The sequence below is a fragment of the Myxine glutinosa genome, chromosome 3, assembly GCF_964187855.1.
Source record: "Myxine glutinosa chromosome 3, kmMyxGlut1.1, whole genome shotgun sequence".
Classification (NCBI taxonomy): Eukaryota; Metazoa; Chordata; class Myxini; order Myxiniformes; family Myxinidae; genus Myxine; species Myxine glutinosa.
In genome coordinates this window covers 104658413-104719360 of record NC_136263.1, presented here as the reverse complement: position 1 = coordinate 104719360, position 60948 = coordinate 104658413, and the positions used below count along the sequence as shown (strand labels likewise).

General features: G+C 46.9%; 2 protein-coding genes across 13 annotated transcripts in view; both read left to right on the top strand.

The window, feature by feature from the left end:
• The first annotated feature begins 406 nt into the window (after positions 1-406).
• LOC137423300 (uncharacterized) lies at positions 407-28389 on the top strand. 9 transcript variants are annotated; one of them, XM_068110296.2, is made up of 7 exons: positions 407-684; positions 1871-1899; positions 11427-11468; positions 19777-19883; positions 21754-21958; positions 24486-24747; positions 25035-28389. In XM_068110296.2, the coding sequence occupies exons 4-7, from the start codon at positions 19873-19875 to the stop codon at positions 25637-25639; spliced, it is 1083 nt and encodes a 360-aa protein (XP_067966397.1). In that variant the 5' UTR covers positions 407-684; positions 1871-1899; positions 11427-11468; positions 19777-19872; the 3' UTR covers positions 25640-28389. The 9 variants fall into 9 exon arrangements, with proteins under 9 accessions (XP_067966397.1, XP_067966402.1, XP_067966394.1 ...); XM_068110301.2 differs by having other exon boundaries at positions 11427-11491; positions 21754-21928; XM_068110293.2 differs by having other exon boundaries at positions 11427-11491.
• Positions 28390-56246: 27857 nt separating this feature from the next.
• The window catches only part of WDR11 (WD repeat domain 11), a 107610-nt gene continuing 102908 nt past the window's right edge, over positions 56247-60948 (top strand). The window contains exon 1 of one of the 4 annotated variants that reach the window (XM_078774372.1): positions 56247-56437. In XM_078774372.1, the coding sequence (XP_078630498.1) occupies positions 56358-56437 (80 nt within the window). In that variant the 5' untranslated portion in view covers positions 56247-56357. The remainder of the gene's footprint in view (positions 56438-60948) is intronic. The other 3 variants (XM_078774374.1, XM_078774375.1, XM_078774373.1) reach the window with 3 other exon arrangements.

Below are 60948 nucleotides of genomic sequence, written 5' to 3'. Positions count from 1 at the left end.
TTTAAAATGTCACCATTTTATGTACGTAATAAATGGATGGTTGACACTGGGTGGACAGAGCATCAGGTGTATATTCGTGGCATCCACCTTCCACTTACTAATACGAATAATTATTTAATATCCACGTCCACCTCCTATTTACTTAATACCTACAAGGAAGAGTTTCTTTATTCGTTCCAATGACAAGCAATGGACAAAATAATATTACACAATTTAAAGTGTTGTACGTTACAAATCCTTGAAGCCATAACCTTCACTTTCCTCTCTCCATTTTCTTTAATTTATATCTCTTTAATATCTCTTCCGTTACCTTCATAATTAGCATAAAGACCATCAATGCCCACATTCACTCGCTTGCTCTTCCCCGCTTTGCTCGGTCCACCCCTCCCTCTACGCTCTACTTCCCCCCCTCTCTCTCTCTCCCCCCATCTCCATTTTGCTCTCCCTCGCTTCGTTGTTCTCTCTCTCTTCCGCTCTCTCTTTCTCCTTCCATCGAACGGTTTCCTCTCCATCCCCCGTCCCCTGTGTGTCCCCCTTTCTTCCTCGGCGTCCTTGCATGTATCTATACCCGCGTCTCTACGATTCTCCGTCCGTTTTCTCTCCTTAGCTCTCCCTTTGTGCTGTGAGGCCTCTCCCCACGCTCTCACTCGCTCTCCGCCGAGCGCGTTCCCCGTGCCACGAGTGGTACGTCCTGTCCTCCCTGTGCGCCGTCCTGTCCTATTCCAAACTCGTACACACTTTTACAAATTAACGTCACACTCACACTGTCACACACGTCACACACACTAACATACACACGTCACACACACACACACACACACACGTCACACACATACACACGTCACACACACTAACATACACACACACGTCACACAAACACTAACATACATACACACATCACACACTCACCCACACGTCACACACTCAAACTATCTCACACACACACACACACACACACACACCACTGTCACTTACACACACACACACACCACACACCACACATTGACACACGTCACACACACGTCACACACAGTCACACACACTAACTTACACACACACACACACACACTAACTTACACATACACGCACGTCACATACACGTCACACACACACACACACACACGTCACACACACTCAAACACACACACGTCACACACACTCAAACTATCTCACACACAAACTCGCAGTTACACACACTCACACTGTCACACACACACACACACTCACTCACAATGTTACACATACTCGCACTGTCTCTCACACACACACACTGTCACACACACACACACACACACACAGACCCACACACACACTCACAGACCCACACATACACACACACACAGACCCACACACACACACACACACACACACACACACACACTGTCTCTCGCACACATACAAACACAGACACACTCACACTGTCACACAGGCACGGTTTTAGTTCTCCTTTTATATTTCACATTAGCTCGAATGCACAAGGTTCCCCTCAGCCTCATGCTTTATCATATTGAACTTTTTTTTCTCCGATGTTCAGAGCTTCAAGATCGATATTTAACACCGTGTTTGTGATTCATGTGGTTTCATTTCCGATATATTGATTTTAACTCCTGTTTCTCAAGGTTTGCTACAGTTGTTTCAGATATGTGTATTGTCACGTAAAGGGAGCAGTGAGCGTGCGTCCCATATTCCCATATTCTGTTACAGAGCTTTCAATATTGTGCTTCCTTTGCCTTTCCTTTGTAAGAACCTGGTGTTAAACACTCACCTGGTGTTAAACATGCTTACCGTTTGGGTAAATCATTTAAATAGCTTCCAAGCATGTATGATGTATTGACATATTATGTTCCTGATGTCCCATATTTTGTTACAGAGCACCGGTGCTGCCGAAGGAGTTTCTTGGTAAGGGTTATACTGGGCGGTTTGCCATTGCTTTCTCAGCATTAGTCAGGGCATGAATTTGTAAGCTCGAGAATGCTGGGAACTAATGTGGGCAGACAGGACACCTAGTTTAAGGTTCATCTGAGGTCCTGCAGACACATTGATGAATCTGATTTAATCCCAATGCGGACGACATCATATTTATCAAATTTTACCTCCTCTGCCCGTGAAACGCCTGGATGACGGTTTCCAGCTGTGTTTGGATTCAAACCCGGGCGAGACGACTTAGAGGCGAGGGTGCGTATCCCTTGAAAAATAGTTGTGCAACTGGCATGGTCATGAAGATCGGGTCTTGATTTGCCCCGGAGATGCTGCCAGCCATGACCTGTAAATGTGTAAACACACTCTGTGCATATATATATTCCTTAGTTCATGGACCCAGAAGGGGGAAAAATGATAGAAATAAGATTTAAAATGGTCCGTGTGCTCACGTAGGGTTTAGTTTCCTTTCCTGCATTAATCTGTGCTACGAGTCAAGTTGTCTGATGGAAGCCCGTGTTGGGGATGGGTTTGGTCGTAACTAGTGCTAGATAGGGTAAGAATGTCTCGTCTGGTGTTCCCTCTCATCTGAAATCGGACCAGGGCTGGACCAGGCTGCCATGTGAAATGGTGACCAAATGGGAAATGGCGGTTCTGCGTGGGCTTCGTATGACCAGGCCACTACATTGGGGCCATTGATTGTTCCTTGACACTCGCCTTATGATTGCTGGAGGGAAACGTTGCTGTAAGCAGGACTTCCCCAGGCCAGGCGCGCTGATGCGTGATGGTACCATCCCCATTTCCCTACATCCGGTGGACACGTCCAGGATGGTCCAGATTGGCTGCCATGGTTGGCATGGTCTGCCATTATTGGGTGGAACTCCATACTGGGTGGCCCATGGTCCCGAAGGAGGGAGGGGTGGGGATGGGGAAATAGGGATAATAATAATAATAATAATAATTCATTTATTTTGTATAGCGCTTTTCCAGAAGCCCAAAGGCGCTTTGACAGAGTGGAAAACATAATGCATAACAATACATGAAAACAACAATTGCAAAAAGACAAGAATCAAGAAAACAAACAGCAGCGATATACGGCATATATATAAGACAAGAATCAAAAAGACAAGACAAGAATCAATAGGGAAATATTTAAAGCAAAAGGAGGGAGAAGGAGAAGAGATAGTCAGGGGTTAAATGCTGTGGGTTGAATGTTGAATGCAGCGTTGAACAGGTGGGTCTTTAGTGATGTTTTGAATGTGGTGAGTGAGGAGGAGTCTCTGATGGTGTGAGGTAGTGAGTTCCAGAGGGTGGGAGCAGCGATGGAGAAGGCCCTGTCCCCCCAGGATCTGAATTTGGTCCGGATGGAGGGGGTCAGGAGGTTGGTACCAGCAGAGCGGAGGTTGCGGGTGGGAGTGTGTCTGGAGAGGAGGTCAGCCAGGTAGGATGGGGCCAGGTTATGGAGGGCTTTGTATGTCAAGAGGAGGATTTTGTACTGGATTCTCTGGGGGATGGGGAGCCAGTGAAGCTTGTAAAGGACGGGGGTGATGTGGTCACGGGTCCGGGAATGAGTGAGTAGACGGGCAGCGGAGTTCTGAATGTATTGGAGTTTATTGGTGATTTTTGAGGGTGAACCATAGAGGAGGCTATTGCAGTAGTCCAGACGGGAGGTGATGAAGGCGTGGATGAGGGTTTCTGCAGCCGTGGAGGAGAGGGATGAGCGGAGACGGGCAATGTTTTTCAGGTGAAAGAAGGCTGACTTTGTGATCTGTTTAGTGTATTTGTCGAAGGAAAGGGTTTGGTCAAAGATGACGCCAAGATTCCGGATGTGAGGGGAGGTGGATACTGGGATACCGTCGATGTTGAGGGCAAAGTTATGGGTGGATTTTGTGAGCGTTTTTGGGCCAATGATGATTATTTCAGATTTATCACAGTTAAGCTTGAGGAAGTTGATTTGAAGCCAGGATTTTATTTCAGTGATGCAGTTTGTCAGGATAGAGTGGGTGTCGGTGGAGACGGACTTGGTGGAGATGAAAAGCTGGATGTCATCGGCGAAGCAGTGGAATTGGAGACCATGACGGCGGATTAAGTGACCGAGCGGGGACAGGTAAAGGATGAAGAGGAGGGGGCCAAGAACTGAACCTTGGGGGACACCTTGGGGGAGGGGAGCAGTGGGGGATTTGCAGTTATTGATGGAGATGAACTGGCATCTGTCAGAGAGGTATGATTTAATCCAAGAGAGGGCAGTGCCGGTGACGTTAAAGGTGGATTCAAGTCGGGTGAGGAGGATAGTGTGATCGATGGTGTCAAAGGCAGCGCTGAGGTCGAGGAGGACGAGAATGTTGAGGTTGCCAGCGTCAGAGGAGAGGAGAAGGTCGTTGGTGATTTTGAGGAGAGCAGTTTCAGTACTGTGGTTGGAGCGGAATCCGGATTGGAATGTTTCATACAAGTTATTGGCAGAGAGATGATGTTTGAGTTGAGTGGCTACAGCGCGTTCCAAAACTTTTGACAGAAAGGGTAGGTTGGAGATGGGTCTGAAGTTGTTTAGGGTGTCAGGGTTTAGACCAGGTTTTTTTAGAATGGGGGTAACAGCAGCAATTTTGAGGGAAGGTGGGACGATGCCTGTAGACAGGGAGGAGTTTATTGTTGCAATGATAAGTGGAGAGAGAGCAGGGAGGGAGGCTTTGACAAAGCTGGAGGGGATGGGGTCAAGAGTGCAGGTGGCAGTTTTCATTCCTATGAGGAGTTCAGAGAGGTCAGTAGGAGAGATTGGGGAGAACCGAGACAGGGGATGGCAGGACAAGGGGGGGCAGGTGGTTGGAGGGGGAGCGGGTGCGGCGGTGGTCAAGCTGTTGTAGATGTTGTCAATTTTGCGTTGGAAGAAAGAGAGGAAGGAGATGCAGTTGTCTACTGTGAATGACTGGGTGGTGGTGTTCAGGGGGCGGAGGAGTTTGTTTATTGTCGAGAAGAGTGCTTTTGGGTTTCCGGAGCCAGAGTGGATAATTTGAGAGTAGTAGGCAGAGCGGGCGCGGGAGAGGGCATCTTTGTAGTGTTGTATGTGGTCCTTGTAGGCTTGGGAGTGAACTGTGAGACCCGTTTTATTGCGGAGTCTTTCAAGTTGGCGAGCACGAGTTTTCATCAGGTGGAGTTCAGGGGTAAACCAGGGAGCAGAATGGGTGAAAGAAACTGTTTTGGTTTTTACAGGCGCAAGCTGGTCAAGGCAGGAGGAGAGAGTGTGGTTGTAGTAGTCAGTGAGGTCGGAAGGGGTGTGGAGGTCAATGAAGGGAGAAGTGGACATTTTTTCAGAGAGGGTGGATGAGAATGAGGTAGGTGAAAGAGCGTTTAGCTTACGGAAGTTGATTGTGCGATAATGCCTTGGTGTTGGGGCGGGGATGTTGATGGTCAGAGTGATGGCTAAGTGGTCAGAGAGGGTGAGGTCGGAGCCATAGAGATGGTGCAAATTTAATCCAGTGGAGCAGACAAGGTCCAAAATGTGACCACGGATATGGGTAGGAAAGTCGACATGTTGAGTGAGGTTAAAGCAGGTGAGTAAATCAGTGAAGTCAGTGGTTATTGTGGAGTCAGTGGAGTCCATGTGGATATTGAAATCACCAAGGAGGAGGATTGAGGGGGAGAGGGAACATAGCTGGGTCAGAAAGTAGGAGAAGTCAGACAGGAATGATGGGTGTGGTTTGGGAGGGCGGTAGACGACAGCCATGACTGACTGCGTGTGACCAGAGAGTTTTAAAGCCAGGTGTTCAAATGATGGAGCAGATGAGATGGAGATGAGGTTGGTCTTGATGTCTTGACGGTGGATAACGGCAATTCCACCACCTCGGCCCTCCGAGCGTGGTTTATTGACGTAGGAATATCCATTGGGTGTGGTGAGGTTGAGTGTGTAGTAGTCCAGAGGTTGTTGCCAGGTTTCGGTGAGACAGAGAAAGTCCAGTTTGTTATCCAGGATGTATTCGTTCAGGATGAGGCATTTATTGTTGAGGGACCGGGTGTTGAACAGGGTGAGCTTGATGTTGTTTTGAACAGCAGGGATGAATTCAGGTGATTTAGCCAGGGTTCGTAGGCAAGAGGTGCGATCGTGTGGGTTGCTGTGACCAGGTGCGCTGGGACGAAGAGTGAGAGTGCGCTGAGCCGACCAGAGGACGGGGATGGAGTGACCTGATTGCAAATAAACAAACTTGCGACCGGAGCCACGGTGAATGTACCTGGGTCGTCGGAGGAGTCCATTTGATTTGATGGCAGAGATGCATGATGGGGTGGAGCGGGTATTGAGCAGAAGAAGCCTTGCGGCGGAGTACTTCAGAGCCATGCCAGGCAGGAGCGAAGGGACGAGTACGAGGCCAAGGTCGAGGAGGCAAAGCGGCAAACGCAGCGGCAAACGCAGCGGCAAACGCAGCGGCAAACGACTGCAGCCGCTAATCAAGACCACAGCGGCAAACAAGGCCACAAGGCCACCGGCAAACAAGGCCACGGCCACAATCAACGGGAGCGGGCCTTTCGAATTCCGTATTCCGTACCATCAAAAGCAGATTCCGTTATCCAGCCGGAGAACACGCGGCACGTGCGGGTGTGAAAAGGCAGGACAGGTGTGAGATGTCAGGTCAGAAAGGTAGAAGCAGACCCTGTACATCCATCCAGTCGGAGAAGCGGCGAATATGCAACGCCAGCGTCCTCTCGCAACCGAACCCGGAAGTGATCAAGATCCATGGAGAAGTATAAAGCTCGAGAATGCTGGCAATTTGTTTGGCTCACTCTTCCCTTTGTTCTCTCTCTCTCTGCCCTCCTCTGCATCTTGCCCCTGCTAAGGAGCAGCCATCGTTTACCTGCCAGTACACCCTCCCCTTCCTGCTCTTGCTCACCTACCTTCCCTGGAGAAGACCTCGTGAGAGATTGAATGCTTGTGACACCCTCCGTTTATTTTTGTCATTAAGTGGTGTTTATTTATATTTGTCAAAGTCTGTCTTTGATTTCACTGGATCAGTTACATTTATGTTGTCTTGTGTACATAAGTTATTTGTTCAAGTGTCTGTAGCTAAGCCCCGCCTTTTCCCCTCCATACCTTCTGAAATCTCCCCCGTTGTTTATCTGTCTTTACATGGAATTTCCTCCGAGCAATGGCCAATGAGCGTGACCCACGGCACAATTGCTGGGCCAGCGCCAGACTACCAGTTGGGCTAAGGACATCTGTCTGGCTCCGTTGGCCAATGGGCACGCCACAGGGCGCTTCAATCAGCCCTGTTGGGATTACAAAAGTGTTGGTGACCTTACGTGCACTGCAGCCAGTGCTCCTACCTGCTGTCCAGTCTTCAGGGTCTGCGTTCATGTAGGTCTGCATTTATAGCTTCTGTGCCTGCTGCCAGTTCCTGCCCTCACCCCCATTCAACATTGGTCTGCTGCACGTGCTGACGTGGTCTTCTGGAGAGAGGTCACCGCAACAAGCTGCGACCCAGACCGGATCGGGCTGAGAACAGATTCACATAACGTGTACTAGCAGTTTTGTGCCGATAGGTGCCCGCGGAACTACGTAACTTCCGGTTAGTGCACCCTTCGCGACAACAGTCACGTGATTGGATACGTTGAAAACAAACCACAAAAGGGCACGTGTTACAGCTTACTTCCGGTAGTCTCGCCCTCACCTTTAGGTTATTTGTCTTGTCAATCCCTGCTAAGTCCTGTGTCCCCTTTGAAATGAAAGAGATGTTTGCTAAACCTTCATGGTTCCATCGGCTCGTTGTATCTGATTTATCTATTTAATTGTGATCGCTTTGCTCAGCTATTCCTGTTGGCGATTCCACCATGGTCATTGTATGTGGAGTCACCGATTCACACCAAATTAACCCGGTGGTGCAGAGACCTTTTAGTGGTCAACCGGGTAGCGTGACAGTTGTTGAAGACTGCATGATGTAACAATATAATTATATTGTCACATTGACAGATCGCTAACGCAGTCAGCCATGCTGGGACTTAACTCCCAAGAATGGGCCAAATCACACTTGGGGCCTGAGTGGAATGGTCCTGTGCTCCCTCCCTTCACCCCTTCCTCCCACTCTCCTCCTCCCACACAGCTTCCCCCCACCCCTCCCCCCCCCCCCCCCCCGGAAATACGAATCCAACCAGTCTCTGAGCGAATGTTACAAATTTTACCTCCCCCAGGAATTTAGCCAAAGGCAAAACGGTTTCTCATGCACGACGTTTGTAATGGCGGACCACTACATAACACAAATCCTTATGGAACAAATCCTCAACATAATTGAAAGGAGTAGTCTAGTAGGAAGACTAGGTCCCTCTGCACCCCCCGGAGATATACTTCTAATCAGTGTTTCTAGATTGGAAAAAATGTGTAGAAAATGACTAGCTATGGCCCCAAGCTGAAAAAATGTCCCACATACCATTTTTATGCAAATTACTGCTGCAAATTTTATGCAAAATTATGCAAATTTTATGCAAATTTTTGATGAGGAGTAGAGTTGAGGGGTCTTTGAGGGCTTCATCGAGGTGCTCTCGGTTGCAAGACTGGGTCATTCTGAGAAGCACAGCAGGGTCAGAGATCATGATGTTCTCCTCCTCAGTGAATCTCTCCATCAACAGCCTCTCCATTGCCTCACACACTGTTTTGAGGCAAAAGAGGGACTTTGCGTAGGCCTTTCCACTGAGAACACCTTTGAGAGATCCACTTGTTACTAGTTGTGCCTCAAAGAGAATCTCTGCATATCCAGAACCACGCATCTTGTGTCCAGTGAGCATCCCGATGTAGTTCATGGATGTGTGGAAGGGTCCAATCGTTACTACATGACTAGCAAATTCATTTGGCCAGCGCCAGATGATGGGAAGGGCTTTCATGCAGACACCCAGATCAAATGTATTCAGGACCCATCTCTGACCCACCTCAGCAGTTGCTGCCTCGGAACGCTTCAGTAGCTCACGAACAACTGCGTTGTCTGTGATCGGTTGGTGGATAGGCGTGCAGTAGTCGACTGTTGATTTGCTGGGTGGGGGAGAACCAGTTGCAGAGGTGAAACCCCCTAGCCCAGGCACAGGCTGCAGGCCATTGCCATGCCATGCAGGCACCAGGCACAGACCGATCACAGACAACGCAGTTGTTCGTGAGCTACTGAAGCGTTCCGAGGCAGCAACTGCTGAGGTGGGTCAGAGATGGGTCCTGAATACATTTGATCTGGGTGTCTGCATGAAAGCCCTTCCCATCATCTGGCGCTGGCCAAATGAATTTGCTAGTCATGTAGTAACGATTGGACCCTTCCACACATCCATGAACTACATCGGGATGCTCACTGGACACAAGATGCGTGGTTCTGGATATGCAGAGATTCTCTTTGAGGCACAACTAGTAACAAGTGGATCTCTCAAAGGTGTTCTCAGTGGAAAGGCCTACGCAAAGTCCCTCTTTTGCCTCAAAACAGTGTGTGAGGCAATGGAGAGGCTGTTGATGGAGAGATTCACTGAGGAGGAGAACATCATGATCTCTGACCCTGCTGTGCTTCTCAGAATGACCCAGTCTTGCAACCGAGAGCACCTCGATGAAGCCCTCAAAGACCCCTCAACTCTACTCCTCATCAAAAATTTGCATAAAATTTGCATAATTTTGCATAAAATTTGCAGCAGTAATTTGCATAAAAATGGTATGTGGGACATTTTTTCAGCTTGGGGCCATAGCTAGTCATTTTCTACACATTTTTTCCAATCTAGAAACACTGATTAGAAGTATATCTCCGGGGGGTGCAGGGGGACCTAGTCTTCCTACTAGACTAGAGGGGTATGGCCAGGGGAGCCAAGAGGGGTTTGCGGGAGGCAGGGTGACCACCCCGGAGCCCAGACCTAATAGGGGCCCTTAATTATTCCTTCAATTTTTTTGTTTCATATCATGATTATTTGTGATGATAAATCACCGGGGGAAGCTCTATTTTGTGTCACCATCAAAGCCTCTCAGAACGATTTCCTGGCCATTACCATGGGGATAACACCTTCCCTTATGAAATATACTACTGTGGGAACAATTTACATCATAATCGCGGACGTAAATGAACACATGAATGTTGGCCAAACCTCACCGGATGAAATGGGTTAATAAACGAATCCGCATCTATACGATGAGAGAGGTGTGTGTGTGTGTGTGTGTGTGTGTGTGTGTGTGTGTGTGTGTGTGTGTGTGTGTGTGTGTGTGTGTGTGTGTGTGTGTGTGTGTGTGTGTGTGTGTGTGTGTGTGTGTGTGTGTGTGTGTGTGTGTGTGTGTGTGTGTGTGTGTGTGTGTGTGTGTGTGTGTGTGTGTGTGTGTGTGTGTGTGTGTGTGTGTGTGTGTGTGTGTGTGTGTGTGTGTGTGTGTGTGTGTGTGTGTGTGTGTGTGTGTGTGTGTGTGTGTGTGTGTGTGTGTGTGTGTGTGTGTGTGTGTGTGTGTGTGTGTGTGTGTGTGTGTGTGTGTGTGTGTGTGTGTGTGTGTGTGTGTGTGTGTGTGTGTGTGTGTGTGTGTGTGTGTGTGTGTGTGTGTGTGTGTGTGTGTGTGTGTGTGTGTGTGTGTGTGTGTGTGTGTGTGTGTGTGTGTGTGTGTGTGTGTGTGTGTGTGTGTGTGTGTGTGTGTGTGTGTGTGTGTGTGTGTGTGTGTGTGTGTGTGTGTGTGTGTGTGTGTGTGTGTGTGTGTGTGTGTGTGTGTGTGTGTGTGTGTGTGTGTGTGTGTGTGTGTGTGTGTGTGTGTGTGTGTGTGTGTGTGTGTGTGTGTGTGTGTGTGTGTGTGTGTGTGTGTGTGTGTGTGTGTGTGTGTGTGTGTGTGTGTGTGTGTGTGTGTGTCTCGTTGGTTGTTATATCCATTTGCGGGTTTCAGGAGGTGGAACGGAGTCCTCCCAGGACCCAAAGTATCCATCTCCGCTTCGGTAAGGGATCACGGTTCATGGACCAAGCTGTTCAACTTTTTCAGGGTTTTGTTCCAAGAGCTCTTTTCAGGATCATCACCGAACCTGGGATTGCCTCCAGTTGTAGTTCATTTGTTGTAATATTTCCGGGGATGGTTTTAAAAATCTCTGTAAGGCTCTTCTTTTTCATTCCTGTTGCTCCAATTTATCACTGGTACAATTTCGATGCTCTTCAGCTTCCAAAACCTCTTGGCTTCATTTCTGAGGTCCTGGTATTTGGTCATTTTCTTGATTTCTGTGTTGTTTCGGCCAAAATCACTGGGTACTGATATCTCAATCAGCAATGCTGGCTCTTCCTTTTTGTTCCTGAGTCCAATGGCCGGATGCAATGCTTTGTTTTCTATGTTCACGCTCGATGGAATCATCTCGTCGTACATGAGCATGACGTCCTCATTTTCAATGATTACCCTTGGTTCGTGTTTCCATGAGTTTTCTAGAACTGGGATGTTTAATTTTTTGCAGATATGCCAATGAATCACTTTGCATACTTTGTTGTGCCGTTGTGTGTAAAGTTGTTCTTATAGTTTTTTGCATCCTGAGAGCAGGTGACTCGTACTTTCTGTTTCTGTCTTGCAGAATCTACACTTGTCTGTCTGGCTCAGTCCTTCTCCAGGGAAGGTAGGCGGTATTCTCCAGGGAAGGTAGGCGGTCTTCTCCAGGGAAGGTATCTTTTTAAATCCATTGGTGTAGTGTCTTTGATTTTGGCCATTTATTATGCTTTGTTTGCCGTCCCAGTTGAGCTGAACTCTTCTTAGCCATTCCAATGAGCCTTCTTTGTCTCGCCCCGCTCTGTCCAATTCTTTTTTGTATTTACCTGCTCTTTTGTCATTCTCCCAGTTGTTGGTGTATATTTCTTGATATTTATTTTTATATATTTATTTTGTCTTTTTTGCAATTGCTGGGTCTGTATTTGATTCTGTTTCATTTTCTTGTGCAGCATCTTATATTCGCACATGTTTTTGGAAATTATTTGCTAGGTGAGTTAGGGAGACCTTTTCAGGTTTGTTGTGTTTATGTTTGTTTAGAAATCGCATCCGATAGTTTGTTGAGCATTTCACATACTCAGCTAGTCCTACACTCGTCGCTCTGTGCACCTGGTTGATTTACATCAGACCGCTCCCTCCCTCTCGTCTCAGCACGTACATTCTCCGGATGCACTGGTTTTTGTAAAACATTTTGTGGCTGGTAAGGAGTTTTCTTGTTTTGATGTCTAACTTTTGTGCTAACTTTTGATTTTGTATATCTGCATGCATTTTATCATCCACGAATGTGGGACACTGTCAAAAGCTTTCTTATCGTCTATCCAGGCGGTGGACAATTTAGTTCTTCGCATTTTGCAATTTTCAAGTATGGCCTTGCTCAGTAGTAGGTGGTGAATTGTTCCATAACAACCTCTTACATCCCTTTTGTTCTGCCTCTAAACCTCCTTGCTGTTTTAGATGATGTATCTGTGTGTATGTTCGTGTGTGTGTGTTTGTTTACATGTATATGTGTGTGTGTTTGTTTACGTGTGTACTGTATATGTGTGTGTGTTTGTTTACGTGTATATGTGTGTGTGTTTGTTTACGTGTATATGCGTGTGTATATATGTATGTATGTACGATTGTACGTATGTATGTACTGTTACGTGCTCCTCCCCAAACCCCGGTCACGGTGTACCTCCAAGCCCCGAGAGGAGTCACGGCAGAAAGATGTGTTATTCTGTGTGTCAAAGATCAATGGTGAAACCACACCAATTGTTACCAACAAACAAGTATTGTATTAAGATCACACAAGAATAACAGTACAACAATAGTAATCAATTGTACAACCAATATATATTTCCTATGATGGTACCATCAGGTTCGTACAATATAACTCGCTGTGCTCCAAGTGAGCGAAACAAGAACATTCCCAATGTCTCTTTCTCGGCTTCAAGCCAAAGTTGATTCCAGCTTCAAGCCAAAGTCGATCCACTCCAGTGATCGTCTGTACGATGTCGTATCGAGACCAGAATCCCGTTGGGTTGGCAGTTACCCTGCCAAAGATGGGCAAAGGTGTCCTCAAGAAGCGACGGGGAAATCACACCTTCAGGTATGGACGCCCGACGGCTCCCAATCGGCGAACCACAGACCTCCCACTCAAAAGCCACGTTACACACACACACCAGATCCACGTCTGAATGCGGTGACAATGATTAAAGCTAGGCGAAAAACCTTGAGCGACGCGCAAAGCGCGCGAGTCAAAATGGCCGACGGCCCGTTCTCGAGGCATAACGGCACTACGATGATTCTCCTCGGAATCAACTGCAAAACCTGACACGCAGGTTGATCTGTCACAGCGATAACAACTCTGTCGCAGGAATCCCTTTCCCGGGAAACCCAAAGTTCACTCGTGACTCTCGTTCGCCAATCGTTCGCTCCAGACCTCAAAGCAACTAGGCTTCTTGTCCGACTCACTCGCTCCGCCTTCTCTTCCTCTTCGTCGTCGTCCGGTTCCGGTTTCATTTAAAACATTAACTTTTTTTACCTTTTGAAAATAGTAATCTCTTATTTCCCTTAAACGACAACAATAATAGTACATGGAATCAAAAATGTTTACAGTGGATGAAAACCACAACAACGGAAGTGACGAATCCGTAACAGTATGTAGAAAAAGAGAAAAAGAGAAAAAGAAAGAAAGAAAGAATTGTGTCATCCCCACTACAACATGTCAAAGTGCTCCACTTCAGCATACCTACACCAGGCCACACAGTTGCCTGCGCACCACTCGGGCATTCACATCTCCTCAGTCGTCACCTAACAGACTCATCCATCGAGTTTCATCACAATCCGTTCGCAACTTTTTGAGATATCGTGTTGTATATCGTTTTGGTCATATCACTCAATGGTGAAGAATCACTTAAAATTTAACAATTCCAGTATCCAGATATTCACCGAAATAGAAGCGCTGAGGCTAACGGCATGGACTATTTGTCCGGTGCACGGCAAGCCATGTTGGTGACATGAGCTGTGGAGCCCTGGTTGCGGGCAGAACGTTTATTGATAAGGGGCCGTCCCACCTCTACAGGGTAGTTGGAGTTACACCATTGGGAGGAAGAAATTTCTCTCTCTACTTTGCCACCATTACCTCGTCTCCACCTCATCTTTCTGTGCTACAGCAGCTTTGTACAGCACCAGCTTTGTGCCTGCCCCGTTGTTTTGTGTGCATGTCCTGGTATATATGTCGGCGCCTTTAGGGGTTATATTTATTAATCTCTTGTGCTGTAGACAAGATTCCGTGTTTCTTTAATCCCTGGCCGTGTCTGTTGACCGCCAGATTTGTGCCGTTATTTATTTATTTATTTATTTATGATTGATTGATTTTTCTGGTCTTCATTAATGATCTCTCCGACTCTCTGGAAAATCCTCTCGATCTCTTTGCTATCTCACAAACTGGTCAAACAAGTGGAACATGTCTTTCAATCCTAACAAATCTCACACTCTCACTGTGTCTCTCCGTAAAGACTGTCTGGACAACCCTCCCATCTACTTTCAGAACAATCCTCTTGAAGAAGTTCTGTCACTCAAGCTTTTGAGTCTCACTATCTGCCATGGTCTGTTCTGGGAAAACCACATTTCCAAGCTGGCATCCAAAGCCAGTCGCCGACTGAGCATCCTCCGTTGTGCAAAGTCCTTGCTGGGCACTTCTGAGCTCCTCACCACATACAATGCTTTCATCCGCAGCTCAATGGAATACTGCTCTCCCCTCTGGGCTGGTGCTCCTGCCTCACACCTCGCTCGGCTTCACGCTGTTGAAACCAAAGCTTTCAGAATCATTGGAATCTGCCGTGATGAAGCCGATTCTGAGGACCTTTTTCTCTCTCACCGCAGGCAGGTTGGTGGTCTTTCTGTCTTCTGCCGACTCCTCTCTGGCCTAGCTCCCCCAGCTCTGTCTGTACTCTGTCCCCCAAATATTCCTACAGGTCGCACAAGATCTGCCTGCAACCCTCTTATGGTGAAACTGCCAAAATCGAGACTCTCTGCTCACCTTCACTCTTTAATTCCTCTTTTCTCCCACCTCTGGAACAAACTCCCACACTCTCTTCAATCCCACTCCTACCTCCAGGTCTTCAAAACAGCTGTTCACCACCATCTTCAAAACAGCTGTTCACCACCATCTCTTATTTTCCCCCATCCAAATCCTTGATCTTTTCTATCCCCGTTAAAACACCCCAAATCCACCTCTTTCAATCTCCTACTTCTTTCCTGAAATTCCTAGTTGTGTCAGTTTGTTTTATACCATGTACCCCTTTCCTCCCCACCCCCTCTCTCCCCCCCACCGGGCCACTCTCTTCCACAGATCTACCGACGTCCCTGTTCTCTACTGATGTTGTGCTTGTATGCTTTTCCTTTATCTCCCCCTCTTGTCTCCCGCTCCCTTTATTTATTGTATGTTTTATGGGTCTGTGCCTGTTCTCGTGTGTAATGTGTTAGCTCTTATACGAGCCTTGACTCTGTATACAAAAAAACCCACTATTTATTTCTCTACCCTTATCCCGGTATTTAATTCAAATAAACAATTTTTTTGGTAAAGGAACGTCTTCCTGCCTTTTTGCCTCACGTGCATTTTGCCACCAGGTTCGGCTTTGTTTGGGTGATCCCTGGGGAATCGTAGTTTAGATTAATCGAACGCAGTACTCAACTGTATAACACATTTAAACACCATGTCAGTCCTTCGTGTGGGTCTTGTACCTCCAGTGCAGACAGGGTGTGTTAACGGAAGGAGAGGGGGGGTGGGGGGGGGCGGCGGAGGTGCATGGAGGGGGTCTGGTGTTTTGGCGTACATCAGTGCATCTTGTCTAATAATTACGTACGTCTATTAATTATGTACTATTGGAATGTACCTTTTGACACTTTGGACCGCTGAGGCCCATTGAACCTTTAAGATCCTTAAGACCACCAAGACCCCAACACACCCTGAAGATCCTTAAATACCATGAAGAACCAGAGGACCCCAAGGACCCAAAAGACCCTGAGGACTCAAAACACCCCAATAACCCAAAAGAGCCATAGGATCCTGATGACCCAAAAGACTCCGATGATGCAAAAGACCCTGCGGACTCAAAAGATCCCGAGGACAACATCAAAAAATATATATTTTAAATACAATACTGAATTCAGTTTTAGAAAGAGGATGTCATGTGTCACACGTATCTGATGAAAGTGGGGTTGTTCAAAATAATGAGACTGTACAAAAACACCCCACAAACACGTCCTGGTGAGGGTCTGCAATCTCTGATAACTTTCCTGTTTTTTTTGTTTTTTTTGTACATGTGCTTTTCTCTAGTCGAAGCATTTCTCAAACTTAGTCCAAATGAATGTAAATTTTAGAACCAAAAATGTGTCTTCATAATTATTATTATTTTTCTGATGGGAAGGTGATTGTTTCTTTGTTTGTTTTATTTAATAATCACGGTAAAGAAATAGCTCTCAGCCACGAAGCTATTTTTTAGCAAGTCTGTAAATAATACGTTAAGTAACAAAAACAACGGTTACAAGTGCTATTCGTGGGTCTGAGTGCTATTAGAGGGTCTGAGTGCTATTCGAGGGTCTGAGTGCTATTTATTAGAGGGTGACTCATATTCCGATGTTGTGGATGCCTCTTATAAGGGTGTAAGTTACTGTGTTCTTGTTCCATATTTAAACTTGCGTTGTATGATCAAATACGCACCATGCCGAAGCTATAAAGCTGGGTGTGGGGATTGTTTGACAGGCAGTGCAATAATGTTACGAAATGTAGACTTTGTGGAAAGAGGGAACTGCACTGGAGGGAACTGACCTGATAGTCTGGTGGCATAAACCCCGCCCAAACGGACGGATGGATGGAGACTGAATTTGGAGACCCTCTGCTTTTCTAGTAAAGATTAGCAACGGAACGTGTACACATTTACAGATTTTTGGAAGCATATATAATTTTTTTCGTGTACACGTTCACGGTCACAGGCTTGGTAGGTATATTTCAAATTGGGTTTTGAGCACGGCTGACAGCTGGGGCAGGACATCCACTGGAGGACATGGTCCATTTGATGGGATTTTTGATTGGTTAACTCAAATTTTCTGTTAAGGTAGACCTGCCTTTGTTTTGTGTTTAGCTTTACTCTCTCTCTCCGCCCTAAGGACACCATCTCAAGTATAGGTTAGAAGGATGAAAACTTTGAATGAAGAAATCTTGTATATAGTAATATTGTTATGAATTTGGTAGAGCAATATGTAGAGCAGAGTAGATCTGAGTAGGTAAAATGCTCCGGGATGTCGCGATAGCTAGAACCCACCATGTACCTTTAAGTTAGTATGTGTAGGCGTATGCCGGGATAATTGCGTATATATTTCCTGTACGGGGACAGGAAGTGTTAAGTAGTTAGGGCGATAAGGGTAACTTTGTGTGTTTTCCCACCCCTGTGGTCAATCCAATGTCCCTTTTGGCATCGCACCTAGACAGTAGGAATTCATGCCCCTAGCGCACCTACATTAATTAATTCCCTTCCCTTTTACATCAATGGAACAACACCAACCAAAACGGACCCTGCTGAGACACGATGAGAAGGGGGTGGATCTTTTGACGTCATGGGGAAGGGCGGACGAATGGACGCCACGAGAGGGCGGGACGGTGCGTGAGGGAAGTGACGACACGAAGGAGAAGAAGAGGAGTTCGGAGTTGGACACGAGGCAGAGCAGACGCCATTTGGGGGAGCTGAGAGGATTCAGTCGTGATAGAGTGCACTGGACATTTTTCCCCTCTCATTCTTTCCTGCCTTCGTTCCCTCCATCTTCCCTGCGATTGGATCGCGTGCTTGCGTGGGTGGCTGTCGTGCCGAGGTCCGCCCCGTTGGTGGCCGTATTCGTGGCCTCTTGCGTACCATCGCTAACCACTCACGATCTCCAAGGCGCCGGGCAGAGACGACAGCCCCAGAAACCGTGGTCCTTCGGACGGGGCGAGCGTTTGAGAGTTGCGGGGCGAGAGGACTGGGGTCGGCGAGCGAGTCGCGTCGGGGAGACCACTCCCGCCCACGTGTCAGGGCCTAGCCTTCCGAGGCCTGCACTATCTCCACGCCACGCTCCCGAGCGAGCAAAGCTAAGAACGCACCACACACACCCTCTTTGTTCATTTCGTCGTCTGCCCTGTGGTTTGTTTAATAACTGTTGAGTGGGAGTACTCCATATAGGGGGTTTAGAGCATCATATTTCTTTGTTCTCGGAACCGTTAATAAATTCCTTATATTATTTTCTGAATATATCTGAACGCAGTTTCCTGTTGGATTTTAATAGGTAAGGCTGCGGAGCTTTGCTGTGTCCGCCATTCCGCGCGTTTGTGCCTGATTTGGAATCCGCTATTGAGTTTTCGCCTCGGGAGTTAAAAGCCTCGCAATTGGCCATCCGCAACTGTGGTGTTAATCGCGGTTGCGTGACAATATGTATATAATGATTGAAATTGTAGTACGGTAGTACGGTACAACATCAGAATGTAGTACGGTAAGAAGAATGGGTAAGGTAGATGCGGCTCACTTCCCACAGCCCATTCTAATTTAGTGGATAAGTTAGTTAGGTGTTTGATGGTAAGTTAAGGCCAAAATCTTGAGTTCCCCACGGAGAACCTTGGCTCGAGCCTAAGTTTCTGGGGAGCAGGCTGTGTTATGTGGAATTGGGTGGGAGGGAGCCATAGATAGATTGTATTAAGAATAGCTTGGGCCATGTGATTGGTCCTGTAAGAGCTATTTGCCCAAAGATAAATCCTATTGTAAAATATGGACTGAGGAGGCAGTGAGTGCTAACTTTAAGACAGCATTGATTAAGATTGTATCGTGTAAACCTGTAAAAGGCAAGGCCGGGTGAGGACTTGAACATTTCACAAAAGCACCAAAAAGAGCTCGTGCTTTTCAAAGGATAACATGACGAACTGTTTAGCCGGCTCACGGCAAGCCCTGGTGGCGCGATCTGTGAAGTCGAGTCCACATACGGCTGGAATCCAATATTATGGGATCAACCACCCACAAAGGCAGTCCCAGAGTTTACATTTTTTGAGGCAAGATGCAATTGTAAATAAAGAGCAAGGTAGGTGCGACAAATTTGAGAAAAGCTAGAAGTTCGACTTTGTAGTTTATAGATCAATAGTGTGTTCAAATAAATTCTCATTTCTTTCAAACATGGAATGATTTCATGTCAAGTAAATTCTAGCAGTTTCCAAATATGGTACCATCTAGGATTCTAGGTCATATTGAAAAAGTCGTTACCACAGAGGTGGTAATGCCCACAGATGGCTGGCGTATAATATTATGGGATCCACCATTCACAACGGCAGTCCCAGAGTTGACGAGGACTGTGATTGTGTGGTAGTTGGAGCTGCACCTTTGGGAGGAAGACTTATCCCTCCACTTGGCCACCATTACCTTGTTGTCCAGTACGTGGGCGACCTGCACTCCACCAGCTCCGTGCCTGCCTTAAGTCCTCGCCTGCCCCATTGTTTCATGTGCTAGTCCTGGTATTTGTCGGCAACATTAGGGGGTTGTATTTATTCATCTCTTGTACAGAAGATTGCGTGTTCCTTTCATCCCTAGCTGTGTCTGTCGACCACTAGATCTGTGCTGTTATTTATTGATAGTATTTTCTATTCTTATCCCCGTATTTCATTTATAACAAATAATTTTATTTGTAAAGGAATATCGTCCTGTCTTTTTGCCTCCTGCGTGTTTTACTGCAGGTTTGACTTCATTTGGGTAAATCTCCTTTTGTTTATTTCCTGGAAAGCAAATTGTAGAACTGTTCTTTTGCTACAGTGTCAACAGCTAATTTAGCTTTATGTGATGAAGCAAGCCATAGCCATTCGGTCAACCTCTTAACCCAAAGATCTACCGTTGGATCAACATCTGTGTTGGACACGGTAATTAATTTTGTCCACAAACCTTTTCTAGGTTCCTCTGCCCACATCCTGACCAGAGTTACTTTGGTGTCGAAGCGTGTGGCACCGTGGTCACTCTTCTCGCTCAAGCATTGATGAAGCCGTACTTATGCTCAAAAGGTATATTCTCCACAATGACCTTTACCATTTCAATATCCTTTCATCACCTCATCCATCTTACTCCACACAGGCATGTGAGGATATAATTACTTTAAAAAAAAAAAAGTTTTTTTGTTTTTGGGTTGTCTGTCCATCTGTAATTGGTTTTCGTTAATGTGATAACTTAAAAACGGCTGAAGGGAATTAAGTCAAATGTGGTACAAGTAATGTTTGCATAATTATGTGAAGATAAACGGATTCGATTATGGGGTCAAGAGGTCAATGGTCAGAGGTCCCCTTAGGTAAAAATTCTGTTGTGCTAACTTGTAAACAGGTGATGGGATTAAAAATAGTTGCTAATTCCAGCAAAGAACTAGCGGTCTGCATTGGTGGCACAACCTGACATGACCTCTGACCTTTGACGCCAAAATATAATCAGTTCATTTTTCCTCATAATATATACAGTCGGACCCTGCTATTCGCGGGGGATCCACTGGAATCTGCAAATAGCGAAACCATAAATAATCTGCAAAACCATGAATAATTATTTCGCTGTTCGCGGATTTAATCAATGGGGAAATCCGCGAACAGCGAAACCCGCGAATAGCGGGGCATTGTTTCAATGGAAAAAGAAGGGATAGGTTCCCATGAATAGAGAGGAAAATCCACGAATAGAGAGGAACAAACCGTGAACAGCGAAGCAAAATCCGTGAATGGTGACGCAAATCCCGAGAATGTCGACGAAAATCTGCGAAGGTGGATGAAAATCTGCGAAGGTGGACGAAAAATCCACGAAGGTCGACAAAAAATCCGCGAAGGTCGACAAAAAATCCGCGAAGGTCGACGAAAAATCCGCGAAGGTCGACGAAAAATCCGCGAAGGTCGACGAAAAATCCGCGAAGGTCGACGAAAAATCCGCGAAGGTCGACGAAAAATCCGCGAAGGTCGACGAAAAATCCGCGAAGGTCGACGAAAAATCCGCGAAGGTCGACGAAAAATCCGCGAAGGTCGACGAAAAATCCGCGAAGGTCGACGAAAAATCCGCGAAGGTCGACGAAAAATCCGCGAAGGTCGACGAAAAATCCGCGAAGGTCGACGAAAAATCCGCGAAGGTCGACGAAAAATCCGCGAAGGTCGACGAAAAATCCGCGAAGGTCGACGAAAAATCCGCGAAGGTCGACGAAAAATCCGCGAAGGTCGACGAAAAATCCGCGAAGGTCGACGAAAAATCCGCGAAGGTCGACGAAAAATCCGCGAAGGTCGACGAAAAATCCGCGAAGGTCGACGAACATCCGCGAAGGTCGACGAACATCCGCGTAGGTCGACGAAAATCCGCGAAGGTCGATGAAAATCCCGTGAATGTATGCCGTGGCATTGTTTCAATGGGGAAAAGGGGGATACATCATAGGTTCCCGGCGGTTCCTGATTCATAGAGGAATTTTTTTACAGTTTAAAATGTTTTCGACCGCAAATGCACATTATTAGTTTCACAAAAAATGACGCAAGTCCTCTATGTAAATGTGTTATGTAGCGCCACTCCAGTTGGGAGAGGGTATTACAAGTCGCACCCTTTAGTACAGTATTCCTGTCCCCACGTTTTCTAGTGCAGTGAGGTGTTTTGAATTATAAGCAGTAGGTATGTTTTGCTTCATGCATCGTAACCCGGGTTATTATTTTTTTCGGAAGCGATCGAGGGAGCTGTCAGTTGCCTATACCTGCCGAAATAAAGGTGTGTCAGAACAACATGTTGCATGCTTGGAACAAGATCGCCCACAGGGCGGATACTCTACTAGTTTATATAAACATAGATGCTTTAAAAATGTTTATTTCTTTACAGATTAGAACCGAGTTGTAGTGGTTCCATTCCATGTTATGGTACTTCTCCCTGCAGCGACATTCCAAGAGTAAAGAACATGGCCACAGGCGCAATACCTGTTGACCCACAGCAGAACTTTGGTGCATGGTTGTCAGCACGTGGAATGAACCCACGCATAGCACGTGCGATGGGCCGCGAACTGGGCATCACTGACTACATGTCGTTTATTGCCTGTGCGGAGCACCCACAAGTGCGTATTGAGCTCTTCACTGTAGCCAAGGTGTGTTCACTGTATCCTTCCAATTCACTTTTTTTTGTCTTTTTTTGCAATCTCCAGCTATCATCTGCTTAATAAGAACAGAAAATCAATACTTTTTGTTCCCTAACAAGATAAGTGTGAACACTTTGAAATATTGTTATATCCACTGATAATCTCACAAGTTGAATCCAGATTTAGCAACCCTTACTCATGAACTAAGAACGTTTGATTCAATTTAATCAATTTAATTCAATTCAATTTAAGAACGTTCATGATAAGTTTCTGGTGAAACTGCCAAAATCAAGACTCTATTCACCTTCACTCTTTCATTCCTCTTTTCTCCCACCTCTGGAACAAACTCCCTCACTCTCTTCAATCCCACTCCTCCCTCCAGGTCTTTAAAACAGCAAACAAACAGCTGTTCACCACCATCTATTATCTTCCCCCATATAAAACCTTGATCTTTTCTACCCCCGTTAATTCACCCCAGATCCACTTTTTTGAAATTCCGACTTCTTTCCTGGAAGTACTAGCAGTGTCCATGTGTTTTATACTTCTCCCACCCTCCCCACCCCCCTTCCCACGCTTCCTCCCCCCAAGCCCTCTCCCTCCCACAGATCTCCCAATGTCCCTGCTCTCAAATGTTGTACTTGTGTGCTTCCCCCTCTCTCTCCCCATCTTGTCTCCCGCTCCCTTTATCTTATGTTTGATGTCTGAGTTTGTCTTTTTGTGATTAATGTTAGCTCTTACACGAGCCTCGATCTTGTATAAAAAAAAAAAAGGATCCATCACCGATTACATTAAGAACTCTGATTTGGTACAGTTGGCTTTGTTTCATGATTCATTGATTGGCTGAAAACTATAGATTTATCAATATGTGGATGTCATGAAGACAATTTTGTAAAACGTGGTTATTCATCTCCTGTGTATACCAAGAAAAAACCTCAGATTGCAGATGCTGTACAAGCACCTATATATATGAGCAACTAAATGTGCATTTTAACTCTTATTTTTTAATCGCTTTATTCTTCTGATTCTTCTCTATTTATACCAGTACAAAGCATAAGGAAAAAAAAAATCACTAACGTGCAAAAAATACCAAATGCCTGAATTTCAACATAAATCAATATACAGTGCATTCAGAAAGTATTCAGACCCCTTCACTTTTTTCACATTTTGTTATGTTGCAGCCTTATGCTGAAATCGTTTAAATTCATTTTTTTCACTCATCATTCTACACTCAATACCCCATAATGACAAAGAGAAAACAGGATTTTAGAAAGTTTTGCAAATTTATTAAAAAGAAAAAACTGAAATATCACATTGACATAAGTATTCATACCTTTTGCTATGACACTTGAAATTTAGCTCAGGTGCCTCCCATTTCTCTTGATCATCTTTGAGATGTTTCGACACCTTGATTGGAGTCTACCTGTGGTAAATTCAATTGATTGGACATGATTTGGAAAGGCACACACCTGTCTATATAAGATCTTACAGCTGACAATGCATATCAGAGCAAAAACCAAGCCATGAGGTCGAAGGAACTGCCTGCAGAGCTGAGAGACAGGATTGTGTCGAGGCACAGATCTGGGGAAGCCTACAAAAAAAAATTCTGCTGCATTGAAGGTTCCCAGGAGCACAGTGGCCTCCATAATTCTTAAATGGAAGAAGTTTGGAACAACCAGGACTCTTCCTAGAGCTGGCCGCCCGGCCAAACTGAGCAATCGGGGGAGAAGGGCCTTGGTAAGAGAGGTGACCAAGAACCCGATGGTCACTCTGGCTGAGCTCCAGAGATCCTGTGTGGAGATGGTAGAGACTTCCAGAAGGACAACCATCACTGCAACACTCCACCCATCTGGGCTTTATGGCAGAGTGGCCAGACGGAAGCCAAACAGTTCAATCCTGGTTTCAGCAGACCACAGAATCTTGTTTCTCACAGTCTGAAAGTCCTTTAGGTACTTTCTTGCAAACTCCAAGCGGGCTTTCATGTGTCTTTCACTGAAGAGAGGCTTTAACACCATCATTTTGCATAAATAAAAGTGCAGGCAGAGGTTTTCTTTTGTGTCCAAATCTAGGTTCACATAAGAGAGGGGCGATAGAGGGAAGAAGGGAATGGACTGATAATGGGGCACTGGAACATCACTTGGAGGTAACAAGCAAGCGAATTAACAAGTAGGCTTAAGAGAAAGAAGAAATGGTAGTGATATCAAATAAAGGGGGGTGGATTGGGGTAGGGGAGAAGGAGGAGAGGAAGTTTCCACACATTTGCAAAGATAACAGTAGAGATGGAGGATGACATGAGATAGTGTACTGTCTCAATTTGAAGCTTTGGAGGGAAGAGTGGACTTCTTGGTCTACTTAATAGACGTATGATCAAGTGAATTTATACATGCAGATGGTTTATTCGTACAAACATGATGTTCACCTTATTGAACCCTATTTAGTCTTGTTGGCACGATGTTTGTGATCCTACTCCCAAAAAGCGAGTTGTTTATAAATTCCTTTAATCCCCCATCTCCCTTGCAATCGAAATTCTTGTTTGCAGGCACGTCTCCCTTTTGCTTTCTATGCTGTAATTCGTCGTCTCATCGAGAATTTCTCTCTGAAAAGACCACGTGGAGACGCTTGGATGTCAATGGAGAGCCCACCAAACCGTAGCCTCCTGGAGACGATTGTCGCACTGCTGACATCTCTCAGCCAGGAACTTTGCCAGTCTGTGCAGCGTTTCTGTGCTCTTGATCCATCACTGAGCACTGGTGGCCCAGGAGACCGTAGCCCCTTTCGTCGAGCCGGCCATTTAGATGGAGGTATGGCGTCTGCTGTGTGTTATCCCTCGCATTAAGATCACAGGATTTGGGGTATAAGGAGAAGCCATGATGAGGACAGTGCATTTCAAATGTAATGCATTTTCATGGCAATAGGATAAACTTTCTGATTGGTTATGGACATAATTTGAGCTGATTATGTATGGAACAATTAATGGAAGGGTTAGGGTTAGGGTCAGGGTTGTTAGGGTTAGGTTTATTGTTAGGGTTAGAGTGTTAATTTTGCTATTTTGGAGAGCAAACCTTTTGGTTTTTTTTCTGTGGTGTAGATCACCATTCCCCGACAGGAAGCCATCACGATGAGGGTGGGAGAGATTCCCTTCATCCAGAGACATCTAATTTTTCACCGAATACACCGTTTTCTGGCTCCCGATTGCCAGAAAAGAGTGAGGGAGTAGATGGGCAAGAAACACTCGAGGCCGAAGCTTTCGCACCACCATCAACATGTGACAATGACTTTGGTACAAGTGACCCACTTCTTCAGCCGCAAGCCCCAAGCGCACCACCGAGCAACAAGCACCGACATCCAGTACAATGCCAGGAGTGCGGACAATCTTTTGCACACAAGTCACACTTGCAAATCCACCAGCGGACGCACACCGGTGAGAAGCCTTACTCGTGTGAGGAGTGCGGTAAGCTTTTCGCTCATTCATACAACCTGGCACGGCATCGGCGCACACACACAGGCGAGCGACCCTTCAAGTGTGATACGTGTGGTCGTGGGTTCTCGCAGTCGGGTCACCTGGCCAAACATCGTCGCAAACACGCAGAGAAACAGCTAAGTGAGGCCTATGCAGGCATTGGTTTCTCTCACTTGAGCAGTCTAATGCAGCATTCATCCTCGCATGGACCGACGTTACCCTACTATCGCTAGATGGTGCTGCACAAGTTCGCTTTGGAAAGCTTTGCCCATGACGGCTGCAAAAGTTGTAAATATTTGGGGATGTGACCTTTTATAATGGTGCTCATTATTTTGCCAACTGCATTTGTATGTTAACTCAAACATGCCAAGACATGTTTATTGTACTCTTAAGCTTGTATAGCAAAGTTGTGCTTTCTCTTTTTCTGTTTGGGGAAAATCCATTGTTACTCTCATGTGCTCTACTCCTCGTGAGCTAGGCAGACAAAAACATTTATAGCATATCGATTTGATATGGTGAGTGTATAATATACTCAGAGGCAAAAGTTATTGTGACATGGAATTTTTTCATTGGTAATCTTGTGAATGAATTTTTGGATTTGAACCAGAGAAAGAGTGTGTTAAAATGGTCGAAGAAACGCAACCAAGCAGTTGTTGTTCGAATTGCACGAAATTTGCAAGAAGCATGACATATTCGAGAAAAATGGCCAGCAGTGTTCACTTTAAAAGGCCAGACAACCAGACGCTTATCATTTCCACTCAATGCACTTAAGAAGTGCAGAAGTCAGAAAAACACCTCTATTCATCGTTCTGGAACAAGTTCGACATACCACGCCTCGGGGAAAATGACAGATGGAGAGCTATAGGTATGCTTCAGTCTGGTACCTCGCAGCGTGATGTTGCTCGTCGATTCAACATCCATAGAAACACCATTTGGCACAGCTTCACCGAGCTGACGGTAGGACACGTGTCTACAGGTGCACAGGTGAACGTTACATCAGGCCATGTGTTCTGGAAGGGGATCATTTTGGAGGTGGGGGCATTATGATCTGGGGTGGGATAACAGCTGCAGCAAGAACGCCAATGATTGTGATTGAGGGGAACTTGAATGCTGTGAGGTACCGAGACGAGATTTTGCAAATGGCCACTTTACCGTTTTTGCAACAGAATGGCCCTAGAGTGACGTTTCAACACGATAATGCCAGACCACACATTGCTCGAGTTGTACAGCAGTATCTTAATCAGAACAATGTTAATGTGTTACCCTGGCCTGCAAGATCCCCTGATTTGTCACCCATTGAACACGTCTGGGATGAAATGGAGCGACGTTTACGACGTCATCCGAATCCTCCAAAAACGCTGCAGGAACTCCACCAAATCCTTCCTCGGATATGGAATGATCTTCCCAAGGACTTTCATCGACGTTTAGTGGCCTCAATGAGGCGAAGGTGCCAGGCCTGCATCAATGCACAAGGTGGACACACTCGCTACTGACTGTGTGAACTTGCTTGTGAACCCCCTCTTGTGTTGTGGCTCATTTGCATATGTCAGGTGCACTGTTCTTATGGACTGTTGATCGTTACCATACCTTGAAACATTTGTCTTTCCATGTAATAACATTTCATTCGCGGCAGTAAAAGTTTAACACTGATTCTGTTTGTTGTTTGTGTGTCACAATAACTTTTGCCTTTGAGTATATTTGCTCTAACCTCATTTACAATACAAGTCATGTCCTCCACCCCCACCCCACCCTCACAGATTCCTGTAGATCTGAATTATATTTTTGTCTGTTTTATCTCCATCAGACTATTCAGGCTTTGTTGTTTGTTCCTTGTCCACCTGCTTTCTTCTTCCTCGTTGTTAGCATGTTGACTTTTTTCTGTAGTCAGCTTCTCCATGAGCTTCAAACTTTGCATTAAAAGCAACATCAAACTTTCGACTCTTAGGTGTTAGAATTTCAACTTGCACTGGAGACCTGCCACTGACAATTTTGTTTGGTTATGTGCTGTTCAACCAACTCGACCAGAACAAAAACCACACATGTAAAATGCTAACTTGTGCTTGAGACTGCAAAAGTTAGATGACTATTTATCAAAATCACTAAGAAAAATGCAAGTCGTGTTTATTAGATGGTACTAGTTTCTTCATTGACGTCATCGTATGTTTTAATTTGTTTTATCATGTTGGAGGCTCCAGGCACGGACTATATAGCTCTCATCGAGGCCAGGCCTTAAATAAAAGAGAAGAAAACTGTTTGGTGTTTGTTTGAAAGAAAGAGAGCTTGAAGCTAGCCCGGTAGCTGATAGTTTGAGTGAGACAGAAAGTAAGACAAGCAATCCTGACATGGAGAGTGCAAGATGGTTCTGGGTACCACTTTAACGCTCCAAAATCAGGACGGTAGTACTACCCTGTGCGGTTGCTGTCTACAACTTACTACCTATGTAAGACTTCTCATACCGAAGGATGAATATGATGTGCAGTTAAAAGAATTACAATGTCACACACTTCTTTAACTTTCTCAGGTGGATTTAAGGTCTATGATATACACTCTGCTCATAATAATACGGCTTAATCAGATTTGCATTTTGGCAATAAGGCCAAATTCCCCGACCTCCAAAAATCCTCACTTTGATGTGCTGGTTTCTTGTTCATGAAACATACAAACTTGGTTGCTTTGTGATTCTTATACATATATATATATATACTTTGTCAGGTTGTGGTTATGAAAGTGGAATTTAATTGGTTGGCAAATTTTGGCATGACCATATGTGTGATATATGTGATATTCCAATTTGTGCATTTTGAGTTTAGAACAAGGTACAAAGATGTAAATCTTATCATTTAATGTACTTTCACTGTTTTTATACTTATTTTTATTACGCTTCCAATGTGGAAGCGTATTTTTGCTGACATTATTCTTTTTCTTTCTGCCAAATTTTGACACATTTCTTGGAGACCACTACAATTATAAACTTGAAATATTACAGGATTGTTCCACGCTATCATTTTCTTTCATTTTCTTTTGATTTTAAATATCTTAATCGCTCAACCAATTGAAATGAAACTTAAGATACCTCATCAAGGAACCGGGGTGATTCAAGCTCGAGAAGTAGAAGTTGATCTGTGAAACCAACGTGGTTGTTACATGGACCAATCAAAATACTTTGTACATTATTATATTTGAACAAAATAGTGTAATACATTATTGATTGTGATGAGAACTTGGTTTTGCCCTGAGGAGTCAGACCTGGTCTCGGCGGATGTAAACTGAGCAGAATGGCCGAAGGATTATGTGCTGGTTTGAGGCCACAAGGACTGGATAATTACGATTATTAAATCTGCACGCTTATATTTCTAAGCAATTTATTAACGCTAGAGGTACGGTCGCATCTCAAAAACCACAGTGATTGAGGAAAAAACAATATATTTAAATGGGACGAGGGACACAATAAAGCAAAAAATACCAATTACTGAGAATGAGGGAGACAGAGGTGAAACCTTAATGGCCTGCTTATATAAACAGTTACAAACTCGCAAGGGGACACAGGATGTGAGAGGGGGGAGAGAAAAGAAGATGGAGAGGCAGAGAAGTTTGGCCTTTCCTTGAATGAGGTGGGTGGACTCAGCTGGTTTGGCATAGAGGAGGGTGGGGTGTTGTGCAATGCCCACAGTGTAGCACACTAACTTATTGGAATGCGCTCCGGACTTGTGCTCAATTTCAACGCCAAGTGGCATCTTGCCTGGCTTGTGCTGATTCTGTCACTCCAGGCTGACTGGCACTTAACTTACTACTCTTCTCTCGACTGACGCCTGGCCCAGTCTTGACTGCACATTTGTGCTTGAGCTTATATTACCCTGGCTGTGATGCCACCGTCACTGATTCATTAGCCAAGCCACCAGCCATGTGTTCTCCTGCACGACAACACACCCAAAACCCCTTGCCTTTTAAGGTGCCATTACCCCGAAACATGTGGCCAGGAATTAAATAAAAGGGAGTTGGAGTCATACAAGCACACACAAATAGAGGAAAAAGATAGTGGGAAGATAAGGTTCTGTTGACACAATTGATCCTGTCAGCGCTATATGGGCAAGTTACAGAACGACTTATTCTAACATTAATTATGACACTAGTTCATTAGTCCTCTGACTCCTTAAACCAATTTCATATACAGTATATAAAATATGCTGCGTTAACCTAGAGGTAATCACACTAAGTTGAACTCTGTGTCCTGTCTGCTAGCATTAGCTGGTGGACATGACATATCCCAGTGTCCTTCATGAAGAGTAGACAAGTTATCACCGGCACCATGGCTAAATTCCAAATTTCTGTAACTTTCAGTCAAACGTCAGGCCTGGCCAATCAGTTTGGGAAAGACTGGGCCAAAATAATTCCCAGCCAACCCCAAAGAATGTGGGAATGATTGGGGCCATTACAATAGTAGTGGTAGCTGTTGCAGCAGAATATATACAGTGTGTGTAGAAGTGGCAGAAGCAACTGCATGTCCTGTAGAGGAACACCGATGCCTCTAGCCCACAGGCTCCACAGCTGAGCTCCCTTGGCATCTCAGCCCGACACACCTTTTTATATACACGGCCACCACCGAGATCCATGACACATTTCTCCCCTCCCCGCTCGGATGCTATTGGTCCGTGGGCAGAACAAACCCCTGACCTTTTACTCAGATGGTGCTGGCAATGCCAATATCGGCACGGGTCGGATCGTAATGCTGGGGGCAGTTTTCCCCACCTAAACTTGTGCCTGAAGGACTGTTCGACCTTTTTAAAGAACATAAACGACAGATTAAGAAGGTAATAGCATTGAAAAGGATACATGAAGGGAAAGCAGTTTTAGACATGTGGGGAAGGTTGACAACAGCCTTCTATACATAAAACGATGCATTGTCTACATCACAATAAAACTACCTCACACTTATTCTAATACAGGCAATATGGGAAGTAACTATCACTATACTTTGCCAAGTCCACCAGAAGGCATTTCCACAACAATGTATATATTTCCAATTGCCTGGTCCAAATTCAGCGAGTAGTCTCAATATGCCTGTGGCAGTCAACCGATTCAAAGACACCCACCCGACCCTTCCCCAGCTCCCCTCCAGTCAGATCATGTGTCCAACAGTCATGATACCATACTGATTAAGGACACTGAATCGGTTGAGTGCCACACTAATTATGTACCATATGCTTTGCCCTAATTAGGCTGAGCGACCCGTAGGCGAGTGGCACTGTCCAGGCGTGCGGTGTTAATTGCCGCTGCCAATTATCCCTCAAAGGAATTCCCTTAATTACCAGAGGAACCACACAACCTAAATTCATCCCGAGACCATGTATACTATTAAGGTGATGGTCATGGAAAAGGAAACACAATAAAGCAAACCATAACAATTAATGATGACAATTTTAAAAATAAAAATAAACTTTACCCACTGCCGTACATACGTGCCCATCAAAAATGAACGATTGAGATCCTTAATTTATTAAGCCTTGCCTGGGCCCATAGACACACCACTGGGGATAGACGGAGGTGACAGGATGGAAATGCTGCAAGCTGTGGCTGGCGGGACACAGTAGGAACAGCTGAAGGGCATAGAAAAGCCAGTCACGTCCTTCACAGAGTGGCCCGTTCAGCACACAACCCGGTGTGAGGCGAGAGAGGGGAGGGGGGGGGGGCATGTCTGGTTGAGCGAGGGCATGACATCACATGGCAGCTTGAGCAGACTTGCAGTGCCTCCTCAGGTTGGTCCCTGGCATCTGCTACTTCCCCCACCTCTACATGTGCTTTTATAGTCTGGCCCTACCTCGTGCCATGACGTACCGCGACCCTCCCTTCTCATTCACCATTGATCCGATGGTCGGTTTGATGGGTGGAGTACGGCCTGTCTCTTACTTGTCACCTGGGTGGTTCTTCCCCTTTCTTTGGACACGAGCGGCAGGCACCTTCCAACCTACACAGCAGGCTGAAGTGAAGGCCCACCCAAACACTAAAAAGACAAAGGACAGATTCCAAAGTGTACAACACAAAATATAAGGCTCACAGGGTTGGTGGTTTTAGACACATACTGGGTCGTCTGTCGAGACATAAAGTGGTGCATATCTAATACCATGATTAATTACCTCACGCTTACTCTGTCTAAGCCATTCACAATAGAGATAAATGAACTATACAATGCAAAGTTACCCCCAGGAGTCATTTCCACATATATACTGTGAATGAAGCACACGGGATGATTCCGGAACCCACAAACAAAGAAACTCGACACAACAAATGCATTGCAACACAATAATTTAATGAAAAAAATCAAGGAATCAAACGCATGCTGAGGTAAACCTATAATTCTAATCGAGGTACCTCCAAATACAGACAAGGGGACAGACAAAATAAAGTAAAATGTTTTAAGCCGGCCGGCACTCAGCTTTGCATCCAGAAATGGCCTTTAGAAGCCTGGTGGTTGTCGAACCCCAAAGTCACCGTGCGGAAAGTGCGGACGGAAAGTGCGGAAAGTCACCGTGCGGACAATGACGCCGAAACCCCGTGTCCAAAACACCCAGGCGCGAAGCAAACAGTAAAACGGCCCTTCCTCGCTTCCACCACCAAGCGCTACGTCGCTCCAGCTCCCCCGAAAAGCACCACAGTCCAACAACACCCCCCCCCCCTTCCTCCAACGTTGCAAAGGTTCCACAAAGTTCCAAAACGTCTCCTCACGAGCACACCCGATACAAAAGAGCCAGCCACAAAAGCGACCGAGCGAGAACAAAAGCCAGACCCAGAGGGAGAGAGAGAGTGAGCGATTCTCCTTCCTTCTGCCCTGCTCGAACCTTCTAGCTCTGACGTCACTCTGTCCAATCGCTGAGTTCCGCCGAATCACCCCCATGGTCTTGCTTAACCAATGATGAACTTTGGGGTGTGGCCTGTCGGTTACGATTCTTTGGAGGCGAGGTTTAGTTGTCGATCCGCTCTGCCTGCTTGCAGGGGACAATTGTTGTTATCGTTGTGCCTGATCAGGTTGGAAACAACTTCAAGAAGCTGCCATTCCTCATCTCTCCCTCAACTGCACATCCCCTTGATCATAAAATATGACAGACCAATGTTAGCCTGGGCACATATAATCTGTGGTCTTCATATGGTGACACTAGTGCTCAGAAAACGAATTTTATTGTATTCAGGAGGAGGGTAATTTTGTTTTAAAGCCCTTGTCAAATTCCAAACTATTTTTGTCTCATCAAATTCCTACACAGGAGTGTGTGGTGCCTTTTGTAAGTTGGCATTAATGAATGCATATATGACGAAGAGGAAGACCACTGTTTTTGCATCTTCAGATTCATAGGGCTGCCGAAGCAGTTTCCTAGGCCGTTGAGCATGATCCTGGACAGGTCGCCACTCTGACACAGGATGCTCGAATGGCTTATTCTTCCCAGTAAGCCTCCTTTTGCTGACCTCAGAAGGATGACAGGCTGAGTCAACCCACCTGAGTCAACCAATTCAATGGCATGAGAGAGGCTTTAACTCAGGACCCTGAGATCTCAAGCCAGCTACCTTAACCTTTAAGCCAACACCAGGCTTGAATGCATACAGTGCATTCAGAAAGTATTCAGACCCCTTCACTTTTTTCACATTTTGTTATGTTGCAGCCTTATGCTGAAATCGTTTAAATTCATTTTTTCCCTCATCAATCTACACTCAATACCCCACAATGACAAAGAGAAAACAGGATTTTAGAAAGTTTTGCAAATTTATTAAAAAGAAAAAACTGAAATATCACATTGACATAAGTTTTCATACCCTTTGCTATGACACTTGAAATTTAGCTCAGGTGCCTCCCATTTCTCTTGATCATCTTTGAGATGTTTCTACACCTTGATTGGAGTCCACCTGTGGTAAATTCAATTGATTGGACATGATTTGGAAAGGCACACACCTGTCTATATAAGGTCTCACAGCTGACAATGCATATCAGAGCAAAAGCCAAGCCATGAGGTCGAAGGAACTGCCTGCAGAGCTCAGAGACAGGATTGTGTCGAGGCACAGATCTGGGGAAGCCTACAAAAAAATCTCAGCTGCATTGAAAGTTCCCAAGAGCACAGTGGCCTCCATAATTCTTGGATGGAAGAAATTTGGAACAACCAGGACTCTTCCTAGAGCTGGGCGCCCGGCCAAACTGAACAATCGGGGGAGAAAGGCCTTGGTACGAGAGGTGACCAAGAACCCATTGGTCACTCTGGCTGAGCTCCAGAGATCCTGTGTGGAGATGGGAGAAACTTCCAGAAGGACAACCATCACTGCAACACTCCACCGATCTGGGATTTATGGCAGAGTGGCCAGACGGAAGCCTCTCCTCAGTGAAAGACACATGAAAGCCTGCTTGGAGTTTGCAAAAAAGCACCTAAAGGACTCTCAGACTGAGAGAAACAAGATTCTGTGGTCTGATGAAACCAAGATTGAACTGTTTGGCTTCCGTCTGGCCACTCTGCCATAAAGCCCAGATCGGTGGAGTGTTGCAGTGATGGTTGTCCTTCTGGAAGTTTCTACCATCTCCACACAGGATCTCTGGAGCTCAGCCAAAGTGACCATCGGGTTCTTGGTCACCTTCGTACCAAGGCCTTTCTCCCCCGATTGTTCAGTTTGGCCGGGCGGCCAGCTCGAGGAAGGGTCCTGGTTGTTCGAAACTTCTTCCATTTAAGAATTATGGAGGCCACTGTGCTCTTGGAAACCTTCAATGCAGCAGAGATTTTTTGTAGGCTTCCCCAAATCTGTGCCTCGACACAATCCTGTCTCTGAGCTCTGCAGGCAGTTCCTTCGACCTCATGGCTTGGTGTTTGCTCTGATATGCATTGTCAGCTGTGAGACCTTATATAGACAGGTGCGTGCCTTTCCAAATCATGTCCAATCAATTGAATTTACCACAGGTGGACTCCAATCAAGGTGTAGAAACATGTCAAAGATGATCAAGAGAAATGGGAGGCACCTGAGCTAAATTTCAAGTGTCATAGCAAAGGGTCTGAATACTTATGTCAATGTGATATTTCAGTTTTTTCTTTTTAATAAATATGCAAAACTTTCTAAAATCCTGTTTTTCTCTTTGTCATTATGGGGTACTGAGTGTAAATTGATGAGGGGAAAAATGAATTTAAACGATTTCAACATAAGGCTGTAACATAACAAAATGTGAAAAAAGTGAAGGGGTCTGAATACTTTCTGAATGCACTGTATATGACCAGGATTCAATTACAATTTGGACCACTGGTGGAACCACTACCGATCCAAAGCTGTGCCACCGAATGTTTATGGTTGTATCCAGAATTGAACTTGGATTAAAGAGCTCAAATGCATGTGTGCGCTCTCGGCACAATTGGAATTTTTTGTGGATGATTGCTTTTTGTGATTAATCAAAGTAAAACGTGATTACTTTTTGGAAAATTCGGGATTTTGGAAACTCATTTCTGGTTTAACCCAATTTTAGGCAAGTTTCAAACTTCACACCACAAATGTACAAAAGGGCCTGTTACCAAGGAAAAACTTCTCAAGAGTGATAAATGCCTGGATCAAGCTGCCTGATTCTGCAGTTAAGTGGAACACTAAATATCGTCAAGAAAAACTTAAACCACATGCATATGGAAGGCCATAATCTATACATAAAAGGAGCTGAGTTTCTCCGTCCATAACGCTTTATTAACGCGACACCACAATCCTCATGGATTACCATCACGACATATTTTGACGTTTTACTTTTGTTGTGGGACTGTGATGGAACAACGTCAAAAAATGGCGTGATGGTAATCCATAATGATGGATTGTTGTGTCGTATTGTGGCGTCATTCCTACCTTGTTTGTTGGTTTTTTTGAGATTTAATCCCTCTATGTTTTTACATTTTTTTTTCTTGTAATTAGAAAAACTTGATGAATACATTTCTGCTTTCGACGTATTAAAACTTTTGAATCACAATTTTAAATGTCATTATCGAGTGGCCTGCCCAGCGCAGTCGGTTTCCATGCAAATTTATTTTAGTTATATCATGCGTCTTCTCAAGAGTGACGATATAATAATCCCAGGACTATAACAATGAAGAATAAGAAAGATTAATTAGATTGCGGACCCTCACCAGGACGTGTTTTTAAAGTCTTTTGTGTTAAAACAAATATGGCGGCCGAACCACGCGACCGATGACGTCATCACCATTCCCCCTCCCACCCCCCCCCCCCCCCCCCACCAATTTTTCCCGAGATGACGCTCAAAAAATTTCATCTTGATCAATGAAGTTTTATACTTGTCGAATTATGACGTCATAATGGAGGGTGAGAAATGACATCATTAACATATTTTATTCCCCATGGAGAGTTCTTTACAATGAGCCATGTCTCAATTTTTTATTCAAAGTACTTTCGGAGATAGAGGTGTAAAGTTTTTCGGTTTTCCCAAGATGGCGCCTGTACCACGTGACCTATGATGTCATAATTCTTTTTAAAAGTCCAGAGGAGGAGGAGCACCTATGGTGAAAATTTCCTGTCAATCGGACCAACTCTTGCAGAGAAAATCACATTATTATGTGCGGATAAACAGACAGACAGACAAACGGACTCAAATGCAATATCCTCTCCTCTGGCGATCAAATAACTCAATCACACTCAACCCGAATTTCCAAGTTAGGAAGTAACAGGCCAAAAGGGGAAAATGTGATTCTGTTGATTGCGCCATTTCCATTCTACCCCTGTTAATTCACCCCAGATCCACTTTTCTGAAATACCGACTTCTTTCCTTGAAGTTCTGGCAGTGTCCATGTGTTTTATACTTCTGCCCCCCCCCCCCAAGCCCTCTCCCTCCCACAGATCTCCCGATGTCCCTGCTCTCAAATGTTGTACTTGTGTGCTTTCCTCTCCCAATCTTGTCTACCGCTCCCCTTATTTCGTCTTATGTGTCCGTTTTTTTTGTTTTTTTTTGGTCATTAATGTTAGCTCTTACAGGATCCTCGATCTTGTACACACAAACAAACAAAAAAAATTCACGTCTTGAATGTTGTCATCATCAACGGAATGTTCCTCAAATGCTATTCCAGAGGTGACAATGTTGCACCATTCACTGAAATCGAAAGTACATCTTTTCAGGGTGCACCATTGCAGGTTCGTATTAAAGAATGTCCTTAAAAAAAGAGCTTAGCCTGACATAGAAGAGGATGTGTCCCTTTTTTGATTTGATAACCTAGTTGATATAATCTTCTAAACATACATTTAAATTCTAGAATTAGCCATGACATTCAAAGACTGATGTACTTCTCTATTTATGTAAATGCTCACATTTCGTTTTGGCATTTTGATGAGGTTGTGGATTCCGTTCATAGTCCCTCCTCCTCCAGAAGTTTAAAAGAATTATGACGTCATTGGTCACATGGTACAGGCGCCATCTTGGAAAACCGAAAAACTTTGCACCTGTATATCTCCGAAAGTAATTTGTAGAAAAAATTGAGACATGGCTCATTGTAAACCACTCTCCATTGTAGGCTATGAGCCAAGGGGGTTGGTCGGTACCATACAGATGGAGTAAGGCTCATTGTGATTTTTAGCAAGATATATGTCCCTAGATATGAAAAAAAAGTGATAGCAGTGTATAACTCTCGGCCATCTCTGTGTTATCACCCGAAATATTATTATACGCCCGCTTCACTTCGCCAAAAAATGTGATATTTGCTAAAATTGGAATAAATATGTTTTTAAGGACCACAGAGTGCCAATAATTTGCATACTGGATGCCAACTAATATAGTAATAGAAATATAGAACATTTGTGGGGGTTATTTATCAAAATATTGATATAATGACAAAAAACATGTTAAATTTAGTGAAAAAGTGGTCGACATCGCTTCGAGTTCAGAATTCACATTGTACATTTTTGTCAATATTTCAAAAATGAAAACTCCCAGAGTAACATTTGACCCCTCAAAATCTTCGCAAGGAACCACTGCATTGGAATATATTGTTACAGACACGACTTTGATGTTAAAGTGGGCCGAGCGGAATGGCCGTCGTGTCCGCACAAATTACCCGACTATACTCGACGTTGACGAAGTCGCGCTACGCTGGCTCAATAAGAAAAAGAAGACACCCGGCTGGATTACAATCACACAATACGACACCAGGGGTTCAGTTCTCAAGACCTCCGGAGGAGGTTATATTAAGGCGGAAAAGGTTAGATTACAGGGGCTAGAGGTATATTACAGGAAGACAGGCACTTAGACACACTCTTATATTAACCCCGGACAGACGACAGACACACGGGACAAAATGCTGACTCACACGGGGATTGATGGCAAGGAAAGGCAGGTCGCGATGGCTCAAGGTGCACTCTTGGCTCAAGGCAGAATCGACTCGGTCCGGTCCAGAGATGCGGGGAGGTATCGTCGCGCTGGGGGTGGCGGTGGCTTCTCTCTCCAGTCTCCAAGCTGAGGCGCATCTCTCGTCACATCCGGCGCGTGGCCGCGTATATCCGGCGGGGAGTGACACGCCCTCGGCTCGTTAGCTCCGCCTCGTGGAATCGGCACGTTGCTTCTCATTGGGTGCGTGCGGGGGGGTTTACCAGGCTCCGCCCTTGACGAGGAGCTGACAAGGAGCCCCTTCGTGGTAACCCCGTGGAGCGCATGGTCTGGAGCTAATCGAGCCGGTGTGAGGACGCATCCTCCCCCGCTCCGCCGCCATCTCCTCTGTTGTTGTTGTCATTGTTGGGGAAGAAGATGGAAGGAGGTATGGGAAAGGTCCTAAACTCACTACTGATGCCATATAATCACATTCTGGTGCAACGAAGAGTCATAACTAATGGAGACGAGGCCTTAACTGACATAGAATAAGAATAACTAGGAAGATGTCCGAAAGTTGTCTACGTGTGGTGCGGTGGACCTGGGCACGACATTTAATGGGGGAATAAGGGGAAGGTCGGCTCTACTGATTGTTATTTACATGCAATGGGACTAGGGAATGGGGGATCGGGGAAAGTTGGGGAGTATTGGAGAAAATAGGGGAATATTTACAAGCGGATATGGAGGCCAAATTCCATATTCGCAACATTGCACCCTTCTCTACCCTCGGGGCGTCCCGACCCAATAAATTTTTACCTACTTTAGTGTGGCACGCAATGTAGTTCCCTCTACTATTAACTCTACCCTGAGTGCGACAGTTTTACAGATATTCACAAATGAGTAAATATGTCCCCCTGCGACGTTGCACCCTTCTCCTCACAGAAACACACCCACAGGATAACCGAATCCGGAAAGAATTCGCAAACTAAACATACAGCCGGTAGGGAGCATTATTTACAAGACTACGCTGCTATTTACACTACGATCCAGGACCTGTTTTTGGAGGAACACATGCAGATGTTATGCATAGAGAGAGAGCGCGCTTGCCAACATCGATACACCAACCCACGAGTGCTCTGTGGCCGACGGCCTTTAATAACGTGCAGAGCACCCTTTCCCAGCATCAAAAGCACCACCCCACCACCAATCGGTGCAGTCACCATTGTTCAATGAAATAAAAATAAATGCGACAACCCCTAACCCTGCAGGTGTCTCTTGCTCTTCTTGTGGTGCACTTGGTGGTGTTAACTATTAGTGGTTCACCTGTATGGCATAGGTGCCACGTTGACCCATAGGTCCATCCCCGGGTGGTGCTTGGCCGCAAACGAACTGCGGTCCATTGTGGGTGGCCACAAACATTGCGGTCCATATGGTGTATCGATCCCGGCAGCAAACAGCGAAAGTGCAGGCCCACAACTGCGCAGCCAGCACCTCTCTCTCCTCTCTCTCTACCCCAAAGCCAGATCCTCGGAGGTGGGAGACAAAAGAAGAAACAAGTGAGTAAGGTGGTAAGGGCGCAAAAGTGCACGCAATGTAAGGTGATGCACACTGGGGGCACATGGGAACCAGGTGAGACAGGTACGTTCCTATCGTACGCCCCCCCCACCAGGTAACCTACATGGCCCCTCCCTTACCCCTTACTGTATCCACAAAACACAACACTACCCATAAACATCTACTTTACAAATCGACAAACATCCCTACTGTCTTCCCCGTTCCTCCCATAAACCAAATTCGTCTTCTCTCCCTCCTAACCAATCAAATTTGCCATTTTCAACTCTCATCAAAATTTGCCATCTCCAACTCAACATCATAATTTGCCATTACCAATTCATCATCAGTCCCTCCTAGGGAGGGAGAGATGGAATCACCCCAATGTCTCATCCACGTCGTGATGCGTCTCACAAATCCAACAGCAATTCTCATTTCTGCAACACAAACAAAGAAAACACAGGTGTGGAGTCATCATCATCACCACAGGTAAGTGGCTGCGTATGGTGCGACAGGTTCATCAATCCTAACTATTTCCTAAATGACTTTAACAACTTTACACTACCCGGGGTCTTTCTCCGGCCAAACCATTGGCCCTCTTACACTATGGGTTTTAAAACCCAATTCCCATTGGCCAAACTGTGGTGCTCTTCAATTTGGGGTCTCACTCCCCCGATTCATCTCCCGGTGCCCTCGTACAATTTCTGGGCTGTGGCGTGTACCTCTCCCAGTGGGTCTACCCACCTGCACCCCTCCACCACTGCAGTTGCCTCCGAGCTTACCTGCTCCTTACCCTAACCTATCTACCTGGGGAAGGCCCTCTGGCGCTCTCCCCACTCCGTGCCCTCTCTGGCACTGGGCTGCCCGATCCACACCCGGGATCCTCAGGCACCCACTCACAACTACCGGCTCCCAGAGCCCACCTGCGGCCTCACCTGGCCGACATCCTCACAGTGGTGGAGTGCCCAACCAACTACACACACTAACAGGCTACACGCCCAGCCATTTCCACAACACTAATGCACCCATCCACAACACCATTCTGCAACCGCACCACAAATGCCAATATCCAACCACAATTTACCTATACCCTCTACCTAACACTTACACTACCCGCCCCGGGTATCCGTGATGGGGGGTCCACTCTTCCCCCATTCACACCTTCGCACCATGCACACCACCCCGTACCACTCACTCCAACTCTCTCCACACACCTGTACCTGCACACCTGTGCTCTCACACCTGGTGCCACCTGCACCCTTCTCTCCCCAAGCGCATTCGCGCTGATCCACACACTCACTACTCATACACTGCTCCACACACCTGTCCAGTTGCACACCTGTGCAATCACACCTGTTCAATCCTCACACACACGGCATCATCTCAGCTAACTACTCCCTTCTGAAACTTGCGCTTCCCAGTCGTCCCTTTAAACTATTGCGCTCCCTCGTCATTATCATCCACACTAATCTACCTGCGTCCCTACTACAGGTATCAGTCACTAACTAAACTTATCGTCACCTAATGTCAATCTCTTCTAGATCCCTATCATTATCCTAACCCACCCTGGCTAGTTTTCACTGCCATACACCCCATAAGCTATTGCTCCTTTGCCCCCCCATGGGAAGGATGGTGGATTTGCCATCCCACCACATCGGGGGTCTCTCACTACCAATTTTGCACATCAAATTTCAACAAATTAAAAATTTGCCAATCACTGCCCATCATCTGCCAATCATTACTGCCACTCCTTTGCCAATCATCAAATTTTGTTTTTCTCTAATTTTGGGGCCAAAACACTAACCTCATCACCCAGTCTACTCACTAATGCCTCTCGGTGCGCCAATTCCTGTCCAAAGCCCGGCTTCGTAAAGCCAAGCAATGGATGCTGGTTATTTTGTGCTCGCGGCTGGGTGCGTCCGGCATTCGGTGCAGGGAAGGAGGTTTACCCGGGCCGAGATCCCACGCACCATCTCGGCACGGAGCCATCCAATGCCCCGATCTCGACCTGCCGGCACGTCTCACCAAAAAGTGGTCGCCATGACGACCCTTTCTATCGGGCTGCCAGCTCCGCCTAGTGGAGCCTGGACGCGGCCGTTCAAAGCGAGGCCCGGCACGCACCGAGGGCCTGCTTCGGCTAAAAGTCGCTCTAACCTCTAACCCGTGTAACGTCGATGCTTCACCTGGACGCTTACACCCCGCAGCCCGTTCCTTGCTCACACATCCAGCCGTGCCCATGCTCCTCGTACCTTTCCTTACACACCCAGGTGCACCCATCCCACTCACAGCCTTGGTCACACACCTGACCACCGAACACTTTGGCACACATTCGTTGCTCGCACACCTCACCAATACACCGCTTCGCGCCCCCTCCGCGGTCACCTCCTCTGTGACAATTACAGGTGTGCCCTCATTCGCACACCCAATCACGTGCCTCACCACCAACTCCAGCGTGCATTCCCACTCACGCTCTACCATTCCAGGTGTGCATCCTTCCATCCCAGGTGTACATCCTCGCTCACCTGTCACAACTAACTCACGCTCCATGTCACTCCCACTACTTTCACCTCCATTCCTGACAGCGCACTCACCCTTACTCTTGACAGCGCACTCTTTCCTCATGCACCTGTCCGTCACACACCTTCCTCGCGCACACTCTCCCGTCACACCCTCTGTAACACTCACCACAGGTGTGCATTCTTCCTTGCCTTTGACAGCGCACTCTTTCCCCATGCACCTGTCCGTCACACACCTTCCTCGCGCACACTCTCCCGTCACATCCTCTGTAACACTCACCACACCGCGCTTCCATGTGCCCCCTCGCACACGCGCTATGACCGACTCACTCTCGCCAGCACCCTCACTCCTTGGCACGCACTTTTTCCTCACACACCCCAGAGTCGGACTTTCTCGCACACCTCCATTTTCGCACACCAGACCTGTCGCACACTTCACCAACGGCCTCTCACGAACACCCGGGTCTATCTCGACCCCCAAGCCTCTTAAATCACCTGGCGCATCATACGCACGACCATATTGGTCACCACTTACACCGGGTCCTCTTCCTCTTCGCTTCTGCTCCATCACCTGCGAATCCCTCATCCGGTTAATGAGCACATCATCACGATCCAAACACAGACTTTGGACCAATTCTTTTATCTCCTCTTTTATCTCTTTCTTATCCCCTCTCCGTCGCTTCTTAATTTCGCTCACCCCTTCTTCCACTTCTTCTAATTTGTGCCTCACCTCTTTTATTCCCCGGTACGTCTCCTCAAGCTCGTCCTCCAAGGCTACCTTGACCGTTTCCAGGTGCGTCCTCACCTGCCGGTCCTTCGTCTCCATTACCTCTACCACCTCGTCCAACCTCGTTGTCAGTCCCTCACGTACCATCTGACATTCCCTCTTTGTCGCTATCAAGTCATCTTTTAGTTCTTTCTGTGTCGCCTTTAAACCTCCTAATACCGCAGTGTTCCTTTGAACCTGCTCCACTAACTCCGTCTGTCCCACCGTCAGCTGCTCCACCTCCTGCGTCAGGTCCTCTATGCCCCCTTGTAACTTTACAGTCGCCTTTCTCACCTCCTTTTCCATGTGCTCCTCACAGTGCCTCACCTCCTCGCGCACTCCTCCGACTTCCTCACTCACTCCTCTTCTGATCTCCTCTCCCATCACTTGCATCTCCTGCCCAGATGCCACCCTCATCTGCTCCATTTCCTCCCTGTGAGCATCCAGTTTGGTTTCTACCCCCATTCTGACCCCCTCTATCTGCTGCCCCATTTGGTTAACTTCCCTTTCCGCTTGGTCCCTCATGTCCCTCAATTTGCCTTCCATACTGTTTTCTAACCCCTCTAACCCTTTTTTCACTCCCTCTATCTGATTCTCCTGGGCAGCCATTCTATTTTCTACCCCCATTAACCCATTTTTCACTTCTTTTATCCCGTTGTCTAACCCCTCAAAATTATTGTCTAACTTCCCAATTTTCTTGTCTAACTCCTCAAAATTATTGTCTAACTTCCCAATTTTCTTGTCTAACTCCTCAAAATTATTGTCTAACTTCTCACCGGTACCCCTCATTTGGCCCTCTAATCGCCCACTATCAACCCTCATTTGCTCACTCAATCGCTCAATCTGGCTCCCCATACTCATCTGTACAGCTGCCTGTAGCTGCGCAATGAGGGCCTGTATGTCAATCGGCTGCATGTTAAAGCCCGCTGATACAGCCGGCTCGGCTACCGCACGCTCGTGCGAGGCGCCTTTTTGCGCGCCCGCTACTTCGTGCGTGACGGCGCTATTTTGCGAACCTGCCGCCCTCACTGCTTCGCTCTCCTCTTGTCCCTCAATTTGGTCCTGGATCGACCCTACCTCACTCTCCTTTACCGGACCCCAGCCGTCTTGATCCGCCATAGCGCGACTTGCAAAATTCGAGTTTCGTAAAACAAAACAAATTTCGGCCGCTCCAAATTTTGACCAAATTTTTTTTTTCCTCTATTCGTTTTTTTTTTTCAAAATTTGGTCGGGCCTCGAATCTCACTCCCGACACCAATTGTTACAGACACGACTTTGATGTTAAAGTGGGCCGAGCGGAATGGCCGTCGTGTCCGCACAAATTACCCGACTATACTCGACGTTGACGAAGTCGCGCTACGCTGGCTCAATAAGAAAAAGAAGACACCCGGCTGGATTACAATCACACAATACGACACCAGGGGTTCAGTTCTCAAGACCTCCGGAGGAGGTTATATTAAGGCGGAAAAGGTTAGATTACAGGGGCTAGAGGTATATTACAGGAAGACAGGCACTTAGACACACTCTTATATTAACCCCGGACAGACGACAGACACACGGGACAAAATGCTGACTCACACGGGGATTGATGGCAAGGAAAGGCAGGTCGCGATGGCTCAAGGTGCACTCTTGGCTCAAGGCAGAATCGACTCGGTCCGGTCCAGAGATGCGGGGAGGTATCGTCGCGCTGGGGGTGGCGGTGGCTTCTCTCTCCAGTCTCCAAGCTGAGGCGCATCTCTCGTCACATCCGGCGCGTGGCCGCGTATATCCGGCGGGGAGTGACACGCCCTCGGCTCGTTAGCTCCGCCTCGTGGAATCGGCACGTTGCTTCTCATTGGGTGCGTGCGGGGGGGTTTACCAGGCTCCGCCCTTGACGAGGAGCTGACAAGGAGCCCCTTCGTGGTAACCCCGTGGAGCGCATGGTCTGGAGCTAATCGAGCCGGTGTGAGGACGCATCCTCCCCCGCTCCGCCGCCATCTCCTCTGTTGTTGTTGTCATTGTTGGGGAAGAAGATGGAAGGAGGTATGGGAAAGGTCCTAAACTCACTACTGATGCCATATAATCACATTCTGGTGCAACGAAGAGTCATAATTAATGGAGACGAGGCCTTAACTGACATAGAATAAGAATAACTAGGAAGATGTCCGAAAGTTGTCTACGTGTGGTGCGGTGGACCTGGGCACGACATTTAATGGGGGAATAAGGGGAAGGTCGGCTCTACTGATTGTTATTTACATGCAATGGGACTAGGGAATGGGGGATCGGGGAAAGTTGGGGAGTATTGGAGAAAATAGGGGAATATTTACAAGCGGATATGGAGGCCAAATTCCATATTCGCAACAATATCATTACTTTGTAATATGCTGGTTGTTTGGGGCACATATTTTGGCAAAGTTCAAAACATGTTCAACCATACCCCCTAATTTTGATATTTTGGAACGAAACATAGCTTTTGAACATTTTAGGTTTATTCGTCTACTACTTTTGGTATCTCAGTGTAATTTTTGGTATTAGCTAGTATCCTAAAGTAGGTTTGTAACATCAGCTACATTATATTTCACAATGCATGCAAACTTGCTCCACACTCTAGGTTTATCATGATCTCTCGAACAAATACGATCTCGATCTCGATCTCGGCACTCTGTGGTCCTTAAAAACATATTTATTCCAATTTTAGCAAATATCACATTTTTTGGCGAAGCGAAGCGGGCGTATAATAATATTTCGGGTGATAACACAGAGATGACCGAGAGTTATACACTGCTATCACTTTTTTTTCATATCTAGGGACATATATCTTGCTAAAAATCACAATGAGCCTTACTCCATCTGTATGGTACCGACCGGTCAATTTGGGGGGTCTGGCTCATAGCCTATTGGGAATAAAATATGTTAATGATGATGTAATTTCTCCACCTCCATTATGTCACCTCTGCCTCCATTATGACATCATAATTCGACAAGTACAAAACTTCATTGATCAGATGAAATTTTTTGAGCGTAATGTAGGGACAAATTGGTGGAGAAAAAAAAAATGATGATGATGTCATCGGTCACGTGACACGTGGCAGTCCAGAAATTTCATTAAATCCCTGTTTGATCACGTCTCCTCATTTGTTGCGGGGAATTGGATATAACGGAGATGTTTGCCAGAATGCCAGAAAGAACACCTCCGATGACACAGGATACTGTGAGTTTCTTTGTTGTATGCAACACAAGGCTGCAGGGTGGCATCATTGGCTGGGGTCATGGATGTGCCACTGATGCAACCAACGCCCTCTGTAGGTTAGGGCAGGAATTTGTAATTTGACAATTGTCCCGGCGATAACTCGCCTGCTGTTGACGAAGAACACTGTGGAATCTTCGACATCCACCAACTAATGCCGATAGACGGGACACCCAGTTTAACGTCCATCCGAAGGATGGCACATATTGATGAATCACCTGTACCTGTGAAACACCGGGATGACAGTTTCTAGGTGGGTCAGGATTGAAACTCAGACTAGACAGCTTAGAGGTGAGTGTGCCTACCTCTAGGCCATCTTGTCTTTCCCACCGTGAGCTGAGACGCACTGGCGTCCATGGCTATCTGTGTCATCAACATAAACACAAATCAAATATTTGTGTAAAATGTGAAATTGCCCAGACAGCATGCACGAGGCTTTTGTCTGAATGCACTACTGGACATGGGAAGACGTACACTAGCAAATGATCACAATGTGTTGGTTGGCTGGACATGGACAGGTAGTGCATGCCTTCTGTTCGTTCATCAGGTTACAAGTCTGAAGAAAGGTCCACCGCGAAAGCACAAGAGACTTACTGAGCCTGTACTTATATATATATATATGAAGTGTCTGTCATCAAATGTCACAAGATTATTGTCTCTGAAGTCATTTGCCCCCTGAGTGATCAAATAATGAAGTAATGAGACGATAGTTGTCATTGCCTCAGGGCCAGTCATACCTTCCATAAAGTTCAAAAAAGATTTTGTGAATACAGATGTGTCTCCACCTTAAGGCTGCGTCAAATGATTTTGTGAATCGGGGCCCAATGGGTTGCGTAACTGTGATCCAACACTTTGTTCTCCCCTACAGCATGTCCCTTGTGGCCTTGCCAAAAACGTCGTGTGCAGAACAGACCCAAGATGTGCCACGTGAACACTGCAGATTAAATTGCTTTCTTCAACCTTTCATGTCGTCAACGTGCAGCGATGATGTGTCCACTCTTGGGTCGAAACTCTAAAGTGTTATTACTGCGTAAAGAAACTTTAATTTGCTGGATTTATCACCGTCTTGACCTCCTCATGCATATCAATTTTGAAGCATTATCACTGTGCACTGAATTCAAATTGTGTAGAATAAATTTCAACTTTATCTTTTCAAAACGGTTTCTTCTGTTTCCTTGCTCATTTCGTTCCCGCATGGATTATGAGTTAATTAGCTATCTGCACTTGTTAATTGTAATTTTAATTGCTGCTCCATTGATGTTCAACGGGACTGATCCATATATTAAACTTTAAAGTGAGCCCGGTTTTTATGCCTCCACCGACTAAGTCGCCGGAGGCATTATTACCCTCACAGGAAAAGGGTATTGCATATGGGTCTGTCTGTCGGTCTGTCTGTTTGTTTGTTTGTCCGCACAGAATAAATATGATTTTCTCTGCAACCGTTGGTCCGATTGACAGGAAATTTCCACCATAGGTGCAACTCCACCTGTATCATTTTTAAATGATTTTTTATGACGTCATATGCCACGTGGTTTGGCCGCCATGTTAGAAAAACCGAAAAACTTTGCACCTCCATATCTCCGAAAGTGCTGAATAGAAAAAATGGAGACATGGCTCATTGTAAAGAACTCTCTATGGGGAATAAAATATGTTAATGATGATGTCATAGATGCCTCCATTATGACGTCATAATTCGACAAGTACAAAACTTCATCCAATCAAGATGAAATTTATTGAGCGTCATCTAGGGATAAATTAGTGGAGAATTTTTTTATGACGTCATAGGTCACGTGGTTCGCCCGCCATCTTGGAAAAACCATAAAACTTTGCACCTCTATATCTCTGAAAGTGCTGAATAGATAAAATTGAGACATGGCTCATTGTAAAGAACTCTCCATGGGGAATAAAATATGCTAATGATGATGTCATAGGTTCCTCCATTATGACATCATAATTCGACATGTACAAAACTTCATCCGATCAAGATGAAATTTATTGAGCATCATCTAGGGATAAATTTGTGGAGAAAAAAAAAATGACGTCATCGGTCACGTGCTTCGGCCACCATATTTGTTTTTAACACAAAAGCCTTAAAAACCACGGAAAACACATCCTGGTGAGGGTCTGCAATCTCTGATTGCTCTTTCTTGTTTCACCATATTTTTGCAGAATTATTCTTTTTGGACTGAACTTTCATGGTTTTTACTGCTCAAGTCTTTCGCACATTATGATGCTAATTTATAAAAATGGGACCTACGGTTGCCGCGTGGTGCGCAATTTTCCGTGCTCTACGTGCCATAAACCCGGTGTTTTCCCATTTGCTTTGCCACAGCACACATATGTTGCACCCAACATCTTTCAGTTTATCACAATCACACTTTCTCTTTATCATTATATTTTCCTCCTCTACATGCCTCACTGTTAGATTTCATGGTTATCAAGTCATGGTCATAGTCATCAGAAGATTAAATGCCCTCTTCACTAAAAAAAAACTTCTTTCAATTCATTGTTGTATGTATTTTGAACATGAATCAGAACATGAATAGGACGACAAGCCGACCACACATGTGCAGAGAGTAGTGAGATAATATTTTTACTGTCTGACTGCCTGGCAGTGAAACAAAATTGAAAATCATTACAAATATGAAACTTTTTTTTAAAGGATGTTATAAAAGACACAAACAACAGGCACGAAGAACTAATGTAACGTGTTAGATAGGGTGATGTAATAGACACTGGGTAAATCGGCAGTAAAACCCGGAATTAATTTATTTATACGCCTTTAAATGTCTTTAAACCTTTGCTTAAATGGAATAATATCATTGAACACTGTACAACACAAATCGCCTTCACAATACTTCCAAGAACCATGCTATATATACAGTATATTGAAGGAGCTGGGGCTCCCACGTCGATCGGAAGAATGGACGCGACAAAAAGCTGGAATTCATCCGAGTTGCTTTAATCAAACCAAACACTCAGGCACTCTGAAAAGCCCGTTTATCGGGCAGCAATATATATACATATTATCCCGGAGCGTTTGCCCAGGAAAGGCGAGAGGGGGCGTGGCCCAGCGTCCTGGCTGCGGCCTGGCAAGTTGAGGGCGAGCCTGCCCGGGCATGCCCGGGCGTCCCGACCGAGGCCTGGCAAGTTGAGCGCGGGCCTGCCCGGGCGTCCTGGATGAGCCCGGCATGGTGATCGCTCCGCGTCCTTGATAGGTGCAAGGCGATTGTGAAAACCCAGCGGTAGCCGCTACACACGTCCCCCCAGAATCGACTTGCACCGGCAGAGTCAATTTGAGGGGGGTCCTGATGACCCGGCCGAAGCGACCCCTGGCGGGTCGTGGGAGGGGGTCCGGTGTGGTGGTGGGCGGTCGAGTGGGGGGCACCGTGGACGGGGGGCGGCCTCGCCGCGGCAGAAGGGCCACCCGTGGTGGGTGGTCGATGTCCACGTGCGCCGGCTTGAGGCGGTCCACCGCAATCCGGTCCGACCTGCCGCCGATGTCGATGACGAACGACTTGTCGTCCCGTCGCAGCACCCGGAAGGGCCCGTCGTACGGCGGCCGGAGTGGCCCCCGATGTGCGTCGTGACGCACAAAAACATACTCCGCTGTGCGAAGTGCTGGGGGGACGTAGGACTGGGGGTCACCGTGGTGGGATGTTGGCACGGGGGCAAACCGTCGGGCGGCCTCCTGGAGGTCCGAGCGCTGGTGAGCTGCGGACCAGGGACTGGTAGCGTCGGGCACGAATTCGCCCGGGACGCGTAGCGCCTGGCCATAGACAAGCTCGGCGGTGGATGCCTGGAGGTCCTCCGTGGGGGCCGTGCGGAGGCCCAAATGGACCCACGGCAGCCGGTCGGCCCAACCGCCGTCTTGAAGGCCGGCCATGAGCGCGGCCTTCATGGAGCGGTGGAATCGCTCGCACAACCCGTTTGCTTGGGGGTGGTAGGCCGTAGTACGGTGGAGCTTGACCCCCAGGTTGCGGGCGACCACGCCCCACAGCTCGGAGGTGAACTGTGGTCCGCGGTCTGACGAGATGTCCGCCGGTGCGCCGAAGCGGGCGGCCCAGGTGGCGATGAAAGCCTGCGCCACGTCGGCGGTGGTGGTGGAGACGAGGGGAACGGCCTCCGGCCACCTGGTGGTCCTGTCCACCATGGTGAGCAGGTGTGTGAACCCCCGTGACGGGGGGAGGGGGCCCACCAGATCCACGTTGACGTGGTCGAAACGTCGTTCGGGCACGGTGAAAAGTGCCAGCGGGGCCTGGGTGTGTCGGTGGACCTTGGCCCGTTGGCAGGCTGTGCAGGTGCTGGTCCAATCGCGGACGTCCCGACGAAGGCCGTGCCAGACGAATCGCGCCGACACCAGCTTCTGGGAAGCTTTCCGGCCCGGGTGGGAAAGGCCGTGGAGGGAGGCGAAGATGCGGCGTTGCCAGGTGACGGGCACGATGGGGCGAGGCTGGCCTTGGGAGACGTCGCAGAGCAGGACAGTGTCCGCGAAGGGGATGTCGGCCAGGCGGACGCCCGTGTCCGCCGCCCGGAGGGCTTGCACCGTGGTGTCGGTGGTTTGGTCCGCCGCCATAAGCGCAAAGTCCACGCCCAGGTGGACCGCGTTCGCGCTGGCCCGGGAAAGACAGTCGGCCACGGCGTTGTTTTTGCCGGCGACGTGCCGGATGTCCGTGGTAAACTCCGACACGGCGGAGAGGTGGCGCTGTTGGCGGGCCGACCACGGCTCCGTGACCTTGGCCATGGCGTAAACCAACGGCTTGTGGTCGACGAACACCGTGAAAGGTCGGCCCTCCAGGAGGTGGTGGAAATGGCGGACGGCCAGGTGTAGACCGAGGAGCTCCCGGTCAAACGTGCTGTATTTGAGCTCGTTCGGCCGGAGCTGCCGGCTGAAAAAAGCGAGTGGCTGCCAAACCCCGTTCACCCATTGCTCATGTACGGCGCCCACCGCGTAGTCGGAGGCATCCGTGGTGAGGGCGATGGGAGCGTTGAGCACCGGGTGAGCGAGCAGTGTTGCGTCGGCGAGGGCCCGCTTTGAGCTTTGGAAGGCCGCATCCATTGCTGCGGACCAGGCGATGTCGTGCTTGGCCGGCTTGCCCCGGAGGGCTTCGTAGAGGGGCCGCATGAGTTGAGCAGCACGGGGCATGAAGCGGTGATAAAAATTCACCATTCCCAGGAATTCCTGCAGGGCCTTTATGGTGCGGGGACGCGGGAATGTGGTGATGGCCTCGACCTTGGTTGGCAGCGGCACGGCCCCGTTCTTGGTGATGTGGTGGCCCAAAAAATCAACGGCCGTCGTGCCGAAGTGGCATTTGGCCGGGTTGACGATGAGGCCGTGCTCGCTGAGGCGCCCGAACAGTGTTCGGAGGTGGAGGAGGTGCTCGGCCCGGGACGTGCTGGCGACGAGGATGTCATCCAGGTAAACGAAAAGGAATGGCAGGTCACGCAGCACGCCATCCATCAAGCGCTGGAACGCCTGAGCCGCGTTCTTGAGACCAAACGGCATCCGCAAGAATTCGAATAAGCCGAACGGCGTGATGACTGCCGTTTTAGGGACGTCAGCCGCCCTGACAGGTACCTGATGATATCCCCGTATGAGATCAATTTTCGAAAAAATGACCCGTCCTGCCAGACGGGCGGAGAAGTCTTGGATATGCGGGATCGGGTACCTGTCGGGGGTGGTAGCGTCATTGAGACGGCGGTAGTCGCCACACGGGCGCCATCCACCCCCCGGCTTTGGCAAGATGTGCAGTGGCGAGGCCCACGCGCTATCGGAGCGCCGCACGATGCCGAGGTGCTCCAACGCGTCGAATTCGGCCTTCGCCACGGCGAGCTTGGCTGGGTCGAGGCGGCGGGCCCTGGCGTAGACCGGCGGGCCCGTGGTTTGTATGTGGTGCTCGATCCCATGCCGTACTGCGACGGCCGAAAACGTCGGCCGCGTGAGGGCCGGGAACTCCGTGAGCAGGCGAGCAAACTCGTTCGCCGCCGGGACGGCGCATGCCAGCTCGGTCGGCGCGGAGCTGCTCAATGTGCATACCAGGGAGCTGAAGGTTTCGGCGTTGATTAAACGACGCCGTTGGACGTCCACCAGCAGTCCGTGTGCGCAGAGGAAGTCGGCGCCTAGCAGAGCCATGGGCACGTTTGCGGTTACAAACGTCCAAGCAAAGCGTTGGCCGCCGAAGCAGAGGGTGACGTTGCGCGGGCCGAAGGTGCGGATGGTCGATCCGTTGGCCGCAACCAAGGAGGGGCCGCAAACCGCGGATTGCCTGTCCTGGTCAGAGGCGGGTATGACGCTCAGTTGGGCGCCGGTGTCGCACAGGAAGCGCCGTCCGGACGCTTTATCCGTGATGAACAGTAAGTTGCCTGTGTGGCCGGCGCTCATGGCTGGTAATGAACGCCGGCCCGGCCGTTTCCCGGCCTGCCGAAGGTGCACGGGGGTCGGCATGTCCGGGCCTTCTGTCCGAACCTGGCATGATAGTAACACCACGCTTGGTCAGGTGGAGGCCCCGGTCGTCATGCTGGAGGTGGTCGGCTCGGTGTAGCGGCCGCCAATTGCGTCGGCAGTTCGGTCGTCGACCGTGCCGGGTGCTCGGGCGCCATGGGTGTTGCGTCGGACGGCGGTGGGTCCCATGTCGCCGCTGCGATGCGCTGTCCTGCGGCGGAGATCTTGTCGGCTTCTCTGGCAAGGGCCCGGGGATCTGTGATCGTCGTGCTTGCCAGGGCGAGGCGTACCGGGTTAGGCAGCTGACGGAGGAACAGCTCCCGGAACAGGAATGCCGGAGAGTGCTCGCCGAGCAGTGAAAGCATGTAGTCCATTCGCTCGGAAGGGCGCGTGTCGCCGAGCTCGGGCAGGTCGAGCAGGCGCCGTGCGTGTTCCGCCGATGGGAGGACGAAAGCGTCGAGGAGAAGCTTCTTAATCGCGCCGTATTTGTCAGCGGCTGGCGGGCTCTCGAGGAGGCTCAGGGCGCGGGCCGCGGTGGCCGAACCGAGCGCTGCTACCACATGGTGGAAGCGGGTGTCGTCGGCCGTGATGCCTCGCAGGGCGAACAGGGAATCCGCCTGTGCGAACCAAACCGCCGCGTGAGTCTCCCAGAAGGTAGGCAGTTTAAGGGCGACTGCCGTGTCCATGTCGGTAGGTCACCAATGAAGGAGCTGGGGCTCCCACGTCGATCGGAAGAATGGACGCGACAAAAAGCTGGAATTCATCCGAGTTGCTTTAATCAAACCAAACACTCAGGCACTCTGAAAAGCCCGTTTATCGGGCAGCAATATATATACATATTATCCCGGAGCGTTTGCCCAGGAAAGGCGAGAGGGGGCGTGGCCCAGCGTCCTGGCTGCGGCCTGGCAAGTTGAGGGCGAGCCTGCCCGGGCGTCCCGACCGAGGCCTGGCAAGTTGAGCGCGGGCCTGCCCGGGCGTCCTGGACGAGCCCGGCATGGTGATCGCTCCGCGTCCTTGATAGGTGCAAGGCGATTGTGAAAACCCAGCGGTAGCCGCTACAATATATAAATTAATATATAGCATGAGAGGGCATGGCATGTGAGAGGGTTGGGGTATAGAAGATGCCGATTGATGCTGTGTTCTAGTGATCCATAAAGCCTCCATCTCCTAAACTGGGACTCAATGTCATCCGTCTTATCACAGCGTATAAACATGAGGTATAATGGTATATAGACTGCTTCAGTAGCTCTAAACTTCCGGATTATTTTTTAAAACGATATTTTGAAATCATTATTTTATTAAAATTGAAGTATTATACTCGAATGCCATGTGGGCTAAGCCTGGTGTTGGCTGGCTTAACATCTTAGGGTCTTGAGTTTGAGCCCTTGTCGTGCTGTTAATAACACCAGATGGCTTGACTCAGCCTGTCATCCTTCCGCGTTTGGCAAAAATGAGCACCTGCTTACTGGAAACAGGGGGGACGACATCAGTGGCACAGCCTTGCAATGATGCAACTAGCAGCTGCAGATTGCATACGAAATAGTAATACTGCGCGGGGTATCGTGTTCTATGAACTTTCTAGTTTCTAATATATGAAGCCCTATTCCTTCAACTGCTCCTAGTAGCCAAGAGAAACTAACCCTGAAATCCATCAATAGTAATGCTGGACCATCTCCACAGTCCTTCATCAAATGTGATCACCAAAACTCAATACAATATTCCAGATGAGGCCTCAATAAATTGCTCTGCAATGTTAACACTACCTCTTGATTTACAATATATCCCCCTTTGAATACAACCTATACCTCTATTAGCTTTACCTATAACTGCCTGCCATTGTGCTCTCTGCTTACCCCACCCCGTATCTATTACCACCCCTCTTCTCCTATGTCACACTGGAAGTTGATGCATCTTAGAAAGGGCTTCGGACATGTCTTCTGCAAAACGGCAAACCAGTTCCATTTACATTAAAGAACTTACCCACTGGCCAAGCCAACTATTCGAACATTGAGAGGGAAACCCTAGCATTCGTGTTTGGGAAATGGGAATACACAATTACATACTTCTTTAGAAGCGGCTTCCACTTCCATATTGACCACAAGCCATTAGTGATTATCTGCAACAAACCGTTGACCAGTGCCCTGCCACATCTCAAATTTCTAATCAAGATTCAAGGCTACAACTTCTCCATCAAGTACAAACCAGGGTCCTACATGATATTTGTCGACACACTGAGCAGGTTGCCTAACCCAGATAAGCGAGATGACATTTCGGATATTGCTTGACCTACAGGTCGATATTACCTTCAATGATGGCCTAGATACCAAGGGCATAGACGTAGTCCATTTTGGCGAGCAAGACAAGTAATCTGTGCTGGGTGGCTGGATCCATAAAGGAACTTCCACAAGACTTGTGACCATATATTGACCGTACGGGGATGAACTCGGAGACTCAGCTTGTTATCTTTCTGAGGTTGACAAAATGAGGTCCAATTCAATTATCAAGTTTCTTGTAGAGTTCTTGCCAAGTGGCTTAAGCACCCAAGCAAGCACTCTATTCAAATCCGTTGATAAGGAGCAGCTGGCATGTGGCAAGCACAAGCTAGCTGATTGGTAACTGAACTACACACACCCCTGGCATTTGGTAAGTTTACCCACCCTGATTCCTGATAGTTTTTGATGTGCACGTGTAAAATAAAATAAAAGCAACCTTTCGCTTTACGGTATTAAAAATTGGTTACCGGTAATGCCATTGTATCCAGACAAGCGACGCAGCACACTTGGGCGACATCTGGAGGCTGGAATGCAAACCCTTGATCATGGAGGTCTATAATAAACCTGGCGGCGGGCGCAATGCACGATGTATCTCTATTATCATGAGCCATGACTCATGAGTGAAGCCAATTTGTGGTTTGGCGGCCATCTTAGCGTGCCGATATTTCTGACATGGAAGCTTCATGTTTAATCCCCGAAATCTTTGCTTTAGTCAATTGTACTGCGATTTTTGAAATTTTCCTCGAAAAAAAAATAATCACAAGGCCTCAGTATCCAGCATTCAGTTGCACGAACGCCTCTGGCAAGGGCTTGAAACTGTCTTTCCATCGGTATGTTTGATGAAAATATCTTGATGCTGGAGGTGTCCCCACTCAGTCTCTCTCAATTAGGGAGCAAATAACTCGAGAATCGACAATTCTCCATGAAAACAATCTGTGAGAGCAATCAGTTTCATACTCTTGCTGTCGTTTGTTTACAAAATGATCGGCATGCCAATATGGCCGCCGGAGTACTTCCGGTGGCTTCACTTCCATTGTCTCATTGTTCCTCCAGATTAATTATAAGACCTCTGGGCCCTTCATACGTCACCTTTCCGTGACCCGGATGAGGAATATCACATATTAAATCACGGAAAGTTTTGCGTAGAAAGAAAAACAAAACATTATAATTTTTAGCATACTCATTGCAGCAAAAAATTCATTTCAAAGATTGATCACGTAACATGACTGAAAAAAATCGCCTTTAAGGGAGAAGAAGAAGATTCCGCCGTATTCCCTCACACAGTGAGACAAGGAAGTTAAGTTATGGGTGCAGACCAGCGGAGAAGAAGAAGAAGACGAAGGGCTGCTGTGTCTAGGACGAGGAGAGAAACGGATTCGCCCGTTGGATTAGACAATATTGGTTGTCTATAAAAATCGAAATAAAGGTGAATGTGCACTTGTAAAATCGGAACATCCTCGATGGCCAAGGAAGGCTCTCCTCAATGCGCCTCCGATCGGAATGACGTCAAACCTACATAGTTTGATACACAAATCACAACCTCAGCAGATTCAGTTTGTCTTAATAACGAATCGACTGTATTGCTCCTCCAATAACAACGCGAGAAGTCGTTTACCGCCCCCCTCGATACTCTAAATGACGTGCCGGGCAGCGTCATCACAATTATATTTATTTATTTAAATAATCCTAACCTGCGGTGGTTCTTCTTCCTCCTAATAGCTTCTTCTTCTTTTTCTCGGTCTTCTCCGCTTCTTCTTCCCTTGCTGCTTCTTCTTCTCTGCTTCTTCTTCTTCTTAACAAGTCTCGGTTCCGTCCCGAGGGTCCTGTTTTCATTCGTCCCTTCACTTCACTCTTCCGTTCCGTGTTAAGCCGACCGGGCGCGATGGCGGTCACGGTGAACATCAAGTTGCCCGGACGTACTCTAACCGGATTCCTTCACGCTCAGAACCGGGCAGCGGACTGGTCGGTATTCGTGCGCCACTGAACGCCCGGGCACGCTCTGATGGCGCGATTAACCCTTTGTGAGATGAGATTAACCATCCCATCGAATATAACATTATAAGTCTGTAATTGGTGTTGCTATCGCGCAGGCCCAACTGCGTACGATCACTTATTGGACGATTTGTCATTTATCGAAGTTTCATTATGTAGCAAACACTTGTGGTGACGTGTGACGTCACGTCTTCATGAGTCGATTGTCAATAAGAATAAGGGAAGATCCTTCAAAAAAAGATAAAACTTTTACCCTGTACAAGACACGTAAACCACGCAACTACTTGTACTGTACTGTACTGTAACGTAAAATGTTTTCAGAATCATTGGCTTTTTTGCCTCGAATGTTGGTCACGTGCCGATTCAGGGAGTGCGGTTAAATGCAGTGCCCCTGTAGGTGACGTCACTCGAGGTCGACGAAAGTGCCAGAGCTCTGATTTACGACTTACGACACAGGAATACAGAGACATACACGGAAGCAGAGGATGGTTGATCCTGTAGAAACTGGCACAAATTCGATAGGGAATGTGGGAGGATCCCAGTGATGGTCCAAAAGGGTCTTCAAGACCTTCACTGTTGAGGGCCCCGACCGCGTGGTGTAAGACTGGTACGATCAGTGATCTTTCGATTAAGAAATATCCCCCTTTTTTAAAGCTATTTTCCCTGCTAGAGCGGGGGGATAGACTTGTGGGCCCCATGACAACCATCATCGTTCCTTTTTGAGGCAATGCTTTTATGGCCGGATGCCCTTCCTGACGCCAACCCATTAGGTTCCTCTTACGACACACAGGGATACGGTGTACCTATTCTAAGCCGGGGCACACACCGGCACATTCATCCCAGAAAGCCGGTACTCAATTTGCCGACCTCGGAAGGGTGACAGGCTGAGTCAACCCCCCTGGCGTTAAATCAGCGATCGACCGGGATTCAAACCCAGGATCCTTGGATCCCAAGCCGGCACCCTAACCGCTAAGCCAACACCAGGCTGCCTTTCAATTAAGGAATCCTTTTCAGAAGTTTAGTAGATGCTTCTAAGCTTGAAGAAAACTTCCATTTGTGTCTTGTCTTAAGAAATCAATGATCTTGAGAAATCCTGTAGTTGCCATTTCAAATTTTGAACACCTGGATCATGTCACCTCTCTTGTGTCGGTAGTTCAGCAAGTGCATGCCCACTCTCTTTAGCCTGTCTTGATGTGGTAGGTACTTTATAGATTGCACAAGTGTAGTAGATTTTCCCTGCACACTTTCCACTTTATTTGCGTCAGAAACAGATATAGGAACCCTTGTCAGGTAACCATATTGCAGCACAGGTCTCACAAAAGAACTTGAATATGAACGGAAATGTATCTACAGGGTGAGTCACAAGTCCCAGGACACGGTTTTAGCTGATTATACAAGATTTGTTTATACCATTTACCAGGGTGAGCCATAAACCCCAGGAATATAGTAGGGGAGCTCCCAATAGAGTTCGTGACCATTTTCCCGTGATCAAGGTTTGAAGGTTGATTTTGAAAGATAAAAATATATATAAAAAAATAAGCTTGGGTATCTTTTTTTAAAATGCGGGCTAACTCGGCCAGAGGACAAAATCCAAGATGTCCGCCAAAACCGCGAAATCGGGCATATTTCCGCCTACGTGAATGCTACATATACATATTGGGTGTCCATATGTGGGTTTTTCTGGGCCCAGATCTTGCATCTTACATCAGTCAAGTGATATTGTGACTTAAAATGATATTAAATGATTAATGTTGACCAAAATCCAAGATGGCCGCTGCAAAAAACCATGTATTGTATATGTTCATAATTGTGCATACCATAGATTCATCGCTGGCGTCTAAATACAGTTTTACATGACTAGTGTTTTCATTTATAACCTTATTGTTACTATGAATGACTTTTTGAGCAGGCAACGAACCAAGATGGCTGCCTCTCGCCCGTTAGATAAGCAGTTATGGCTACTGTACATTGTATCTATTGCAACGTCTTTTATTTGACACAATGTTCAAGGTTTTCATTTGCAATCAGTAAGAAAGAATTTATCTTTCTCTATTTTGTTTTATTATATTTACAGTGACATGACATTACATTTACAAGCAGTGATACACATTGCACAAGTAGCATATACGGTAGGGTTGAAAATGACAATAGTTGTTATAACAGTTTGTTTGTGTTGGATAGATTGAAATTGTTATTCACTGTCCGAATCGTCCGTCTCGGACCCAGACTCGACTGGATCATCCATAGTTGGGCTGCTTTCCAAAGCCTGAGTTAGTTTTTCTGGGAGTGCTGGGTGAATGTACCTCAATGGAAGACACATGCCTTCCTCGAGATGCCAGCCATGAGATAAAGGAGACGGTGGCGCATCAGGTTTTTCGTAGTTGAGCAACACGTAGGTTTGATAGTTCACTCTCTTGACTTTCAAATCGTGGGATTCTTTGTCTGGTGGAAGCCGCAGTATTGATTTCCTTTTCATTTGTCGCCACTTCCTGGCCCGAGCATCACACAGAGTGGTACTTTGTTTGTCCTTGTATATGTACCGTATGGTGTACAGCGTCATATGATCAAGCACCTGCTGAGGGACCGGTAGGTGTTTCCCTACTTCACTGAGGAACGCTCTAGCTTCAGGTGAAGTGGATGATATGTCGAAGATGGTTTTCTTCCCATGTCCAAAGAATGCTGCTGTTGTGTCTGAGCCGCTGTGGACGTGAAGAGGAACTATGATATCTGCTATTTCCTTCGGGCAGAAAGCTGTACAATCTATGAACTGCTTTTTGTACTTCATTGCGAGCACCCCTTCAGTTCTATGAGCAACATACGATGCCAATACAAGCACGTCCGTATCTTCTGCGTCGATGATAACAGGTGTTTCTATTCCAGCTTTACGTATTTGTGAGTAGATGAAGAACATGCATGTGTCTGCTTCTAACTGTTCACACTGGAAGTCTGTAACAGGCAAACCTGTCGATAGATTGACACATGTGGGCCCAACGCAGTAGACAAATTCAGTGTTAGAATAGTTTCGGTACAACACGCTGAACTCGTTTCTGAGAAAGATCTGTAGGTGCTGCTTGTTTGTTGCATTGTGGAAGAAGTCTTGAAATCCTTTGGCAGATGGGAATTTGTCCGACTGCTTGAAAAATACATTCTTGGAGCCATCTGAAAATCCAGAAGTGCTTTTTCGAAGCTTGCGTTCGCTATCCTTGACGGTCAGGGAAACATCATATCTGTCATTGACAAACACAACTTGTGATGCATATTTATGTCTGCTCATAATGACGGCGAACACCTTCGATGCGTAGTCTCCCCAGGTGTAGGAAATTCCATCAGCCTTTTCCCTGTCTTCTACCGATGGCGTAGACAAACGCCATATAAATCCCATGTCCAGGATCGCCGTGTACTTGTCTGGTGTTGGTTCCAACGCATGTAGCTTGAATTTTTCTACCAACTTAGATTTTTGCACTTTTTTCATGGTGCCGTTGATATTGAATATTGGCAGACATTCATCTGTGACTCGGTACGACATTATCTCTGACAAGGTGAAATTTTCGGTGTCATTTTCAGCAAGTGAGACAACTGCTGCCATCGCTCTGTTCTCCATTGCGTCTGACTTCATGATGCGCTCGCCAGTCTTGACTGAAGGTGGGTTGCTGAAGTTCCGTCTCAAATTCCTGTGAATGGTTGCATGGAAAGGTTTGTTGCTGCTGAACATTCTGTCTTCACAGAATGCCTTCAAGCATTTCTCGCCATCGGTGTGGACCGATTCAAAATCTTGAATGAGGTCATCAGAAGCTACCATTCCAGACTGTAGTGACTTCAAGACCTTGTTTTCTTCATTGAAAGGGTCACAGCCAAATTCAGTGATGCAGTTGTTAATATCTTGTACAGCTTGTTCGTCTTCCTTCATGCGAGTGGGAGCATTTTCACTGTGATGTTTTGATTCTGATGTGCTGGCAAGATCATGCAGTGAGGATCGGACTCTATTAACATTGTTAGCATTTCGGGAATGTGACAGCAGCATCTTTTCGTTCTTCAAAATTTTGAGCCAGCCAGCTTTCATCTTTGAACCCTTGTTCATTGTCATCTCGATCCAGAGATCCAATGGCAAACATGAGTAAGGCTTTCCCGACATGGATTGAGCAAATAAGCCATCTCGCATGTATTGTGCTACATCCTCTGGGAGGGATTCCATTTCCAGCCAATACTCAACCAACCACCGTCCATATTTATCGTTGTCATAAATCTGGATCCATGGTAGCATTAAACGTAATGTCGACTTGAATTGTTCCCAGTTCTGGATTCTCAACGCATGCAGATTCATCATCAATATTTCAGTCATCTCCATAAATGTGATCCAGTACTTTGCCATTGAACCACCGGACTCCTCAATTCTATTGAACTCATCTGCCACCAATGAAATAACCTCTTGGTTGGCTTCCAGAAGTGCATAACATTCCTGCCGTTCTTCTGCTGTTGAGGAA

Bases quoted from the DNA above. Each gene is read 5' to 3' on its own strand.
- LOC137423300 (XM_068110297.2), top strand. The intron at 21,959-24,485 runs GTGTGTTCACTG...TCTTGTTTGCAG, and splicing joins AGCTCTTCACTGTAGCCAAG to GCACGTCTCCCTTTTGCTTT. The intron at 24,748-25,034 runs GTATGGCGTCTG...TCTGTGGTGTAG, and splicing joins AGCCGGCCATTTAGATGGAG to ATCACCATTCCCCGACAGGA.